The sequence below is a fragment of the Oryza sativa genome, chromosome 2 (genome assembly GCF_034140825.1).
Source record: "Oryza sativa Japonica Group chromosome 2, ASM3414082v1".
Lineage (NCBI taxonomy): Eukaryota > Viridiplantae > Streptophyta > Magnoliopsida > Poales > Poaceae > Oryza > Oryza sativa.
In genome coordinates this window covers 31,588,345-31,644,739 of record NC_089036.1, presented here as the reverse complement: position 1 = coordinate 31,644,739, position 56,395 = coordinate 31,588,345, and the positions used below count along the sequence as shown (strand labels likewise).

Here is a 56,395-nt window from a genome sequence, read left to right as displayed (position 1 = left end):
CCTAGGTAGTGGAAGATTGATGTGCTTCACTTGGAGATGATATGAGATAAACATGATGTCATGATCTTAGGAACAGGCGTCAGCAGGACGGGCATCAGGAGCCCTATAGTATGCACTCAAGAAAGAATAATATAGTTCGTAAACTATTTTACCTTGTTAACTAGAGAGTTGGGATCCTCAATTGCAAAAGTACTACGGAGTTTTTTTTTTCTAGCCAACGTGAAAATCATAACCAAACAATAAGCCAACAAAGTTCGAGATGCTGGACAATCCGTTCTGGCGATCTCCTTACTTGCGGTTGCGATCTGGCAATCTCCCGTCTTCTGTTACCGCCATGATCTCCCCGGGCTCCGGCCGCTGTCTACATTTGCAACTCGAATCCACTATCGCGGGAGAGGAGAGGGAGAGAGAACATACGCGCATACGGCAAATCACTGGCGAGTCCAGCCGCCGGGGTTTCGCCGCCGGTGAGTCACCAGCGGACGATGGCTGGGGCTTAGCAGTTGGGCTCGGTTGCGCTTTCCCGTGGAGTCGTCCGCCGTTTACTGGATCCACTTGGGTGGCGGCCCGTTGGAAGTTTCATGGTAGGCTTTCCGCTAGGGCAATCGGCTTCTTGTTGGGTTTGTCTCGGGCCTTGAAATCATGGGCCTCTTGCCGTCTTCTATAGTCCGTAACCAAGACCATTTTGGACGCGCGCTGCTCCGTCTCATCATATGGAACTTTCCTAGCGATCCTCTAGAAGGCAGAACAAACTCTAAACGCGGCCTAGGCGATTAGGATTTATAGGCGGGCCAGCGTTCATGTTCCGTGTGATATTACAGGATTCATGAAGTTCGTGAAATTTTCCTCCAAAAAGAAGTAAAGTGCACGGACGGCATCTAAACTTGTGTACGTGTATCATCTAGATTCCTGAACTCTTATAATATACTTTTGAATATCAAAATATCATACAGGTCCAAATAGACTAGACCCATTCCATGCGCTACCGTGATATGCTACGGTGACGTCTATGTCTGTTGGTGGGATCCACGTGTCAGTCAAATAGTAAAAATAAAATTAAAGAGTGAGGGGAAAAAAAGAATGTTTTGAAATTTTGAAAAAAAAATACAAAGAGAGGAGAGGATATGAGAGAGCGAGAGGAGAAAATGATTTATTTATTTATTTAATATGAGACTAATATGTAGATTTCACTGACACGTATAAACTATCATGGCAAGTCACATCAGCAGATATATTGGATTGAAGCTCGTTTGAATCTATATGACACACACGATAAATCTGAAATCCAAAAATAAATTTTAAAAGTTTAGATACCAATATGACATATCCACATAAATTTAGACACACGTTTGCACTTTACTCTTTAAAAAAAAAGTTCGAGAAAAGGTTATGTTATTTTTCCATGCTTGTTAGTCACGTACTCTTCACGAGTCAGGAATGTCGTTGGGTTTGTGATCTCAAACTCTTTTTTTTATTATTTTCAAGGATGCCGTTGAGTTTACGGTCTCAAACTCTCCTTTTTTTATTTACTAGAAAAATTGCCCGTGCGTTGCAACGGGTGGAGACTATTTTAATCTTATTATTGTTATACGGTTTAATTAAGGTGAAATTTACTATGAGAATTCGTCTGGATATATATATATTTCTATATAAAACCATGTGATGTAATTAGAAGTCTGATCATCTCAAGTTAGCATGCGAGTTTTTTTAAAGAGATTTCTTATATGACTCATGTATTTACAAAAGCGAACGAACTTAAAACCCGAGTCAAATACGGATTTGTATTTCTAAAAGCGAACAAACTTATAAACCGATTCTACACGGATGACGTACCAAAGTACCGGCAAAAACATCTTTAATTTTTATAATATTAGAGATTTATTTTTATCTGACTCTAGATTGCTTGAAAAACATGATTTTGGAGGAAGAGACATCATTGCAAATATTTTTTTAGAAGAAATTGTAAATATGTTATGAATTAAATACGGGACCTTAGGTTAAAATTATACACCCCTTACCACTCCCCTGTCAAATGCATCTCCCTAGATTGTTTGAAAGCAACCGTAGATACGGTTCGCCCGTGAACTTGCAGCGCAGCGGGAGATCACCGCCCAAGTCTCCGACCATTTTCATTTCTGGCTTGGCAGAGTTCACATCAGCAATGGCACGGTACCAAACTTCAAGCATCGGAGCATACTTTATCCAAATTTGATTTTTAAATTTTCAATTGATTTCAGTCTTCAGAATGGCGGACAGTTCTTGAAAACCTGCAGAAATCGTAAGGTTGACGGCTAATCCATGACTTGCGCCTCAAAATGCTGAGGCGCACGCGTTACATGCCTGATCCTCTGGCCGCCCAACCCCAAGTACCCAACACTTCCTATCCAAAAACACGCACTTTGCTTCCGGATGATAGCTGCAACAAACCATGAGCCCCACATATTGGACACTGCCTTGAAGGATCACTATTATGTTGTTGGTTTGGTTTGACTGAGCCACGGCCTGGAGCAACCTGCTTGCTTAATCCTCTCGATAACACGGTTAACACCTGCGGATTGCCGTGGGGAAATGCTCGTCCTCTTTGTTTATTCCAGAACACCAGATCACAAATAGCCAATCATGTACTTCCTGTTTCGGCGCAAGAGGTCGCCTACCTGCACAAGTTCTGTGCAGCTGCCTGCTAGCTCCAGCTTCGTGGCCCTCGATCTGTGCTGTGCCCGCGCTGTCCATCCCGATCCTGTCGTTCAGGTGATCCCGTATTCAAGTCATCAATAGTTACGCCAATGTAAAAAATACGTTAAGACACTTTTAAATTGTAGGAATAAAAATACACAGAAAATTTGATTAAGATGCAAGGGAAAATCAAATAATTGCAAAACAAGAAAAAACAAAGAAAAACCATTGATTAGACCGTAGGAAAAAAACGGATGAATTTCGGATGAGAGTGATGAACTCAAAGAAAATTTTTCAAGAATTTCAAATGACAATAGGAATTTCAAAGATCCATAGGAAATTTGTTTTAACTTTTAAAAACTTCTCCTCTAAAAAAATTGTACTTTTACAACAAATTTTCTACAAAATTAAAATTCTTTAAAATTCATATTTTTTTTCCTACGAATCAAAAGGGCATTTTTCTATCTAGACTGATAACGCAGAAATGACAGTACTGTATTCACTGCGAGGTGCGAAAAGAATATTCCATAATATTATGACTGGATAAAGTTGTATGAAAATATTTTAATAAGATTAATGGCGTGTTAGGGAGTAATGGAACCGGAGAAGTAAGCGTAGACCGAGTTTTAGCGAACGTTGCGAGAGGCGGGCGGCCTACAAAGCGGGCCCGCGTTTCCCGGCCCACGTCAGCCTGCCGCGCCTACCGTTGACTCTCCCCAGCCCGATCCGAAACCACCACCTCCCCAATAAAACCCACGCGCGGACACAGCGCACGCAAAATCGCAAATCCACCCACCCAAACTCACGAATTCGATGGACACCGACCTCGGCGGCGGCGGCGGCGCGTCGGGGATGGACGAAGCGGAGGCGGCCTTCTTCGCGCGGCGCGGGCGGCGGTGCTGCTGCTTCCCCTGGCCCTCGTCGGCGTCGTCCCACCAGCGGGTCGGCGGGGCGGAGGAGGAGAGCTGGTGGCAGCGCGCCGTGGACGCGGTGCTCAAGGTGCGGGAGTGGTCGGAGCTGGTGGCCGGGCCGCGGTGGAAGACCTTCATCCGGCGGTTCGGCCGCGGCGGCGGCGGCGGCGGCGGCGGCGGCGGGCCGCGGCCGCACAACTACGGCCGGAAGCTCAACTACGACGCGCTCAGCTACGCGCTCAACTTCGACGAGGGCCACGGCGCCAGCCCCGAGGGCGACTACACCGGCTACCGCGACTTCTCCGCCCGCTTCGCCGCCCCGCCGGCCTCCGCCAAGTCGTCCATGGACCTCGGCGGCCGCGACGCCCCGCCGCTCTTCAACCCGCCGCCGCCCCACGACGGCGCCGGCCGGGCTTGACCTCTCGTTCCTCTCCCCCACAATCACTTCACCGGATCAAACGAGAACACGGCGTCCTGTCCTCGATTTGCTTCGGGTTGCAATGTCGTGATTTGGTGAGAAGCGAGATCGATCGTTGTTTCGGTTCGGTTCCCCTCTCATCTTCTGTTTCCTTCAATTGAGTTCGTTCGTTACTGTACAAAAAAGAACATAGATTTGTTTAATTCGTTCTCTGTCATCGAATTGTCGCCGTGAATTCGTCGATCGTGTCGTGCCACAGTTTTGTCCCGATTGAAGCAAACACGTTTGAAGTTTTTTGATCGATCAAATTTTACTCCCTCTGTTTTGCCTGGAAACTTGCATGAATGGTAAGAAAGAGGAATAATCAAACCTAATTCCAATCCAAACTCTGCAATCTGAAATCATGCCGTGTTCCAGCTGCGAGTGATTGCGACCCAAGAATTGAATGTGAGGAGACCTTGGGAAAGAGCCGTGCACGTTGGACTTCTGGTCCTACAAGCAACTTGAGACTAGCAATAGCAATGGCTACGGTCTTGTTCCCATCGATCCTTCCGTGTGACGTCCACTTGTTGCTGAGAATAGCTTCCCATTGCCTCTCACATTCCTTCCTAACTGGTAACTGCGGCTGCAGCTGCGTGATTAAAAGGTGTCTATTTGTTAATCACGGGAATTACGAGCTATCGGTTCAGATAATCACGGACCATGGTATTGAATTCCAGGCAGGCAATCGTGATTGATACTAGTCATATCTAACTATGAACAGGTAGGTACTTGCTGAGCAATATAGGATTATTTGCGTTGCATCAAATCATACCAGAAACAGTTTGGTGGATTGGATATAGTACTACCACTTTGATCATTTGATGTCTAATAAGAGTGCCAGCTCGTAAAGCCTACAGACATTCACAGCTACTCCAACCATCCAATGGATCATATTGATTTGTTACAAAAACAACACGTAATCCATGAAAATAAAGATCGAAGATATAGAGTATGATAACTGTGAGCAGAAGCATATCATTTCCTTATTTCATCCTATCTTTGTCTTTACCCATACGTTACATGCATGATTCTGTTGCGTTCAATTGGTCACGCTATGATCTGCCCATTTGAACAATAATTTGTTTGTTACAGTCAGTAACATATGGAATATTTAATCAAAGAAATGCGCTTCCAAAAGAAAGCAGAATCCCCACTTCACCTGGGACATGATTGCTGAGACCTGAAGCCCGTGGTCCCAATGTTTGTACAATGATATGTACAAGTAGAGTCTAAAACTTGCAACAAGAAGGAATATTTGCATGAATTGACCAAATCTGGCTTTTCCAAGGAACCATTCTCTGAACAGCTGGTAAACAATGTACTACTAGCAAGAGATACAAAAGAAAAAAAACAGCGGCTACTGGAACTGCTGTAAACAATAGTTCTGCCGAATCGGCATCTCGCTATGATTGCAGTAGTTGCCTGCAGCATTTGGTACTGGTTGAACACTAATCATTTGCACACCAATGATTTTAGTAGCTCAGATCTCAAAAGCAAAACGCTGGAAATCTTGTCGGTAGTACACATATTGTTTAATCAGTGTGGTGTGGGTGTGTGAGGGCTGGCACTTCTTCATTGCTCTGTGATTAAATATGCTAAAGATGAGAGACTTTATAATTTAGTATGGCACTATACAAGTATTGTAAACCACTAACAGCTCTCTAACAGCTAGTATCATGTAATATAATAATAACATGATAAATATCAATGGCACTCAAAAACCTAGTCATCACCACCTGGCGCAATAACCAAAAGCTGAAACTATTTTGAGTTGGAAACCTCGAGCGATAAGCAAAAGCTTGGGCACAAGCAGGATTGACAAAAGACAATGGTTGCTACTTGTCTGATATTATCAAACAAATAGCAGCGGTAATAATGAGTTTTTAACGGACAAGGAAGTCAAAGGAAAAGAAAAGGAGGAAGGACATGACCAACATTTGCAACAATGAAGGGTTACACCTTTCAGAGTGATGAACAATAGATATCACTGCAATTTATTGACATGTAAAATACTGCAAATCCCAAATAGTTACCATTGGTATAATGGAAATATTAATTGAAAACGAAGGTATCTGGCTTTGAATAAAGGGTTTCAGACTTATCATGGATGAAGAAAGTTATCATGGACGAAGAAAGCTCATGGAATGCTTTCTGCGATGCCAAAAGAGAAAAAAAAATATGGTTCTACCATGCAAGTTAAGAGATTCTTGAAGATGGTATTGTAAAATCCAGAAAGCATCTTTTAAAAGTAAGAACATTAATCTCTAAGGTATTTATTTGGATTTAAATATTTAGTACATTGCTAAGAGAATGCACCCTGAGTCATGCAAAGTAAAGGCCCTCCATGCATCTTTCTGGTTACTTATCAGGAACAACAAAGTAAAAGAAAAAAATTAACTTCCAGCAAGATGTAAAAACTATATAGTTATTTACCATCAGTCCAAATTGGTAGCTAAAGCAAGTTAGAACTTCAATCCTCCAACAATTATGATAAGACGTCCAAAAGTGCACTTTATAATGATATTATCATTCAAAAACAAGATGTCGTTATAGACCCTTCTTGTTCAGAAACATATGCCTTCCTATGTTTTGAAGAAAAAAATGCTCACAATCTTTCCTTCCATATGCTCTACTTTTTAAAAATTTCCCATAATGAATTATCATGCACATGCCTATATTGTTATGCTAGAGATTGAAATAAAATTTATGTATGAGGGAGTAGAAGATAGTAGGATACAGGCACTGAAGCACATACATCACTGCGATATGTGAGTTCTTTTTTGGGGGGGTTACAATGAAATGACTGATGGGTTTACTCAGACTTTATGCAATCATCCCAGGAAATTGCAGGTCGTTAATCAGAGGTTTCTCCTTAAATGGGTACTCCTGCGACTTAAATCCCAGATGTGACCAAAATGTCCAAAGGTGACACTAAGGGAATATGTTCTATTAGTAAATTGATGATGCAAGCAATCTGTGCAGTTGTCTGGTTATTACATCGCAGCACAGGTTCCTATTTGATGAACATAATAAAAGGAAACTGAGTAATCTAGAACACCTATTATCATATACTGATACAAGAAACAGTGGAAACTGCATTAATCCTGAACAATCACAAGCAGGGTGAAATATGTAAGCCTGTCAAAAATTATCTTTCGATGGGGATGGTCATTCTAGTGAAAAACATACACATGTGAAATTAGACCAAAAGAATAGCTATAGTTAAGAAATTCAACAACCAGCACTACAAAAGAAAGAACTATAGACAGTGTCACATATTTGACTTATCTCCAGTAGCATCTCTCTTCATCCACGGAAAACTCGCCGTTTCTGAGCAATTGTCTGAACCAGCTGGCAGCTTGCCCTTCACATTAGACCACTGCCAAATCTTCGACATGGAGAAGCTCTCACCTTTACTCTTTGCACAAATCCTCTTGCCCTCCATAATTTCAGCATTGACAGAGCTTATGCCAGTAGCTCTTCCCTTCAACCTGCTGCCCACGCCATTTTTGTTACGACCTGGCTGGAGAGCCACTCGAAGTTCAGAAGCCCCAAGAACATATTGGTAAGTGCCCATGGAGAAGCACCTCCTCGTATCCAAGCTGCTACTGCTACTCTCCCCTGGTTCCCTACTCACTATACCAGCTGCATTGCCATTGTCAACACCACCCACACCAGTGTTCCCGACATTCTTGAACTTCCCAAGCCTTACAGGAAAAACTCTCTTCTCAGTTACTGTTTGTTCCTCATCCATGGGCTTCTTCTGTCTGGAAGATTGGAATCCATCCTCGCATTCTTCCGACAGCCGGCCCTCCTCCAACCTCTCATCAAAATCAAACATCAGGCTCTCTATGGTCAATCCGGGGACATAGAGCGTACCACGGCAAAGCGGGCACGTCGAATTGGACAGCAGCCATGTATCTATACAATGCAGATGGAAGGCATGACCACACACCGGCAACAACCTGAGCCTGTCCTCACCGTCGAACTCACACAAGCACACTGCACAATCAAACGGCTCCTTGTCACCACCAACAATGTCGCGGTAGGCAAACACCGGCAGCGCGTCGATGAACGCCTGGTCGAGCCCAGAATCGTGCAAGTGGAACAGCTGCTGGAGCTGCCGGTCCATCGCGGCGTCCCGCCCGACATGCCGGCTGTGCGGCGACGGGGCGGCATTCTCGGCTCCACCACGGCGGTGCTGCTTCTTCATCAGCAGCCTCACCAGGAGGTGGAGAAGGCCGGAGATGAAGAAGATGACCGCAAGAATCACTATGATGAACAACACCGCGGGGCTAATCCTCCCTCCATTACCACCGCCATCTGCCGTCGGCGGCGGCGGCGGGGGTCGGGTGGTGTACGCCGACGAGTCCCTGACGACGGCATGGATACCATGGGAAGGAGAGCGATAGGCGGATAGAGGTGCGAGAGATCTCAACGAAGCTGCTACTGCGGCAACCATCTCCGGCAATCTCGGATTGGGAGGAGACACCCACAACTCATCGAATCAGACGTGGGTGAGGAAGAGAGGAGGGTTTGACGAGGTTAATCCTCCTCCAACTCCCAAGATCCCCTCCCCCTATCAGCGCAAAACCATCGCAAGAAGAAACCCCCCCACCCCCAGCAACCAAAATCCGCAGACGAAAGGATCCAAGCTCCCCCACCTAAAAAAGGCCAAATTTGGTGCAACGCGGACGACTCCAAAGCACTAGAGCCCAAAACCGGGCGCGCGCGCACTTTCGTGCGTGGAGCCCCGGATCAGCAGATCGGGGGAAGGGAGGGAGGGACGAAGCGGATGGGGAACAAAGCACCCAAGAATTGTGTGGCCGGTTGGGTTCACCTCCGAATTCCTCCTGTGCGATGAGAGAACCAGGCGAGGCGAGAAGGAGAGGGACGGGAGCGGTAGCTTTTGGCTCCGTGTTGTGTTGTGTTGGGCTTTGGGTGCGCGTCGCTTTCGGCCGCGCTAGCTTTCGTCTCCGTGGAAAGGAGGACGCGAGCCCCCGTGTAGGTGTAGCCGCCTCGTTCGGTTTCCGCTTTGACCCGCGGAATCTCAGCTCAAAAAAATCATCAGCGCCACGCGAAAAGACGAGAAAAATTCATCCGATCTGCTCTCAAACTCCCAGATTCTGCTCAAATTTTAAACGTGGACGAAAATTTGCAGTGCGAGTGCAGGGACAGATCAATGGAGCACTGGACCGCTATCGTTGTCGTCCAACCTGTCGACAAAATTAAGAATTCTGACCTTTGTTTGAATCTATCGGGCAGTTCGTCGCTGCGAGAGATTCAGACAGGGGGACAGCGAGTTCACAACAACAGTTCTGCATGGGGCCTCGCTCTGTGTTGTTTAGCACGGAGGAGGGGGGACCAGATTGGGCTCGTGCCATGTGAGTAAGTCTTGGCATTTGTTCGTAGCAAGTGTAGGCGCCAGTGACATCGCTGTGCGGCACATGGCCATGCAGATGAGTGTCCTGGAACAAGTAGGCGGCAGCACTGTAGTCCTTTGTCTGGTGCAGCTGGGACTCCAGCAACGGTACGGGAGAAATCAGGATTGAAGTAACGAGTCGCGCAGAATTAGGCCCTATTTAGTTACTAATTTTTTTTTCCCAAAAAGTCACATCGAATATTTGAATATATGCATGAAACATTAAATATAGATAAAAATAAAAAATAATTGCACAGTTATGAGAGAAATCATGAGACGAATCTTTTGAACCTAATTAGTCCATGATTAGCCATAAGTGCTAATGACGGCTTAATTAGGCTCAAAAGATTCATCTCGTGGTTTCCAGTCGAGTTATGAAATTATTTTTTTAATTTGTGTTCGAAAACCCCTTCCGATATCCGGTCAAACGTCCGGCCTTAATAGTTGGAATCACTCGGGAGTATTTGGGAGGGAATTGGAAGATCTAGTTCGCCACGTCATGTGTTTGATTTATTACTATAGCTATGATTTGTTGTAGTTTCTTAATATTTACTTTCTAACTTTGTTACAATCATGATTATAACAATTTATTGGGCAAAAAAAAAATTGACATCCTTGCCCAGCACGAGTTATAACAATGGTAGACGTGACTAAACAACTCTTAAAGTGGTCTAATATATCTATATTCCTAAAATGAAGTAGTGCTAGTTGCAGTAAATTTGTTCCTGTCTACCCTGTTTTCTTTAAAAAAAATTATCTCTTGAACTCCTTGTTTTTTTTTAAAAAAAATCGAATCTTAATGGATAGCATGTATAAAATCATATAAGGTCAATATTCCCTATAGTGAAAGGATACAAAACATATATTAAAAAGTACAATTTAATTTACTGTAAACAATTTTTTTTTGTGCCAATAGCAAAGTACGGACATTTAGTTAGTAAATTCTTAGAAGTATGATAGAATATAAACATATTTCATATGTAAATTCTCGTGACATCCAGAAATTTTAACTATGTATAATTGTACCACGGATAATCTAGAATGGTATAATGCTTATGTTGTTCTGCAATTGCAAATAATCATATAAGGGGAAAACTATATTTAACCACTTAAAAAATGTGGTTGTGCTACTTAAAACCATAAAATATGATACTTACTACAACATGGCCAAGTGTCTAGACTCCACCTTGAAAGAATCTTTATATCGTCTATAGGGTAGTGAATAGGCATTTCCTGAAAATTTAAAACTCTTTTACAGCGGATTAGTAGCACTCGGAATCTCTAGGCCTAGGAGATTGGAGTCTCCGAGATGACAGGAAAATACCCCCAAAGGGGAACAAGCCATCAACACAACTAGTACATAGAAAATATAGCAATAATGGATGTAAACTAGTAGAAAACAAGATACACAAGCTATCACAAGTAACTCGCAAAAGAGATATCTATCAATAGCACAAAAACGGTAAAAGAGTGCGAGGAGACAAACGATTTGTTCCCGAAGTTCGGATTCTCCTTCGAGAATCCTACATCTCCGTTGAGAGGCTCCAGGGAGCCAGATCTCACTTGATCCCTTTCCTCACCAAGCTAGCAATCACAAGGAAGACTAGGTTTCCAAGCAACCACTTAGGATTAGCAAGTCTTTAAATGACCCCAATGTTTGTTTAGATGATGAGCCCCAATCCACCGGTGGCACTTGCTCTACCAAGCATAACTCTTTCCTTGTTGAGATGAGGGAAACCTTCACAAACTTTCCGTGGTTCACCACATGGTTGGAAGCTCACCGGGTGATGCCTTGTCGTCAAGGAGGGTTGACCTCCAAAAGTATTAAACACAATCGAAGATTTGCTTGCTATGAACTTAAATGCTCAAAGTAGCTCTCAACTTCTATTCTCAACCTCTCTCTCAATCCCAAATCCTTATATTCTCAAATCCCCTTCTCAAATCACACTCACAAAAGAGTTCTACCACAAAGGTATGATATCAGAGAGTGGCTCTTTGGTTTTGGATGGTTCTACTCTTGTCCAAAGTTAGAAACCATGGATGGAGGGGTTCAAATACCCGAGCTCTAAAGAAAATAGTCGTTACTCATGTTTATGCGCATACCCCGAAGTCTCCTGGATTTGGCCTGGAGCCTTCGGTCCACCCCAAGAACTAACTGCTAACACACGGGAAACCTTCTCGGGTGCATGGATGTTATTTCCAGAGCCTCTTGGAAGCCTGGCTTGCATAGGCCCGGAGTCTCCAAGTCCCGGCCCAAAGCCTCAGGGAAGCCTTCTTGAGTACTCGAAGTCTCATGGCCACCTGACAACAACCAAGAAAAAAAATGTGTAACTTCTTACTCCGGAGTCCATTTTCGACGATCTGATTGATACACATAATCCATAGCTTCAAATGGTCTCCTACGGCCCGTACGACAATGTCTTCACTTGTCCTTCTCCACCGGATTCGGTTTGTCGACGCCAAGTCCCTTGCTTGCCCTTCATCACCACACGGTCTATCATAGCCATGCTTCGCTTGCGCTTCACCGTATTGTCATAGGTAGCCTTTTTATACTCCGCGTGTTCAGGGGCCCTTTGGATCAAATAATTTTATGCAGGAATTTCATATGATTCTAATCCTATAGGAATTTTTCCTATGTGGCCATTTGACTCAAAGGATTGAAGCTTTTCAAATCACATGAAATTCCTATGGAATGGCTCATTGCATATAGATCTTGGAGGAACTTAGCAAGAGCTCTAACCTGTTGGAATTTTTCTTTTGAGTCTATTTCTCTCATCCGGTTCCTGCATTTTTCCTACAATCCAATCAAACGACCATTCCCATGTTTTTCGTATGTTTTGCAATCCTCTGTTTTACACCTGCATTTCCTATCAGAGTATAGTGTTTTTCCTATTCCCCTATTTTTTCAGTACCGCCATTCAAAGGGGTCCTCAATCTTGTAGCTTCTTACACCATCTTCATTTTTGTTATCTTCAACCATGATATTTATCTCCTTCAACATGTCCATCAACTCATTATGGGATCTCATCAAACATCTCATTGATTCCCAATATGTGAGGCATCATCTGTCTTGTCATCAGTACATAATCCTATTACTTGATCCTTACATATGAGCCATCAACCTTTTCACTTGATGCTAAAACATAACCTACCATCACAAACTCATAGTAAAGGTTAATTCCAACAATCGTTATCATTAATCACCAAAACTCGTCCCAATACAAGGTTAGATGACTTGATCTTTCATGCCTCACGGAGATGATTAGTTAATTTACCGATTAATATGCTACAGTGATAATTCTAATTAACGGGAATGAAAAAAGAGAGAGAAAAAGAGAAAGAGAAAAAAAGGCATTTTGGGAGGGCTCTGGCAATTTCAATGGCGATCTCCCATGAGTGTCGATGGTCACACCGGCGCCTCCAGGGGGTTGGGACTTCTCTCCGGAGGATGCTCTCCGTGATGAGGTGTCTCATCGTTTTGGTCTTCCAGTGCATTTCTCTTCTTCCTTTAGCTCTTCTCCTTTTCGTTTGGTGGTTGATGTTCCGCGATCCAACTTTCGTTTGACTACTTCTTCAGTGGCTCTTGCATTACGTGCGGCCATTGGTGGTTCTCCTAGTGGTTTTCAAGTTCATCATCTAATTGATCGGTGTTTCTCTTTCCTGGTTTGCTCCAAATCTATTGGTCTCTGGATTTATTCTCTTAGGTCTTATACTTGTAAGGACTTTTGCATTCGTTTCTTCCTTTAGAGAGATGGCAGACCAAATTGGAGAAAGGAATTCTTTTCTTGGCAGAATGAGCAGGATGCTGAATGGACTTTGGTTCAGAGGAAACATTCTTCTTATGCAAAAGCGGCTTCTTCTTCTCATAAAGATGTGCCTGTGTCTTCAGTTTTCAGCCGTTTGAAGTGGCCCCTTATTTCTTCTTCTTCTTCTCCGGTGATCGCCGGAGCTGATGTTAACAATGTCGAGAAAGGTACGCAGCTGGATCCATTTTCTTTGGATCATCCTCGGAATTCAAATTTGATTTGTTTCCGTTGCTTGGATCCGGGTCATTTGGCTCGATTTTGTAAGTCTGCTGTTCGGTGCAATCTTTGTTTCAACTTGGGCCATATTAGAAGGTTGTGCAGTAAGGCCCAAAAGTCTGTTTCATTGGGAAAGTCTAATCTTGTGAAATCTAATACTATTGCTAAGCCTGCTGGTAAGGAGGTTGTTACGAGCATTAAATCTGTTAGGCCTATGGCTAAAAAACAATGGGTTAAAAAAGTTATCCCTTCTTCTACAAAAGACGCTCCTTCTTCCTCTCTCCAGCTAGCAAACTCAGCACCTCAATCCAATCTGCAAGCTTCAATGGCGAATACTAATCCAAACCCTTTTCGGTTCCTTCGTGCGGGGCAAGTTGTGCATCAAGGAGGGGATCAGCGTCTTCCCAGAGTCGATCTTTCTGCTGCTACAAGACCTCCTCGGCAACATGAACAGTATGTTTTGGAGTTATGGGATGATCATAGGGTTCTTATTACTAATTTTCTTGAGCAAGTCCAGCATTTTCAAGTTAGGCGCAGTTTCCCACATGGTTCTGCTGTTGGGTTGTTTAAGATGGGTTCTGCTGTCATAAGAGATTTGTTGGTTTATTCTCCGTCTTTTGTCTATGATGGCATTCACCAGGTCTGTTTTGTTCGCCATGATCAGGGCCCTAATTGGCGTGCTTCTCTGTTCACTAGGAAGGGTTGGTTCCTACTGCTTGACTTCCCTTTGGATTATATTAATATGCAATATATATGTCTGGCTACTTCCACCTTTGGTCAGTTAGATTATTGGTGGGAAGAGGATCCCATTAAGGGCAGAGTCATGCTTAGAGCAATGTATAAGGATGCTGATTCAGTTCCTAAGAAGATTGTCTTGCAAGATCCTACGGCTGGGGCTGGTGAATCCTGGACTATATCTGTTTTTATTCTTGAAGGAGAATTTGCAGACATGTTCCCGCCAGATGAAGACCTGCCTCCAGTTGGGCATAATCCCGGCAATGATGGGGACAGTGGTTATGATGGTGGCCCAGATGACGACAATATTTGGCAATTTGGCCCAAATGTGCATGTGGAAGAAGATCACCCTTGGGACCAAGCTGTAGGGCAGGTCCATGATGATGCAGAAAATTTGGATCAGGCTATTGATAACATGGGCCAGGTTGTTAACAATGACAATTGGCAGTTAGTTACTATTGAGCAAACGAATTTGGGTTTATTTTCTGACCTTGCTTCTGCTTTCACTCAATTTGTTCATCAATGGTCTGTAAATTTGATTCCTTCTGCTGTGATTAGAAATGGGTTAGTCTCTCTGCCAAGGGGCCCGCCAGTTGTGGTTTGTTCTTCTGCTCTGCTGCCTGTTTTGGACGATTTTCAGGAGCATCATCTGTTGCTGGAGCCAACTCCTTTGGCTGTCTTGCCCCCTGACAACCCTCTACTTCCTGATAACCCTTTTGATATGCCTTCTGATGTTGTTGATGTTAATCCAAGCCCTGTTACACCTAATTCAAGGATTATCACGAAGCTGAACCCTGTTTCTCCCTGCAAAAGAAAGAGGAAAATGGTAACCCCATTGGTGGATTCTTCTGTCAGGAGAAGTGGTAGACTATTAGCTATCAGAGATGGGTTTAGGCAAGAGTTAGCTGAAGATCCAAACATGGGGGTTGGTAAGCCAAGAGGGAAGGATGTCAGAAAGCTTAAGCAGTTGGCTGATGCTAGTGGAGTGGTATTTCCTAATGAACTGATTCCTTTTGTGGATCTCCATTCTGATATTTCTATTGATAATTCTAGTGATTTGTCCACTGTTATCCCTGCTGATTGTTCTGTTGATTTAATTCAGAGAATTGGATTGGACATATGTGGTGCTTCCCTGGAGGAGGTGTCTTCTGTGGTGTCAATGTAAGGTTCTTCTTCAGCATTGGTCACCAAGCCTATCAGCCCAGTTAGTAATGATTAGAAGTTTGTGCTGTTTTTTGTTGCAGCTAGGCTGCTTTGGACTTGTCTGTTATCAGCTAGTGTCCTGTGATGTTTTACTTTTGTCAGACCTTATGGTTCCCATGTTACTCTATGATATTTGGGCTTTTCAGTTGCAGTTATTGATTGGATTATATCCAGTCTGGATGTTTTATTTTATCCCTGTGTTTTAAATGAACCCTTCTTTAAAAAATTGGAATGTGTTATGCTGGAATGTTAGAGGCATTAATTCTGATGATAAATGACTTGCTATAAGGAATAAGGTTGAGGAAAGTGGTTGTGTTATTTTTTGCCTACAGGAGACAAAGAGGAGCAGTTTTGATCATTCTTGTATTAGGAAGCTTGCTCCTAAGCGTTTTGATAAATTTGCATTTTCACCTTCTAGGGGAGCTTCTGGGGGTGTTTTGATCTGTTGGAATAGCTCTATTTTTACAGCCTCAAACATTGTTATTGAGAGTTTTGGTATCCAACTTACTTTTACTTCTACTCACTCTAATCTTTCTTGGACCCTGGTTACTGTCTATGGGCCTTGTGCTGGTATTGAGAGAGACAATTTTTTAACCTGGCTTCATGATCTCCAAATTTTGGATGATGATCTCTGGTTACTCTTAGGGGATTTTAATTTCTATCGGTCAGTCTTCAACAGGAATAAGTCAGGTGCAGATATAAATGATATTTTCCTTTTCAACGAGGTTATTAGTGATCTGGGTTTGGTTGAACTCCCTATTAAGGGCAAAGCTTTTACTTTGAGCAATATGCAGCAACAGCCTTTACTAGAGCAATCAGACTGGTTTTTCACTTCCCCCAGCTGGACACTGTCTTTTCCCCACACTTTGGTGAAACCTTTGGCTAGATCCATTTCTGATCATACACCTTGTGTGGTCCAAATTGGAACTAATATTCCTAGAGCTAATGTGTTCAGATTTGAGAATTTTTGGATTGAACATGAAGGTTTTTTCGACTTGGTTCAGTCTATCTGGGATAACCATGGTTCCTCCCATGATTCTGCTAAAAATATTTCTTCAAAGCTTAAAGCTTTAAGAAAGGGACTAAAAAAATGGAGTAAGAATCTTTCCAGACTCCAGAAGCTTATCTCTAACTGTAATAATGTTATCTCTTTTCTGGACAGTATTGAGGAATACAGATATCTTTCTTTGTTGGAGTGGAATTTCAGAGTTTTTATTAGATCTAAGCTGCTTACTTACTTAAGATATAAGCAAGTTTACTGGCAAAAGAGATGTACCATTAGATGGGCAAAATTTGGGGGAGAAAACACGAAATTTTTTCATGCCATGGCAACTGAGTCCTACAGGAAAAATTCTATTGCTTCCTTGATAGATGTTGATGGTACTATAATCTTTGATCATGAGGGTAAAGCTCATGTGGCTTGGGATACTTTTAAAGGTAGAATGGGAGTTTCAAATTTTGTGTCTATGCCTTTTGATCTCTATTCTTTAATTACCCCTCAAAATGGTCTGGAAGTTCTTGAGGCTCCTTTTCCCAAATCCGAGATAGATAATCTTGTTAAGAATCTTCCAACTGATAGAGCTCCTGGGCCTGATGGTTTCAATGGACTTTTTATGAAGAAATGTTGGCCCATAATTTGTCATGATTATTATAATCTTTGTCAAGATTTTCATTCTGGGTCACTTGATTTAAACTCCTTGAACCACTCTTTTATCACTTTGGTCCCCAAAAAGTTGACCCCTGAAACCATAAATGATTACAGACCTATATCTCTCATGAGTATCTCTCTAAAGTTTTTGACAAAGTTGTTGGCAGATAGATTACAAAAGGTAATCCTTTCAGTCATTCATCAGAACTAGTATGGTTTTCTTAGAAGGCGGACCATACAAGATTGTCTTGCTTGGAACTTTGAATTTCTCCATCAATGTCATCATTCCAAAAGAGAGATAGTTTTGTTGAAATTAGACTTTGAGAAGGCTTTTGATACCATTGAGCATGAGGCCATTTTGCAAGTCATGAAGGTGATGGGGTTCACTGATAAGTGGTTGAATTGGATTCAGAAGATTTTCTCCTCTGCTTCTTCATCGGTTCTTCTTAATGGAGTACCTGGAAAAAATTTCCATTGTAAAAGGGGGGGGGGGGTTAGACAAGGTGATCCACTTTCCCCTCTTCTTTTTGTTTTAGGGGCTGATCTCTTGCAGACTATTCTCAATAGAGCTTTCTCTTTGGGGTTGCTCTCTAAGCCCTTTCCCTCAAATCAGGATCAGAATTTCCCTATGGTTCAATATGCAGATGATACTCTCCTTTATGCTAAGGCTAGTGGAAGAGAACTCTTTACTTTGAAAGCTTTGCTCCAATATTTTGCTCAAGGCACTGGTTTGAAAGTTAATTACCATAAATCCTGCTTAATTCCTATAAACATATCTGATGAAAAGGCTGATTTGCTGGCTGGAGTGTTTGGTTATAAGGTTGGTTCTCTTCCTTTTACTTATCTTGGGCTACCTTTGGGAACCACTAAGCCGAGGGTAATTGATTTTGCCCCTTTGGTTGATAGAGTTGAAAGAAGGTTGTCGGCAAATGCTGCTTTCCTCTCTTATGGTGATAGACTTACCTTGGTTAACACAGTTTTTTCCTCTCTGCCTACATATTATATGTGTACTCTTTTGTTGCCCAAGACTGTAATTGACAATATTGATAGAGCAAGAAAACATTGCTTGTGGAGAGGTTCAGAGGTAAACTCTAATAGAAAGTCGTTGGCTGCCTGGGATAAAGTATGCAAACCAAAGATGAAAGGAGGTCTTGGAGTCATTAACCTTTCAATCCAGAATCAGGCTTTACTCCTAAAGTTTCTTGATAAATTTTATAATAGGAGAAAGGTGCCTTGGGTTGACCTCATATGGAATTCTTACTACTCAGGTTGTGCCTCATTTTTCAACCTCAAAGGGTTCTTTTTGGTGGAGAGACATTTGTAAGTTGATGGATTTATTCAGAGGTATTGCCAAATGTTCCATGGGTAATGGTTATTCTTGTTGTTTTTGGGAGGATGTTTGGTCTGAAAATCCACCATTAACCTTTCTAATGCCTAGGCTGTATTCTTTTGCAAATGACAAATGTTTCTGTACATAAATATCTCTCGACTGATATGTCAGATAATTTGATTCTTCCTCTCTCACAGCAGGCTTATAATGAATATTTGGAACTGACCGAGTTTCTCAGCAACATCAACTTGTCTCATGAGAATGATGTTTGGTCTTACATTTGGGGTGGCCTTAAGTATACCTCCCAAAAATTCTATGCCCTCAATTTTAGATCACTGCAGCCTCCGAGGCATTTCCTCTGGTTATGGAAGAGTAAGGTTTCTCAAAGGTTAAGGTTTTTGGTTGGTTGCTTCTGATGGAAAAATTAAATACCAAATTTATGCTTGATCATAAGCACTGTGCCCCTCCCAATTGTGATCTCTTTTGTGTGCTTTGTCAACAGAGGTGTATTGAAACTCTTGTGCACCTCTTCTTTTGCTGTCCTTTTTCGGTAGCCTGCTGGAATCATATTGGCATCTCATGGGATTCTTCTCTCAATTTGGAGAGCATGCTTCTGTTGGCTAAAGCTCTTTATCTAGGAAAATGTTTTATGGAGAAATTTCTCTTAGGTGCTTGGAATATTTGGAAGCAAAGGAATGGGTTTATTTTTTTAGGATAAATTGCCTTTGTTCTCTTCTTGGAAGCAACTTCTTAAGGGAGATTTGCTTCTTTTGCTGTTTAGGCTCAATGCACAAGATCAAGATGTAGTCAGGGACTGGATCCGTCTGCTGTAATCTCTTTGTAATTTCATATTTTATTTTTATTAATAAAATTATTCTAACAGCGGGGCCCTCCCCTGCTGTGTTCTCTTCAAAAAAATTCTAATTAACGGAGTGCTCGATCTGTTGTTTTTATACTTTTATTGTCCGCACTTTGTAGGAAAATAACATTGGCGTTGTTCGGCTACCCTAGCTATAACAACAAGCCTGACAATAGTGCTCCGTGCCTTTTATAGCTGTAGGATAGCCGCAACAATGTCAACCGAACACTGCCAATCATCATTTCAAATCTTTACCCTTGATTCAATAATTTAAAAACACAATAGCCCGTATAGATGTATCAGCTGCCGTTTACTCTACGATTATACTACTACAAGTAGAACGTTGGGCGTCAAATGCTATCCAAAACGGGTGCCAACGTTCGAACGGCCCCACATGGAAGCGTAGCCTGTTCACACGGGGTGCAAGAACGTCATTTCCCTACGTTTTTGAATTCGAAACCGCATCCAGAGAGCCGAAGGTTCCTGCGGCGCATAGGCCACGTCCATAGGCCACACGCATCCTAGGCACTCAAGCCAAGCAACCAACGGTGATAGATGCGGGACGCCCCATGCACCGGGTCCACGGAGGCCTCAGACGCTCCGTTCCTTGTCACGTGATGTTAAGCATGGCCTGGACCGGGTCTATACGCCACACGCGGTAGAGAATGCCTACGGGGCTTAGCGCCACTCACCCACGGGTCTATAGACACGGTCTATGCAGACGATAGGCTAAAACATTTCGGGCGTGTGCCCTATTTTTTTCAATTTCGCCGGGCGGGCGCTTCTCCCTCTCACCCATTCGTCATTTCGCAAATCTCTCTCTCTCCCTCTCCACGCCAATCTCTCTCTCGAGGAGGGCGATCAAGCCCTAACCCTAACGAAGCCCCCCGCGACGCCGCCATCCAGATCCCCGGAGCCAGAGGCATTGCTCGTCGTGCCGGGAGATTCGCCGATCCGCCAGATCGGCCTGACCGAGGTGAGTTTTTTGGGGGCTAATTTTAGATTTCTAGGGTATTTTTCCGTGAGCTGTTGGTCTGATTCGTTTTGGGGGATTCGTGGTTAGGGTTCCGATGGAGGGTTCCGAGGCAGCGCAGCAGAAGGACAGCGTGAAGGTGGTCGTCAACATCCGACCGCTCATCACGCCGGAGCTCCTCCTCGGCTGCACCGACTGCGTCACCGTCACGCCCGGCGAGCCGCAGGTATCGATCTGTTTGGGGACTAGTTTGTCTGGTTGGGTAGGATCGAGTGGCCTGGGGGACGCGATGCTTCTGGGATTTTGAATTGGGTGCATATATGCTAGTATAAATTGGCGAATGATGTGACAGGCCTTGGGGTTTTTAGCTAATTCGATGATAATTTGGGTAGAGTGGCTTGGCAAGGGCCAACGGTTTCTTTGCTGGGATGGATAGTGAAAGATCTATGCTTGCGCTTTGCTGATTCTGAGCTAGTTTGAATAATATCTTTAATATTATAGTTTTACCACTCGCAACTCCTATCCAGATGTCTAAATCCTAATATGAATGCTAGTTAAGAATATTGTAATTTTACCTGGACTTTTGTATTGTTAAAGATTGCTTCAAGGCCCAACTGGTCTGACGATGCCTTCTGTGCTATTGTAGGTCCAAATTGGCCCACATGTCTTCACGTATGACCATGTATTCGGCAGCACAGGCTCTCCTTCCTCGTTAATATTTGAGCAATGTGTGCATCCTCTCATTGATTCATTATTCCGTGGATACAACGCTACAGTCCTAGCTTATGGGCAGGTGCAAATTCTTTAGTATGGTGGCACTAATAATGATGCTAGAAATGTTTTTTTAGATAATTGTTTTGTGACTTGTATTTTTCCTCTAACAAAATTAGACTGGCTCCGGCAAGACATATACAATGGGTACTAATTATACTGGTGAAGCTAATTGTGGAGGAATAATTCCTCAAGTTATGGAGACAATATTCAAAAAGGCCGATGCATTGAAGGATGGCACAGAGTTTTTAATTAGGGTGTCCTTCATTGAGGTATCATACATGGTGGCATCTATTGTTGTTTTGCCAGTTCCAACTGCCATCAGTTTCATTCGTGATAACATTTTTGAGATCTTTTGTGTGCACTCCAGATCTTCAAGGAGGAAGTCTTTGATTTGCTAGATGCAAGTCATGCTGCCCTCAGACTTGATTCAGGGTCTGTAGCCAAAGCAACTGCACCTGCCAGAGTGCCAATTCAGATTAGAGAGACTGGTAATGGCGGCATTACACTTGCTGGTGTGACAGAGGCTGAGGTGAAGACAAAGGAAGAAATGGCCTCATTTTTGGCACGTGGTTCTTCCTCGCGTGCAACAGGAAGTACAAACATGAATAGTCAGTCAAGGTAAGTTACAAAGGAATGATAGTATGCTTATTTAAATTTACAGATTAGTTTATGCAATTTCTTTATGCAGAGATTATTTTTCCTTCATTGCTTCTGGGGTTCTTGTGCCATGTTTTTACCATTTAAAAGGTTATAAATACAATATTAGCACTTCATGCATAATGAAACTTGCACTCGTTAAGCTGCATGCATGTTCTGGTTTTGCATTTTGTATTTCTGCATAATAGGTATAGTTTTGCATGATATATTTGCATCGACGTATAGATGCCCAAAAGTATGTGTTTTTGTTATCAACAAAAAGGATTGGGTATAACTTTATTGTACTTCTTGACATTATTGGAGCCAATAATATAATTGGTTAGCAATGGTAGTATGAGACAAGTAGGTGTTTTTTACAAGTCCATTTACTATTTGAAAATTTGCCATTAGGTCTGACAATTCTTTCTGTTGGAATGACAATTTTTCTTTGTAGCCGGTCTCATGCTATCTTTACAATTTCAATGGATCAAAAGAAGACCTCGAGTGCCTCTGACAAGTTATCTAACGATGACTATGATATTTTGTCCTCAAAGTTTCATCTAGTTGACCTTGCGGGTTCTGAAAGGGCTAAACGAACAGGAGCTGACGGATTACGGCTTAAAGAAGGTAAGGACGGATTTACCTATTAAGTTGAGAATATAATTGGGCATCTGATCTGAACAGTGTTCTATATATTTTGTGGCTGCAGGAATACACATAAATAGAGGCCTTCTAGCCCTTGGCAATGTCATTAGTGCATTAGGCGATGAAAAGAAGAGAAAAGAAGGAGCATTTGTCCCATATCGGGACAGTAAATTAACACGTCTTCTGCAGGTATGGATCCTAGTTATGTCACAAGCATATTAAATACTCAAATCCACGAATTACTGGACATAAAAATATGCGATTACTTTGGACCTGATTGCTCTGTCACAGTGGCACGTTTGCATCATGCTCATTACTATATTCAATTTTTTTTGCAGGATTCGCTTGGAGGAAACAGTAAAACTGCTATGATTGGTAGGTATATATGTCTTGATAGTAAATGTTGTATTGGTAGTATCTTTACTAAAATCCATCTTCTATGTTGTTTATTTACCTGTAGCTTGCATTAGTCCTGCCGATTCAAATGCAGAAGAAACCATAAACACACTCAAGTATGCCAATCGTGCACGGAACATTCAAAATAAAGCTGTGGTATGGTCATTCTCCTTAAAGGTATGCTCACAGTATTTTTTCAGTTGATATAATTTTCCCACTGTGTCCTATGTGTAGATAAACCGTGACCCAGTTACAGCAGAGATGCAAAAATTAAGGAGTCAGTTGGAGCAGTTGCAGACTGAGCTCCTGTTCTCCCGCAGTGGGAGTGCTGCTCTAGAAGAACTGCAGGTTGGTTTTGCAGATCTGCAAGGTCTGGTTGAATTTATCGATTTATTGTCTAATTTTGTTTATGCGTCTTTCAGCTGCTGCAACAAAAAGTGTCTCTACTTGAGCTAAAAAACTCAGAGCTTAACCATGAGCTTAAGGAAAGGGAATTGTCATATGAACAGTTGGCACAAAGTGCACTTGCCGCCCAGGTATTTATGATTGATTCCTGTACCCTGGTTTATCTAAGTGAAGTTCCAATATACTTGTGCATAACATTATTTTGTAGTACTACATATGAGTTCACATTGCTAGGTGATGCTGTATATAGGTGTATTCTAGATCATGTAATATGTTTCTCTGGTAACTATTGCAATTAGTATGAAACACATGAAAATTATCTGTAACATCTCTAGAACAGAATGTAGCTAGTAAACTAACATGCAAACTGTCTAAAGAAAGTAGGCGTGAATAACTCTGCTAACAATAATATGTTACAGCTTGAAAAGGACCAGTTGATGTTGAAGATTGAATCAGCACGCAATGGGAAATCATGGGATGACATTGAGAATACTGATACTGACCAGGTATGTCCACCCATCTCCTGCTCTTCAGATTTGTGGGAATATTTCTTAAACAACGTAATTGAACAAATTTTTACATATGCTTTTGTTCTGAGCAGGATGTGGAGGTCATGAAGAGATATATTTTGAAAATTCAGCAGTTGGAGAGTGAACTGACAAGGCAAAAGTTCTCTAGTACCTGCAAAAATGATTTACATGATCGGTTTGCCATGGACAAGGATTTGCTTCTCGATGACTTGGGTTCAGGTTGTGAAGTAGGAACACCTGATGCTTCAAGTAAGTAAAAGGAAGTCAGAATTACTTTCATAAAATGCGGTTGTTATACTTTTTTGAATAAGTAGCTTGTTCTAAGTCACATTTTACAATCTAGTGACTTCTAGCACTATATCTAGGATTATCTGTATGACATGTTGATTCTTCTTTTAACATGACCACTTTATGTTGTTTTAGCTTTACACTTGTTCACACGAGATTGGTGTTAATGCGTAGAACATTGAATTGAAAGCAGGGCTTTTGTGCATCACACAGTCACTTTTGAGTCTGCGCTCTATGATATTAGCAGTGAACTTGCCTGTGGTGTGTTCCTGTGTACATCAGTATAGAATAATATACCACTAATTAACTTACTGAAATTAACAGTTCCAAAGAACTGTAGAATTTTTCGCACCAAGGACTAGGGTTTCAAGTACTGGTTTGTATGGAGTTATTGGCCCCTAGTGAAATACAGTAACGGGAAATTGGATCACTAACTGGTTACTGCCCGGAAAACTCTAAAATTAAAATTTGAACATTCTAAATCTAATATAGGTGCCGTAAACTTTAGAATAACTCCAGTACCTGCAGGTGAAGCCGATGAAGAAAAGGAAAGAGACCATTCATCCATGCAAGACAAACTTGATAAGGAACTCCAGGAACTAGATAAAAGACTTCAGCAAAAGGAGGTACAATTTCCCCTTCTTAACAAGTGTTGCTGTTCATAGACAAGGCTACAACAATTTGACTTGGTCTAAACACTTTTTACATGAATTTGATTATTCTAACACTAGCTTTTAAGTTATATGTATATGTATATGTTTTGATTTATCTCACTCATCCATGCCATCTGTACACCTTTTTTTTTTCGAACAACTGACTTTATATCACATCTATGTGAAATTTTTTTACGTTATTCTATTGTTTGATTCACGGGGAGTGTAATTATATTCCATTTTCAATTCCAAAAGGCGGAGATGAAAGAATTTGCAAAAAGTGACACCTCTGTTCTCAAGCAACATTACGAGAAGAAGTTAAATGAGATGGAGCAAGAAAAGAAGGCTCTTCAGGTTTATTTGATTAAAATGGACAATTTCTTAACTTCTATCTTTAAAGATTAGTAACCCTTTTTTTTGTTTTCAGAAAGAAATTGAGGAACTTCGTCATGCATTAACCAATATTACTTCTTCTACTGATGAGAGTGCACAAAAACTGAAAGAAAACTACCTTCAGAAGCTGAATACACTTGAATCTCAGGTGCGCACACACTATAACTGCCTTTTCTCTTCCTCAGATACTGATTGCCATTGTTTTGCAGGTCTCTGAGCTAAAAAAAAAGCAGGAAGCTCAACAGCAGCTAATACGACAGAAACAGAGAAGTGATGAGGCTGCTAAGCGCTTGCAAGAAGATATTCATCGTATAAAATCTCAAAAGGTTTTCTCCTCACAGTTTCCTAGAGACCCAAACATAGTTTAGCTTTATATTCTGACATATCCTCAATATGTGTTATGTTAGGTTCAACTTCAACAAAAGATTAAGCAAGAATCTGAGCAATTTAGATCTTGGAAGGCTGCTCGGGAAAAGGAAGTTCTTCAGGTATTTGCTCTTTCTGCTTGCAGTTTGAATTCTTGGGAAATCCAAAATTTTCAAAAGACTGGGGTGATCACGTGATATTTCTGTTAACTAGCTCAAGAAGGAAGGGAGAAGAAATGAATATGAGATGCATAAACTCCTGGCCCTAAATCAGAGGCAGAAAATGGTTGGATTTCTCAGTCATCTCCCTTTCTAGACTTTCTAGGTAACATGAAAGTAATACCATTCTTCTTCAAAACATAGGTTTTACAGCGGAAAACTGAAGAAGCAGCAATGGCTACGAAAAGACTGAAGGAGTCGCTTGAAGCAAAAAAGTCCACCCGTGACACATATGGTAATAAGCTGAAAACATCGACTAATTTTATTTCCCATTCAGATTACTGTGCACTTGTGAGCAAGTAATTCGTAAATACTGCCTCATGGTTGAAAATTTATTTATTTTTTAAATTTTCAGGAAGTGCAAGCGGTTCTGGGATTCAGGTATTATCACTGAAACTTTGATTATTTTTTGTTTGCATATATAGAAACTAATGCTTTCCCATTGCATTTCATCTGAAATATTCTCTTGATATGTCATTAGGCTTTAATGCGGGCCATTGATGATGAACTTGAAGTGACTGTAAGGGCATACGAATTGCGTTCGCACTACGAGCGACAAATGCAAGAGTAAGTCTTTGTCTTCATGATGGATGGACTTCCACAGGGTACATTTATTTTTTTTAGGTATAACACATTCATGTATCAAATAAATGGGTTTCAGTACCTTAATTACAAAAGGTAGCCCCTAGAACTCGACGGTATGGATACAGCCTGAGTTAGGTCACATGATGTTTTTTTTTTTTTTTTGGGGGGGGGGGGGTGAGCTTAAGCTGCCATTGAAGTTAGGGTGGTTGGTCTTCTTCGCACATCCAGTTGGACTTCTTTTCTCTTAATAATGCAATGGCACACAAACTTTTGCATATTCTTTTTTTTTTTTTTTGGGGGGGGTGAGCTTAAGCTGCCATTGAAGTTAGGGTGGTTGGTCTTCTTCGCACATCCAGTTGGACTTCTTTTCTCTTAATAATGCAATGGTACACAAACTTTTGCATATTCCTAGAAAACTGTCTTGATCTTTTCATCTAAATTTTAACCAAACTTCTTTTGTTTCCAAAAAAAAAAACCTTTTGCTTTGAGCCAATCCACAATACATCATTCTGATCAGTGCAGTTCAAATAATTGTTCCTAACTTTCATTCTGGTTGAGAAATTGTTTCTCATTATTCTCCTCTAATATCATTTTGTTTTTCTTTAACAGGAGAGCAGCAATCTCCAAGGAAATAGCAAAGCTGAAAGAGTGTCCTCAGGCTATGTCTCCTAGTGCTAGAAGTTCTAGGATATCAGCGCTAGAAAACATGCTGTCATCATCCTCTAGTGCAATGGTGTCTATGGCTTCTCAACTGTCTGAAGCGGAGGAGCGAGAGCGTGCATTCAATGGTAAGGGCAGATGGAACCATGTAAGGTCCCTTCCTGATGCGAAGAACACAATGAATTACCTTTTTCAGTTGGCATCATCTTCAAGGTATGTCATACTTTGCTTTCTGAAATGTTTAAATCCTCTTAACATTTTCTTTGGTGTTTCTTTTAATACGAATAAACAACCCTAATTTATTGATGCTGTTTTTATTTGATGCATGTTGCCTATAGATGTCAACAACTTGACAAAGAGGTGATGTGTAAAGAGAAAGAACACCTCATTTGTGACCTGAAGGAAAAGGTGGTTGCACTTAATGGTAGAATCAGACAATTAGAAACTCAAGTGAAGGATTTGAATAACCAAAATATGCTGGTAAATATTCTGTTAATTTTGCAGTCTGGCAAATCTGATTACATTATAGCAATTTTCATGATGCATTTCACCAGTATATGTTTGATTGAATCGTGTGTGTGCTTATACTTTTTCAATCCACAGTTATTTACTGCTATAAGTGAAGCAAAAAATCCTGTTGGCACTTCCAGAAAGGGTACTGTTGGTTCTGAAGATGGTCAACATTATGCTATGCGAAAGGTATTTTTTTTGTATCTTGGTTCATCTAGATTATATGTGGTGATATCCAAAATGCACTAGATCCATATAATCCTTGTAAAGTGTGTCTGACATCTTCCCTTTTGCATGTAGAGCATTCGAGCTTCCCATAGTTTACATTATAGTAAGAACAGCTTCTTGTGGTCTGATGACATGGATATATCAGATTCTGAGAAATCGGAAGGATCTGATGCAGATTGGGAAGCATCTGATGCAGACTACGGAGCATCTGATGCAGATTGGGAATGTTCGAAGAAGGTCAGAAGACGTCGGCAAACAGTGTCCAGCCATCTGAATCCTAACCCGGGTAGTGGTACTACACAAAAAAGTGCAAAATCAGAAATGGCCAGTCAAGAAAAGTCTACTTCACTGGACCTTGCTCCACAGTGCTGCTCATGCTCGAAATACTCATCCTGCAAGACCCAAAAATGCGAATGTAGAGCTTCAGGTTCACATTGTGGGGGTGATTGTGGATGTATTACCTCCAGGTGTTCTAATAGGGTGGATATGAAGGAAGAAAAGGAAGGTGGTGGGGTGGTTGAAGTATCTTCTTCAGATGATGTGGATGATGCAAAAGTTCAGGAAATTGTGAAGGAGGGCGTCATGCTTCTTGAGAATTCTATGTCAGAGAAGGAAGCTCAAGAGACAAAATCAAGAAAACCACTGGCTGATATTGGAAATGGTGTGGTATGTGCTATGCTTCACTCCAGGCCACATTGTCTTGTTGATTAAATTTGCATATCTTTCAATGGATATAATTAATCATCATCATTATCGTGCAGTTTTCCATGTCACAGAAATGCCTCATATTGCTTCACACTCCTTTCAGGTGAAACAAACTGGGGCAAAACCAAAGCAAAGGAAGAATTGGCGCAAGTCTACCGTTCAGCTCGTCCCTTCAGCGCCACCTCTCCCACCCACGGCGCCGCAGAACACCGAGCCGGTTCCACGGAACAGAGACATACCCCTCAGGCTGCCCCGAGCAATGTCCTCACCAGCTGTGGACAGCATCCCTCTCACGGACCGCAACGCCGCGAAGCCTGACGAATCCATGAGCAGCAACAAGGAGAACGTCACTGCCGTTCGTGCGAGATCTCCTGCTCGGCCGAGAAAGAACGCCAACGAGAAAGAGAATCACTTGCGATGATTAGTTGATCAATTGGCTCACTCGAGCCTGTGAAGCTGCAAGCATCCAACGGCTTTGTTGCGAAGCCTTTTGATGTTACTTGGTGGTGGGGATGCTGCCTCGGTGTCCCTCGGCATGGCCGGCTGCGGAGGCAAATAGAAGTGAACCTCTGGAGTTCCTGTGAACTGACCCGCTCGTGATGCACCGTTGTTTCACTTTGTTGTCTTTTGTTAAGCTATGGCTGATCACTCAACGTTGAATGTAGACACTTTGTACAACTCTTGTTGAGATGAATTAAGTTGGTTAATTTATCTCATGGTAATGGGTAACATTTCCATCAGTTGGCTCGCACTTCATCTTCGCTGCCTTAGCCTATCCTAGTTCCTTTTGAAAAAAAGTTTATTTGTTTTCAGTTACTTCTTTCAGTATGGGTAATCTTTGGGCTCGCTGTTTTGCCTTGGACCGTGTCCTGGGTTACCATGTTCCTGTATAATTGCTTAGTGGAATTTAACTTGCATTACAGTAGTAAATGCGTAACCAATCCCACTAAAATGCTGCCAATGTAGGAGCAAATTGGCTCAATCTGCTGATCAACAATGGAATTCAAAACATGATAATTTCAATATTGATAGAAGAACTAATAGTGTGTAGATACCCAACACGAGACATTAAGCGAGCACTCTAAATTCACTCCTCTAGAAATTAACCAGCAAATGCTATGAGTCTGCAAAAGATTTTTTTTTTTTGAAAAAAAAATCCCTCTTAACCCTATGTATCTCATTTTTGATTTTTTTTCCCTTAGTGTTACTCCCTTTGTTCTTTGTTATAGAATAAACAAATCTAGTACTAAAGGATGTATCACATCTCGTGCTTTATTTATTTGGGAATAAAGGATGTATCACATCTCGTGCTTTATTTATTTGGGAATAGATGGAGTAATTGTTAAAGCTATATTAATGATGTTGTCTTGGTCTTAGTTTATTCAAAAGAAAATAATTACCTTGTGAGTTTTGATTAAAAAGCCAATTATTTTATAAATGAAATCAGTAATAGTAGATTATTGACATGGAGTTGAACCTACCTACTATCATCTGTCATCTGTGACCAGTTTCTCGTAATATAAGGCAGCAGCGACTAGTGGCTGTGGTTCAACAGATACATCTCGGACACTGTTTTAAATCGGCGATTGAAATGAATTCCCTCTTGTTTCAGTTTGTAGGGACTAAAGTTGTCAATTTCTTTTAGCAGAAAGATTATGGTCCTTGAAAAAAAGTACTGAGATTCACATGATCATACATGTGCATGTTATTAGGGCATTCCTAATGTTTGTTACAAAAGTTGGTAGTAAGATAAGTCCATGTCAGAAGACAATAGTAGATTGAAAATAAATCACAAATTCACAATGTATATATATGTAGAGTGGATAATAAGGACCCACATAAATGTAGAGTGGATAATAAGGACCCACATATATGTAGAGTGGATAATAAGGACCCACATAAATGTATATATATGTAGAGTGGACCCACATAAAAAACCCAAAACATGAGCCATGCCACAATTAAAAAATAGGTAGAACACACCACGAAGTGACAAGTCAAACATGTTTAACTTTGATCATTAATAGCAATAAAATAATAAAAAAAGATCAATCATGCAAAATTGGTGTTATTTGATTTATTATTAAAAAAACTATCACAATATACAACTCTTTTTATTTAAAACATCTTACTTTTATAGATATTGTTGGTCAAAGTAGCATTTTAGAGACTGTGTCAGGATCTAAAAATACTTATATTTTGAGACGGATGGATTAGTAATTATTTACTACTTTCACAATATATCTTATCTGGTGGCAAGAATACTTTAATCCCTATATACCCACCTTTTCACTATATTATGGATGCAACATATTAAACTATTTGGCACTCTTACAAGTGCTAATTAAGTATTTGTCATTGGACCCACATGTCTTAGACACTTAAGGACCCAAACTATGAGTGATAAATTTTTAATTGCTACATCTTAAAAGTGGCAAATAGTTGAATACCCCTGTGGATGCCCTTATATATGGATAGTATATTCACCCGTGGAAATTTATGCATTATTAAAAAAAACACACACAAAAAGTTGGCAAATTGCAAGACGAGGCCATGGGCGGATCTACATTACTAGGGCTAGTGTCAGGCGACACCGACGACTTTTAGCAAAACCTATAACAAAACTGCTTATCTATATGTTATAACAAAATGATCTAAGTATAATTAGCATACTATGATACCGATAGACACGTTATGATACCAACGAATCGATTTTCTGGATCCGCCACTCGACGAGGCATATCCGCCTCTCATGCTGGAGTGCTGGGTCCAGTCACGGGACGATACGGATGAAGTACTACTCCTCGCCCACTGCATGCTCCCTAGTCCCTTCCGTAGAGATGCACGGTGCGCCGTGCCGCCGCGCGCTGTGGCCAGGGGCAACGCCACGTTTAGCTTGCCGAGTGCACAGGCACCAGGGAAAAATTTAGTTTTTAGTTATTAGCATCTAATCTCCATCTTTTATGCACTCCCTAGAAAAAAATATGTGTACCACCTTCAGCTACTGCACGCAGCCCATGAAGGCCTAATTTCAAATATTAAATCATCTAATTAGCACTTTTTTACAGGTTATTATCGTCTCATTAAGGACTCAGCTTAATTATATATTTTGCCCATTGCTATGTAGACATGTACTACCAGATTTTTTATTTTGGTAAGCATTTTTTGTCATTGTATACATTACATTTACATTTCTATTACATGCATAAATGAAGTGTGCACTCGGGTCCTCCGTGCTCTAGATTCGCCCTTGGCTGTGGCGTCGACTGATCCGCGTGTGCTTCCCTGGCTGGCTGGCTTTCTGGCCAGGTGTCGGTGGACGAACGTTTTCATTGTGCTGTTGGCTTCCGCCTCCTCGCGGCGCCGGCGCCGTGAAGAGTTGCAAACAGCAGGGAGGAAATATGTAATCTGACATGTTAGACGAGACGATGGCAAGGCGCCAAGGCAGAAGAGTCTGAACTCTGAACCAGTACAAATCACCTCGCTGGCGAGTTGGCTATGCAAGACAGCAGAGTTCAATCACATTAAACATGAGAAGCTAGAAGGATGCACAGTCTCACATTACATTCGATCCAGTGCATCGAATAGAGACTAGAAATGCCAGTGCCGCGGCTGCATGCACATTTCACAGACCCGTACGAGATCATGCACGATCCATGGAGAGCCGATGGACCGAACAGTTCCACGACAACCAACATATGCTGCCCAACCACTTAATTTCCGCAGCTTCTTCCTTTGCCCAACAATCAGTCAAGACCGGGCCACGCCGCACAGTACCACGTACGTACCCGGCCATGTTACGTTCCACCTGCAGATTTCTTCATCTTCCACACACGCCCAACAAATCATTGCCCAGGTTGTTTCTTTCGGCGAAAACCCTGTACACTGAACTCGGACGACGAACGAGTTGACGGCTCACGACGCTAACACGCGAACGAACCCGGTCATCTGCGTGCATATGCAGCGTGCCCTCGCGGCGTGGGCACGGCGAGCTCTCGCTGATCCTGTGCACGCACCGTGCGGTCAAAGGATACAAACATGTGTCCATCCATCCACAGGGACCCCGGCCCCCCCGTATCGTCCATCATATCGTAGTACGCATCGTTGCAGCCACGGTCAGCGAAATATACGGAGATGACCATACTGATCGTGTATGGGGACAGTGATATATATGTATATGGAGTATGTAGTAGGGGCGAACTGTACACACAGGTCGTGGACGCCATTGCGAGTAATTATGAACGAATTAGCAGTGCACAATGGATGACGGATCACAGCACGTAATGTGTGTGGTGGTGTTTGGATACATGGCCTAAACATTAGTCTATATAGCATCGAATGTTTGAACATAGACTACTTACAAAAACTAATTACATAAATGAGAGCTAATTCGCGAGATAAATTTTTTAAGCCTAATTATTCTATAATTAGAGAATGTTTATTCTAGCATCACATAGGCTAATCATGGATTAATTAGGTTCAATAAATTCGTCTCATGAATTAGTCCAGGGTTATTTATGGAATGAGTTTTGTCATTAATCTACGTTTAATACTTATAATTAGTGTCCAAACATCCGATGTAATAGGGACTAACAAGTTTTAGTCCTATCAAAACACCCCCTAATTATACTTATAATTAGATTCGTCTCGCGAATTAGTCCAGAATTATAGAATGGGTTTTATCATTAATCTATATTTAATACTTATAATTATTTTGATATGAGGAGGAGTCAAACTCAACGATGGCGATCGATTGATGTGAAGGACTGGATCGATCACGGAACCTTTCACGTTTCCCAATGCATCGATCGATCGATCCGTCGACAGCGCCGCTGCATCCGCCGATGAGTGAAACGGACACACTCCTCCCCTTTACAAGTTACAACTCACATGACATCGGCCGTACGTGCATGGATGCATCATGCATACATGCATGCGAGCGTCGCATGGACAAACATGGTGAAACACACGACATCGAAGGCTCGAAGCTAGCCGTGGGCGGCCGGAGGCATCGTATACTGGCAGCCAGCGTAAGAGAGTGACATTGAATCGATTCCAACTCTGCAACTCACTGTGTCTCTGAAACTGGTGTGGTTCAGTGAAACAGTGAAATCCGCACGGTTCATTCTAGCATTTTTCACATTCATATTGATGTTAATGAATCTAGATAAATATATATGTCTAGATTCATTATCATTAATATGAATGTGGGACTTACATTGTAAAACGAAGGAAGTATTAATTAATAAGTTCAACAGTGTTTTAAGTTCTTTAAAAGAATTCTTATAAACTCCTTACTGATAAAAAAGTATACTATAAAAGTTTTAAAAAAATCAAGATTCAACTATAATACAACACATTAGCATTTGTAAAAAGCTTATAAAAAAATTGCTATGCACCCGATACATATGCACAACTTACATCCGGCTAATTCATGTACAGGTGATGCTGCTTACCTGGTCTCGCATGGTAAAACACTAAACTTAATGATTGATGGATGTGGTAGTCTTATAGCATTACTCTTCTCTTTATAAAAAGAATATTTTTATATCATTTTCCAGAGGTTAATTGCCTTCGTAGGTTTGGCTGATGTGACATGCATGATCGAGCAACTGTCTTGCAGCAGCTGGGTTTTCGTCATGATGGGTAGCCCTGGTCTAGTTGCTTTGGTGCATTGGCTTTGGAGGCAAATTGAATTGATCTGGACATCAGAGACGTGAACCAATCCGCAATGTTCGCATCATCAGGGCAATGTTGCCGTTAAAATTCTTTCAATGAACTTGTCTCTTGCCCAGTTGCATTACAAACTTGGCCAATTGTCATCCTAGGATATGATTGAACGAAAGGGTTATTATCACGATGAGTCATGAAACCCATAATTCTCGATCGGTCCATAATGGTGAACACTTGAACTATGAACCCTTAGAACATTAAAAAGTTGGCACCCTATGTTGTGTGAGGAAAATGTATCAAACTTTACGCTATCAATATGGCACCGCTAATATCTCAAAAAGATTGTAAAATCAGTTGGTAATAACTACTTTATAAGTTTAAGGCTCTGGCAGAGGTTTTATAGGATTTTCTAAAGAAAATCATATGAATTGGAAATGTTCCACTATGGGCGAGATGATAGGGAGTATCATTTTTTTTTCATTTTAAAAATTATTTTAATTATGTAACTGATGTTTAATTAAAAAGTGGAGGCAAACGAATTTATACACGTTCGTTTAAATTGTACTTCCATAAACCAAAATATAACACATTATAGTTTCTTAAATTTATTCTAAAATATAATAATTTTTTCACCTACATTATCTTCTCAACCAAAACAAAACACCTTCTACTGTTCAAATTATGTATCTATCTTCTTTTTTCCAATCAATCACAATCTTTTTCTATTTAATTCTATTAACCAATTTAATATATGTGTCTAATCTTAAAATTTTGAGTAAATTTCAAAAAACTACAACTTTAGTGACAAAACTATCAGTTTGCTGTAACATTAATGACATGTTTCAGTTTGCTGCAACAATAGCATAGAAAATTATCATAAAACTACAACTTTTACGCTATATGATGCTATAGTTGTTACCTATATGTACTGTAGCAGCACATAACGTAAAAGGTTTAGTTTTGTAATAATTTTCCACGCTATTGTTGCAGCAATCTGAAATATGTCGCTAATGTTGTAGCAAATTGATAGTTTTGTTTACAGTTTCCTAAAATTTACTCTAAAATTTCCGATATTACGCAAAAATCAAACTTGCTGGTAAGAATGCAGTACAGTGTGATTGATCGACAGAATCTGACGTACAGGATATCGTATGTACGTTGCAGTACGACACCTCCAACTAGTTCAAAGCACGCAGCCGCACACATGATTGGGTTAATATAGAATAATCATCACAATGCGACACTAGAAGAAAAAAAAGAAAAGATGTTACAACAACCGTGCGCGCACAGCCTCGAGACGGAGACGTGCAGAGAGAGAGGCTAAAACACTAAAACCCCTCGTCGGGTTTAGCCACGTCTACGTAGTACGGCACCAGCGGCGTCGTGGCGGCGCTGGTGCTCTCGCCGCCGCCGTTGCCCGCCGCGTCCATGGCGTCGTCCAGCTCCTCCTTGGCCACAGAGCCGCCGCCAATGGCGCCGCGAATGGCGCCGGGCGCCGCCGTGGGGCCGACCGACGGCAGCTTCGAGAGGAGCGCCTCCAGGCTGCTCATCGACGGCACGATGTGGTGCATCTGCGCCGCCGCGGCATGGGCGCCGTAGTAGGGGTCGTAGAGGTCCATCGTCGGCGACGGCGCCCAGGCCGCGTCCTGCAGGCCGCCGGCGCCGGGGAACGCGGCCGACGACGGGTGCGGCAGCAGCACGCCCGGGATGCTCTCCAGGTACCCGAACTTCCGCCGCAGCGCCACCACGTAGCTCAGGTCCTCCGCCACCTGCAGCCATGGACGCAACGCAACGCGACGCACCAATCGATCAGCACGGCCATGCCGACACCAACACGGCGGCGAGCTGTACGTAAGGGTGTAAATAGTTAACCCGTAACCTACTTACAGGTTAAAATAAATAATTTATTTTGATCTATAAATAAGTTTACGGTTAACTGCTTATACCCTTAGCTATAGGCATACATTGCCCCCTTATTTGTCGTGCATGCATGCAGCTACGCGAAGCCAGTGAGCGAGCTTGACATGATCAGTGACACCAAGTCACCCACAGTGCAACTGCCAGGGTTGAAAATTTCGAATCGAAATTTCGGTCATTTCGGTGACCCTGATACGATATTAATTTGGCCGAAATTTTTGAATTTTTTAATTTATTCATGAATTTGGATAATATTTTTACAAATTCAACTAAATTTTGTTCAAAATTTCAGAAATTTCGGACCGAAATTTTTGAAATTTTGGGATTTCGGTGACCCCCGATAAAAACCCCTGAACCGATAGAGTAAACCCTGGCAACTGCTGCACACAGTAGAGTGGGTGAAGAGGACTGAAGAACAGAGCAGAGAACGGGCGTACCTTCTTCATGGAGCCTAACTGTACAACGCCTTCTCTGACGGCGATCAGAGCAATGGTCTGCCAAAAAAGAGAGTAAAAAGATCATCAGCTTTGGCATTCACAAACTCTTTCTTGGTAGGTACGAGGCGTACGTGTACCTTGATACCGGACTGGAACTGAGCTTCCCATGTCCTTGGATGCTGCAATCAGCAGAAATTATACGGAACAAAAACATGTTAATTGTTGTTATTGCAAGCATCAATTTAGGAGTTTTAACCGAACTGATTAGATAGGTGAGAAGATGCTGCAGCTTACAGAATCGGCAGGGTTGTTCCATGAGGTAACCAGGTTGATCTCGTGCTCATTGGCCTCCTGGGACACCCACTTGTGGCCATGGTCAGCTGCAACTTTCCCAACCAACCTTCAAGATGGATCATCGCATCATGAGATCGTGCTTCACGTGCTGACTAAAGTGATTAGCGTAGGTTTTCCCAAAGAACATAGATTACTAATTAAGAAAGACGGCCAATACTATGACACTAATTAATTAATGATGTTTCAAGCCAAACTGCTAATTAATTAGTACTACCACATACCCTTCCCCATAGTTGTAGATGTCATGGGACATCTTGAAGAAGAGCTCAGGCTGGAGGCCCTTCACCTCATGCCCAGCTGCTGCATAGTCAGTGTACCCGGCAGCAGCTGGTGTGTCCTCTTGGTCACAGGCAGAGGCTGCAAAGTTGCAGAATCCATCCTCCCATGCCAGGATCCTAGGCGAGTTTTGTAAACCCCCAAGATGAATCACAAACACGAATTAATCAACAAACAAATACAAATGCATAAGGAAAGAAGATCCTGCACCAACCAGTTCCTCCTGTTTCCTCTACTCCTGTCATAAACACCACCCTGAAGATCCCATCTGACCATATTGAGGAAAAAAAAACAGCAACTAGCATCAATACTAAATATGGAGCAAAATGCTACTGCTAATTCTTTTACTGTCAAACTAATCAGTGTCATCAAGTGAGTATTCAGCTAAGCTGGGATTAGTTGACTCACTTTGGAGGAGGGTAGTTTCTTGGGAGGATTCGCCAGAAGACGGCGTACACCCACTGGGAGTCGCCTTGGGTGCAGAGGCCGCGCAGCGTGTGCTGCAGTAGCTGTGTCACAGCCAGTGGGTTCAGCTGCTCCTCCATTGCAGCTGAGCTGAAGCTGCTTCTGTTGCTAGCTGATGCTGCACACACAAGCTTATAGACGGCCAAGGAATCAAGAACAAGATACTCTAGATGCTTGCTCTCATTAGCTATCCACAGATCACTGTGTATGTGATGAAGCTGCCGCTTGATTTGAAGCTGAAGGGCTAGCTAGAAAAAGTTGATTTGAAGCTATGAGAAGTTTTGGGGGGCAGGGGCCAGGAGTAGGTGTAGGCGTTTCCTTTCTTGCTTGATAGCTTCCACTTTGATCTCTCTAATAAGCTGCAAACTGGCTGGGACTTTGTGAGGCCAGGCCACCACAGAGGGAGCAACCATACTTGCCTGAATTTATACACAGCCACTCAACCGCACACACTCTGAAGAGAGAGGAAACTCTTTCAATCACTCGGGGATGCCATCTCGTTTATTCAAACACATTACTTAAACTGTTATAAGAAAATCTTTAAAAAATAGCGCACTATCCAATAAATATTTAGTCTAAACTCTACTTATACATGGAGAAATAAAAAAACAAATCTAACAAATGAACAGTATTTGTACTATTTACACTTGAATTTACTTTTGTTCTTAATGTATAGATCGAGTTTAAATTTGATTTTCGATAGAGTAATAGATGGAACTCTGGTCTACACCGTCAATTTTTCATATATTTTTTATAATTATCTATTATATTATTAAAGGAATAGAAAAAGGAGCCTCCACGTTCGTTCTCATGGCCTAGAAATTCTCGCATTAATCGGAGAAAAAGAAAAAGCAGGACCCATATAGAAATACAATTTAGAAATAGCTGAAATTCGAAATTAAAAAGTAAGGAATATTTGAAGAGGAGACTAGAGTCCATATAGAAATACAATTTAGAAATAGTTAAAATTCGGGATTAAAAAATAAGGAATATTAGAAGAGGAGACTAGAGTCCATATAGAAATACAATTAGGAAATAACTGAAATTCGGAATTAAAAATAAGAAATATTAGAAGTAGAGTATAGAGTCCATATAGAAATAAAATTAGGAAATAATAGAAATTCAGAATTAAAAATAAAGAATATTAGAAGTAGAGTATAGAGTCCATATAGGAATTTAAAACTAACTAAAATTCGGAATAAACACAATAGAATTAAAAGTAGAGCTTTGAGTCCGTATAAAAATACAATTTACAAATAACTAAAATTCGAAATTAAGAAAAACATGGGAAGAAGAGTTTAAAGTCAATATAGGAAACAATTTAGAAGTAACTGAAATTTGAAATTAAAAAATTAAAGAATATTGAAAGATAAGTTTAGAGTTCACATAGAAATACAATTAGAAATAATAAAAATTCAGAAATAAAAATAAATAATATTGGAAGAAGAGCCTAGAGTTAATATAGAAATACAATTTACAGAAAATTCGGAAGTAAAAAAAAGAAAAATATTAAAAGACGAGTCTAGAGTTCATATAGGAATATATATAATTTACAAATAACTAAAATTTGATATTAAAAATAATTAATAACTAACACGTATATAAAATACAATATAAATATTACACATTTGTAGTTTCGTAAAGTTATTGCAAAATTTAAAATTATGATGTTATTTTAATATATTGGAATAATATAATGAGAAATCATATATGCTATTATATGAGAGAAAATATAATGATGTTAGCCGCGCAATCTACGCGGGCCACCATGCTATTTTATATTGAATTTGAGAGATGAAATTAGAGACGTTCGAGATTAGAATCTGTTGCTATAAAGAGAGTCATACTACTACAGCGATGACTTTAATGTGGTGCATTGTTTCTCTCTTGTCATAGCTTTAGCCGAGTGGCTACCATACCTTGCATATATAGCTTTCCTTTTTCCTTATGAATTCTGCTCTCTAGTGTCTGTCTCCTTGGTGCCCGCATCAAGCTGATCGTACGTCTGTGTGCTGACGGAGCCTTTCTTGCTTCAATTCTTCTTCTGAAAAGCTTGGCTCCGAGCCTCCAACCACTGGCTAAAGAAAAGTAAAAAACCAAATTTCGCAAAAGTTCATATGATCTTAAAGGATCGCACTTGAGTAAATTCCCAAGTGCAATGGACCTTACATAGTTACATTCACCTAGGCACTGTTCAAGATGACCAATTCACAGTGGTTTGCGGTGCCCAGTTTCTCCTCCGTAGTCCGTATGGTTTGGAGTTTTGATTCGCATTGCGTCAGTATTAAATCCGGGGTCAAATGCCGGACCCAGCAAAGAACACTTGGATGGAGCTGAATGGCTCTGCAATTCTGCGTTACAATTGGCAACACACTGTATGAGATGAAATTATGGACAGGCCCTACATTGGTCTCTCATTCTGACACTGCGTGAGAGAGTGCTCAGGGATTTTTGTCACTCATTCCATTTCTTCTAACGTTCTTGATCCTGATTTCTGAATAATGGCACTGCGACGCCAATGTGGGTGGCCCTAAGCCAATAAAGATGCAAAGTGTGCTGCTGCCTTGAGCAGGGGAACGAGGAAATTGCTAGCTGCTGCTCCCTCTTGTTCTGACAACCTGGACCACCGGTCTCTCCGAATAACAGTGTTGTAGTAGTATGAAATTAGTATATCAGATCTGTCTATGTGAATGTGTGCAGATGCATGCCATACAAATTTATGGGCCTTTGAATATTCTTATTTAACTTTTACAAGTTATTCGTTTTCATTATCGTAAGGCAAACGAATTGATGTGTAAATATGTGAAGGACCGTGTAGAGAAATGTCATTAACAAAAGGCAGATTTTCTCTAAGAACTCCAAAAATGCAATCAATTTGTAAATAAAGGGTTGAACAGAACTTGCTGCATTTGCGTATTACTTTTCCAGGCTTTAGCTAATTTTTAGGCACTATGTGTCTTTTAGCGCAGATGTACCACCCTAGTGTTAAATTTGTCGATCATTTTGATCCACACACGCGCACTATATATGCATCCGAATCCATCGGTCACTCGCACCAGAAAGCTAATACCAAGAGTCGTAAGCATGCATGATTGCATGCCACTTTGTCTGAGACTTCACCTTACCTCGATCTGGAATTGGTGTCAAATGGGGAGCAAAGCAATCCCTGCAGGGAGCCAATGACTCCAATGAGTGAAGGTTGTACCTTCTCGTTGCCCAGGATGATCCCAGCTCGCTAACAAAAAGCATGGCAAGGATATAGGCACCATGTTCAACTCAATAAATTTCATTACCAGTATGTTTGGTGTGAAATTTTACGTTCTTGAGAGAGTACTTATAGGTGTTAAAATTTTACACTAAAAATTTTAATACCTCAATATGCGCAGTAACCCATTTTTGGTGGTGCGCATGGCAGTAGGTTAGAGAGTTTATGTGTTCAACTTCAAACTTGGTAGGTCATATTAGGCACAAGAGAATTCAAATGGCACGTTTTTATGGAGGCCCTCTGCCATCGATACAATCTATTAGATTAAATGCCTGAGACCTTATTTGGATAGCTCGAGATTTAAAATAAAACTAGTGAAAATCTGGAGAAACTAGGTTTTCCTAGTTTCTAGCATATATTTCAAACCTATGTAACTATAATTTTTTAGATTGTAAGTGAGATTCTAAAAGAAAATGTAGCTGCTAAAAACTCCTACAATAAGGTTGAATTTGACATGGTAATACACACTTACCTTGTTTTTCTATGACTGAAATTGAAACTTTGCACCACCCTTGAAAGGAATATAAACAGGTAGAAAAGTGATGAAAGAAAAAAAATTGAAGATAGGGGGGCAGGGATACTCAGAGCACGTATCTTTGTCTCTATCTCTACTATTATAAAAATTAAAGATGTTTTTGCCGGTATTTTGGTACGTCATCCATGTATAAGTCGGTTTTTAAGATCATTTACTTTTGGTAATATAGAAGGAATCATATGAGAAATATGTTTAAAAAAACTCGCATGCTAACATATCCAAGCGAACTCTCACAGTGAATTTCATCTTAACTAAACCATATAACAATAATGAGATTAAAATAAATTTTCACCCGTTGCAATGCACGGGCATTTTTCTAGTCAGTAAAAAGTGAAACTTTAAATGATTCAAGAATAAGCCACATCATTTCATTAATAATGGCCATCGGATTTATAAGGAGACAGAATAGCTAAAATCATTATGGACCATCGGATGAAGGATCGATGATGGGAAGGGCCTCATCGTTTGGCTTTTTTTTAATAAGCCAAAACGGCTTATTAGATAATAAAAATGAATTTGTAGGTAAACTTTTATATATGTGTTCTCGATGACTTAAAAGCCAATGCTAAAAAGAAACTACGTTGAAAATATCTCAAAATCAATGTCAAAATTAAATTTAAAAATTTAAATTTTAGTTTTTTCTTTGACTGAATAGGCCATCCGATAGGAGCCAAAATAAGGTTCGAGAGCTATCACGAGTGTTCAAGTGTCTTCGGCTGAAAATCTCATCTGAGCTTTTTTATTCTCTTGTCAATTTTACACATGCACCCCTATAAGATCATTTATTCTAGGGTCCTCTAAATAAACAATATTTTTTCAAATATGCTTTTGCTCTGATCCATTTACTTACTTAGAAACTCTTAGGAATTTTGTATTTTAAAAAGTGACCAATGATGCAGGTGGTGGGGTTGATGACATACGCAAAGTGGTGGGTTTATTTACTGAACGCGTACAGTAAACTTGAATTCAATACAACATACGCATAACAAATTTGATATGATGACATGGCGATGGTAAAATTTCTATAAATAAATTTGCTTCAACTAAATATATAAGCTTTGTGATACAGTTTAGAAGTTTGACATAATCACATGGTTAATTATTTGTTATTATGGTAATAATGCTTAATTCATATCAATAAATGACACATTTAAAATTTTAACAATGATGGAGGTGTGGGCGTGAAAGTGTGGTATATTATTAGATGTGATCTTAATATTGTTACTTACAAATCAAGATAAATCTGCTAATATTATTTATGCCAAGTATATTCTTCAAACGCATCTACTTAAGTTGTAAATTACTATAATAATTATAGCTAATTACTCAAAACAACAAACCACAAGTAAACACATTTAATATAAAGAGAGGTTAAAGGTTGCGAGAATACGTGACCCTATAAGCTAGTATTAAGATAAAGGATATCGCCGTTCACAAGAGCATCTCAGTTATGTACAAACAGGATAAAAAGAAAAAAAAGAAAAAGGGGTGCTAAAGGTGATGTGTCCTAAAGTCCGGTGCAACTTTTTTCGGGCGGAGGTGGCTAGATGGGCGTGCCCGCCTCACGCCATAGGGCAGTTTCTATCGTTGCAGCCTCTACAAAAGTGATGGAAGGTGTACACATACAAATTCACTATTGTGTCGTCTCTGTACCATATTTTCTTTTGTTTTATCTAACCAGATTGACAAAAGGTATGAAAAAGTAAAGAATATTTCTATTTTTCACGTTAAACCCAAATTTATGAAAGAACACCAATCAAGATTCAAGAATTGTTTCAACAGAGTGAAGTGATCATGCATTCTTCCCATATGTATTTCAGTATCCATCTGCTTGTCTGTTCCCTTGAGAGGGACTTGTGCTGAAAGAGGCAAGAGCTTTGAAATGTTGCCATCGGGCTCATCCGCTCATGGGCAAAGCCTATGCCAACACTAGAATATGAGACGACATGCTTGCAATTTCTATTCCTTGTTTCTGATAGGAATTCCAGGACATGGGATTTAATGCAGATGCTGTGGGAGGGAATGAAGGTATGGGCGTCAGGGATGGCAAGGGATATGCATTTGTGCATATTGCTACTGGATTTTCTCATTGTCCTCATCCCCTGTACCTCAAACAAATGCAACAATGCCGAAGAGGTCACCACCAGAAACAGAAGCAGAAGGCTCTCGAATGCAAGAAACTTCAAAAACCGAAAGATGAGACCCTCTGAGCCGGCTAACGGCTGGGGTGACAGATATGAATTTTTTTTATACCTAAAAACAATCACACCTGTTATTTGCATGTGATTAAAATAGTTATAAAATTATATGTGCATGCGACTTAAATATATATTAAAGTTTTTAAAAAATAGTAAAATCGATTAGAATGACATAAGTTTGTACACAAACATAACAGGCTAAATACGATCTACAACTAAAAATAATAATTAATTAAACTAGACAACAAATAGTGCTCTATGCAGCACAAATATAATTTATTGTTTTTTCTTCATATGTAGATCGAATTTAGACTGGCATGTGTTGTGTAGTGACTTGTATTATCATAATTTATACTGTTACAATTTTCTCTATAATTTTTTAAGACACATGCATAAATTTAGGTGTGATTGTGTCTAGGTGTAAAAGATAATTTATGTTGTGATGGCCTCTGATTAATCTCATGCCGTGAGGAGGTGACATTGGAGGAGGCGGCTTCCACTGTGGAGTGAGACTAAAGGAGAAAAATATATTGGGAGCGTTCAGCAGGCGGCTACCACGGCTGCAGCTGCGGCTGCTCACAGTGAGGGTAATACTATTCGTGCCGGCTGTGCCGCAGCCACGAAAACGGCCGCCGAACAGGTCTATTTTTACCCATTTACCAGGGAGCAGCACCCAGTAAGCATGGTTGTGGTATCGACAGGTACCCAATCTCAATAGTTGCTCGATTTGGATGGATTAACGGCTTAGATTTGGTACCTCACTTCCCGTCTTCCGGATGATAATACACTTCAACAGCCTACATTATAGTTCAAGGATCACACGCCAAAACCTATACTATGTTATTAACCCATATTTAATCAAGCTTGCAGTAATGCTAGATATACGATCGCAGATCGCCGTACACATGAAGCAAATTGGGCCATTGGGGGGGGGGGGGGTGGGTGGTTCAGGGTTGCGTTGGTCAAAACCACGAATCGACTAGACAGAAGACAGATCGTCCCAAGTGCAGAGAACTGCAGATCGCAAAGCCAGCATTTGATTACTTCATCAACACTATCCATGTTTGCAGCGAAACGATCAAACGAAAAGCTCCAAGACGATCACGTGACCGACACCTCATTTTCGTAGAGTATATTGCTCTGCTCAGTCATTATCTAAAAAAAATTGCTCTGCTCAGTACTGTGGAGAGCAGCAGAAGCGGGGAGAATTTAGTTGGAAACTCAGCATACAAACTGCATAGTGCAAGACTCCTTTTTTTAAAAGATTTAACTATTTGTCACTCTTAAATTTAACGTTTAACCATTTGTCATTTATGTATAAATAATATATGGATCCTTATATATCTACGATATGTAATTATAGGTGGCCACATTTAACAGTTGCAAATAGTGTTTTTTTTTTGGCGCATTGGTGAGGTGTGGGGCTCGAAGAGAATAGTGCAGAAGTTTGTTTTTACGGGGGGAAAAGGGATCATGGAGACATCAAGTCATCAACGAACTGATCAAGAAATGTTGTGCCTTGGCAAGTAGCCCTGTGAGAGTTGTTGATTGATGAGATATAGTATAATACTATAGCTTTTGCCAACTAAGTTAGCTTTGTCTTTGCAGGTGTCAACATTTTTGGATTAGGATTGTGCCTCTCTTTTTCTTCAGATAGGGAGCATCTTTTCCATTTGAATCCAGGAATGCTAGTAGATCGATTGCCATTGGATAAGAACATGATTCCCTGGATGAGTTCCAACAGGTTCAGAGGATAATGGTTTGTATAGATCGAAAGAGCACATCATTAGGGAACATAAAAATGATAACTTTCTGTCATTGAATGATGCCCTCCCTACCGTACCCCAGTAACCTTGTGGTGCTTACCTCCACTGCAACAGTGTTCAGCTATCAAATCATATGCGTTATCCAATCCAGTGGCAACTTGCAAGCTGCGACTGTGACACATAGTCACATGCATGCAGCTTTCATTGACATGCATGAAGTTACATTATTCAGAAACCAAAGAAAGATGTGTGTGCAGGTGCTACTGCTAGTACTGCATGGACAGATGCTTCCATGTGTAAATGGACAACCATTCACAGCTAGTATGACTTTAACCTCTCCAAATTGCAGTCGTTGAAAAAAGCAAGATCCAATGATAACGTTAGACCTGACTGAAGCATGCTTCCAAATGATTAAGCAGAGAGTTCTCTGAAGATACTGCTCCAGTACAGTAGTAGAAGAATACAGCCGTTCAGTACAGCACACCGTTGCGCAGTCTCCTGCAGATAGGACAGTCACAGTACTTGTTACGTACTCGTACTTCTCCGTATGACAAGTTACTGTTCCATTACCTTGGCCTGCCCCACTGGTGATTAAACGAAGATTTTATGGCTTGCACCGCTGCACTGACCTTTCTTCACTCTGCTTATGTACCTGGAGACTGGCACTGAAAGTCTGAATTGATCACTCAATCCAGCACTGTATCCTGTGGTTCTCCCTGACCACGACATAGAAGGATGAACAATGTGTTAACTATAATCAGGAGAATTTATTGTACTATTAGTACTCCGCATATACAGTAAAGTAGAAACAGATGTCATAAGGTTTATCAGGCCTCTGATTATCATGCCTTTACATCTCCTGGCAAACAGCCAGTCAAATGCACCTCAATACACAAGGGGTCTGCATTTGCACATGACACCATCACTAAGTGTCTGTGTCTACTACCACTAGACTACTCATGCAGCATCAATCAAGCACTGACGCACTGCAAGTTCTTGTTCTCAGTTCTCACCATCTTTACAGAAGGGAAGGCACATGGAAAAGCTAGAAGAATTATAAGGGGGGCATCAAAACTTGTTCTTCCTTTACCATAGGGCCAGTCTGGCCTATGGATTCTTCATCAAACACCATTGATGGTCATATCATAGGGTGTGAGAGATGAGAATGTGAAAGTAGCTACTTCTACCACTAACCAATTTCTTGAGAAATTAGCTGCCATCAAATCAGTTAACCTCTTGCAAAGTTGAAACTTGCAAGGTGGATTGATGCGTGGTCACTTAACTGACCACTTATTATTGGGAACAGTGTTCAGTACAGTAGCCAGGAGCACAAGACTGCATGTAGGGCAGTGACCTTGTTTTCACTTTGTGCAATTGATGCTTTTACAAGGTGCCCAGCTGCAGAACGGAGATGGTAAGGTAACGAAATAAATTACATATGAAAGACAGGAAAGCCAAAAAATTATTAGACAGTCGATTTATTAGTAATCTGAAGCCTATGCAAAGTCCATGAAGCACACCGCTTCTGCTTATACATTCTAACGGATTGACGAGGAATAGTTGGGCTGTTGCCTGTTGGGCCAAGTCACTCTTAGGATTCAGGTAGAACAGATCAATTCAGCTACGACAAGTGAGGTTCCAATTGTGAATTTCAGGGTAGTACGCATATGCATATGCTTTGCACGTGTGGATTGCTGCTAAAACCACACTGTCCATAATGCTAATCAGTTGAAATTAAGATCCACTTCTGATGGACTGGTTAAGCCAAATAACATGCTCCTACTGTTTGGACGTCTGCAAGCACATCAAGCATTGTGTCATTCATGAGGTCATAGTGTTGATACAAACTAGGAAAGGTCATGGACATTGACAGGCTTATGAGTACACTTAGTACTAGTAGTAGTAATGCAGGCAAAGATGTTGCTTTTCCTGCATTGAAACGACTTCAGAACTCAGAAATGATGTATAACTACTCCTGGAAACTTATTGATAACAAAGTTCAATTCGAATGTTCGATGCTAGTAGTGTCTTCCAGATCTCCCTTTCAACATATGTAAAAAAAAAGGAAAAAAGATTGCAGCATATTGGCAATCAGCTCGTGTAGTTTGTCATATTAAAAGTAAATTCATATAATGGAAGCATCAATCGATGTCATGTAGGCAAAGTTAGGCATATGTCATGGTCTGCATGATGAACGATGAAAGAAATAATAGCCCGAGTTGATATTGTCTTTTGAACAAGCATGCAAATCAGCCACAGTTAATATTGATCATGGACTGTACTTTCAGATACATAATTATTGATCATGCAGTTACAAGCCTTAAACGGTCAATTTCAGAAAAAAAAAAGGAGCGTCTCATTTCAAATTGTGAATTTAAATGGAAATAAATCTAACAGAACAAATAGAAATGGTATTAACATTTGCCCTTCATCTAGTGAGTAGTCACAATTGTTTCAGAAATTGCACATGATAAGTTTCAGTTTCAGATATAGCACTATAATAATCTAACCTGTAATCATCATAATTCCACAGGCAAAGTATATACTACCTCCGTTTTTTAATAGATGACGCCGTTGACTTTTTCTCACATGTTTGACCATTCGTTTTATTCAAAAATTTTATACAAATGTATAAGATATAAATCACACTTAAAGTACTATGAATGATAAAACAACATGTAACAAAATAAATTATAATTACATAAATTTTTTGAATAAGACGAATGGTCAAACATGTGAGAAAAAGTCAACGGCGTCACATATTAAAAAACGGAGGGAGTATAAAAAAGAAGCAGTTTAGATCGGATATGAAGCTTAACACTCTGCAGTAAAAACGTCTAATTGGATCATTGATAAGTAGCACTGAAACCTCTGCAACGTCTTATATGCAATTGACACCTACCTCTCTTCATCAGACTCACCTGAGGAAACCAGACTTGTATAATAAGAACAGCAAAAGAGAATTTCTGATTTTTTATCCAGACCATCAGAACAACACCCTTGCCAATATCTTAATTCATCAAGCCCTTAGTTTTAAAAATTTAAATAACATCCTAACTCATGATTGCTTCAGAAACCACAAGAAAGTGACGATAATTCAGGTCGGGAATATTATATCCTATGTTTCAAATGTGTAACCCTGGAAGAGAAACGTACTCTAGTGTACGTAAACCCAGTTAGGAAACGTAAACTGATAGCACCGTCGGTCGGTCGAGCCGGACTCCTCTCCATAACAAGTCCGACCGAGCCATCCTCTCCTCCTCCTCTTCTTCCTCGTCGGCTCGGCCCAAGCTCGCGCCGCGAAACCCTAGCCCGCCTCCATGGACGATCCCTCCTCCACCTCCAAGGGCAAGCGCAAGCGCGGCCGCAAGCACAAGGCGGCCGCCGAAAACCACGCGCCCGCGTCCCCCGTGGCCTCCACCGCCGCCGACAACCCCGCGCCGGCCGCCGCGGGCCGCCGGGGCCGCAAGTCGCGGCGCCACGAGGCCCCGGCCGACGCGGACGGGTCGCGGCCGCCGTCCCCGCCCCGCCGCGGGGAGGCGAAGCCCGTGGCGAATGGAGGAGGGGACGCGGTGGTGGAGGCGGGGGGACCCGTGGGCTGGGACGAGGTCGCGAGGGTGGTGCCGTCCATGGACGCCGTGGTGAAGGTGTTCTGCGTGCACACGGAGCCCAACTTCTCCCTGCCGTGGCAGAGGAAGCGGCAGTACAGCTCCAGCAGCAGCGGCTTCATCATCGGAGGCCGGCGCGTCCTCACAAACGCCCACTCCGTGGAGCACTACACCCAGGTCAAGCTTAAGAAGCGCGGCTCCGACACCAAGTACCTGGCCACGGTCCTCGCCATTGGGACGGAGTGCGACATTGGTATGATTTCCCCTTCTCTGCTGCAACCTGCATTGTTCTTTCCTTCTCAATTGTTGCAATTGTAGTACTTATCCAATGCTTCCTAAGATTGCTCCAATAGCATGGTGTGTGGCCCGAGTACTGGTATCTAGTTGTGGATAGTGGAGAAATAATAGCATTTGGAATAGGGTTCCACATATTCGGAAAACATGGATTTGAGAATGCTGAACCCTGTGCAACATTGATCATATTTTGTAAAGATGAATACTTATGCTTGTTTTTCTGGGTAATGTCAGCTCTTGGAACTGGCTACAGGTTTGAAACTTTCAATTTGAAAATGCCATTGTTGCAAGAATAGGTATAGGAGAATGTATGGTTGCTTTTTCTTCTTCTGGGAATAGATTGTAGATTAAAACAGGGAAGCTCTATTTGTTTAATGTGTACAGACAAATGAATTTCATATTTTATCTGGTCTCAATTTGTAATGGTTGATCGATCTCAGCGCTGTTAACTGTCGATGATGATGAGTTCTGGGAAGGAGTTTTGCCTGTTGAGTTTGGATCACTGCCAGCACTTCAGGATGCTGTGACTGTTGTTGGTTATCCAATTGGAGGAGACACAATATCTGTGACAAGTGGGGTGGTCTCCAGGATAGAGATACTTTCATATGTTCACGGTTCTACAGAACTTCTAGGATTGCAGGTTCATTTTCTCCCCACAATTCTCATTTAGAATAGTATTATCTGTGAGGATAACATGTTGAGAAATCATAAGTCTTTTAACTTTTGGGGTTTTATGGACAGATAGATGCAGCTATTAACTCAGGAAATTCAGGTGGCCCAGCTTTTAATGACAGGGGCAAATGTGTTGGTATAGCTTTTCAATCTCTCAAACATGAAGATGCAGAGAATATAGGTTATGTGATACCCACCCCAGTTATTATGCATTTCATTCAAGACTATGAAAAGTCTGGAGAATATACAGGTAAATGCTATACAACTTAATTGCATGAATATGCCATTTACTTCTATTGTATGATCATGGCCCTTCTTCTTTTCTTTTAGTATAATTACCTCTGTTTGGGTATTAATTTGTGCCTATAACTAACCAGTTTAGTATAATTCACTGATGATATTGATAGGCATAATCTGTAGCTTGGTACAGATCTGACTGTTCCTTGTGACCGAACCAGCATTGGACAATGATTGATTTATTTTCGCAAATGGCCTCATACGGAGTTTTCTCCCTTCTAATGATTTCCGTGGTCATCTTATGATTGATGTGCTCTAATGTTGGTTCATTATCATGAAATAAATTGATTGTGACCAGTGTACAGCCAAAAGAAGTTCTACATAGTTTATTTTCATGTTCTCATTTTGTCAATGCATTATCCAATATTTGCAGTTCCTTTGGTTGAAGAGTATATTTTCCTTATTGATCTTTTGAGCCAAGTGACAGTTATTTCTTTATTATTAATAAATACTGGTTGTTTTGGTTTTTATCTCATGTTAACCTTTTAAATGACACCCAGTCTATGGTTACCACTTCTATCTTTCTGGTATTTTACATTTGCCACGTGGTTTTTTGAAGGTTCCGTTATTTAATATCTTCATGTATTATAATTTCAGGATTCCCTATACTTGGAATAGAATGGCAGAAAATGGAGAATCCTGATCTCCGCAAAGCGATGGGAATGAAACCTGATCAAAAGGGTGTTCGTGTTCGAAGAGTGGAACCAACTGCTCCTGAGTCTGGATGCCTGCAACCATCAGATATTATTCTTAGCTTCGATGGTATTGACATTGCCAATGATGGTACAGGTCAGTCGCACTTTCTCAAACCTTGAACTTTTGACTCTTTTCTGGAATGGTGTTTGTTGCATCCAATGCCCTGTAATTTTGATAAGTGCACCTCATACATGACTTATCAGCATGTCTTTTAAGTCTTTGTTAGACTTGTACGGGACCGTTTGTGTTGCCTGCATTTGCCTTTTTACTTTCTATTTATTGTTTGTGTATGGCTGTATTTCCTAAGCTCTGGCAATAGATAGTCTACATGAATTTCTTGAAGTCATAATCTAGATAGCTTAGAAAAACTTCATTTACAAGGTGTCAAATTTCCATGTAGAGCCTAAACAATTAGTCTTGTTTACATTTGAAAAGTTTTGATGTCAACTTCCTAACCATTTAGAAAATAAATCTAATATTGTCATATTTTCTGACAAATCTTGTTGTGTAACCAGTTCCTTTCAGGCACGGCGAGCGCATTGGCTTCAGTTATCTTGTTTCCCAGAAATATACTGGCGAGAAGGCTCTAGTTAAAGTCCTGCGCAATTCGAAAGTCCATGAATTTAAAATAAAGCTAGCAACACATAAGAGACTTGTTGCAGCTCATGTAAAGGGCAGGCCACCATCATATTACATTGTTGCTGGCTTTGTTTTTGCTGCAGTTTCTGTTCCATATCTTAGATCCGAGGTTTATATCTACATTCCCTTTTCATTTTGTTTCTATTGTATCGAATAATTATCAAAATGTTCTAAATCATTTTTACAATATCCTAGCTATAGCAGCCCTTATACTGTTCAGTGATATTATTTATTTAACTCTGAGCTTTTCTGTGTTGCTTACCAGTATGGAAAGGACTATGAATATGATGCACCTGTCAAGTTGTTGGTCAAGCATTTACATGCAATGGCCCAATCACCTGATGAACAGCTGGTGGTGGTATCACAGGTTATGAGTTCTTCATGCTTAATTGTTCATTAGAAGTTCCTGTTAGTCTTGGGCAATCATTTCCTTCCATAATAGGCTAGGTTTTAGAAGGTTCTTTAATTAACTTAATGACATGCTATGATCTCTTTGCAGGTGCTTGTAGCAGATATCAATATCGGTTATGAAGAGATTGTCAATACTCAGGTAATACAAACAGTCAGCTGATATAAATTACTCAATTTTAATTTATTCTGTTGGCTTGCTCCAGTCATATTGTTGTTTAAGGCTTGAAGCTATATATATCTGCAGTATATAATGCTATCAATTAACATGCATTTGTTGATTTGTTGTTAGTCCTCTTGTCTAATTAATATATTTTCCTTCGTGTCTATGCATTGAGTGCTACACTGCAACGTCTGAAAGTTGCATCACAATTCTCAAGATCTCATTGATTCTCCTGTTGTTTCTGAAAGCCAAAACAACTAGCACTATGATATTTGTAATGCCTTTCCATCCTTATTTTTGGTGAATGGTGATAAAGCATGTTTACTACTGTCAATAGGTCCTTGCTTTCAATGGTCAGCCTGTGAAGAATTTGAAGAACTTAGTGTCAATGGTTGAAAATTGCAAGGATGAATTCTTGAAGTTTGATCTGGAGTATGACCAGGTATCCCCAGGTCCCTTCTTGTTTGGACCTTTCTATAAACATCTCGCATATCAACCCCACATATTAAAATCCCTTCGAAAACTTGCATCTACCAGCTAGTACTTTTTACTCAAAAAAAGTTGCTTAGGGCCCCTTTGAATCAAAGGATTTATGTAGGAATTTCATAGGATTCAAATCCCATAGGAAAATTTCCTATTTGGCCCTTTGATTTAAAGAATTGAAGCTTTCCAGATCCTTTGAAATTCCTATGGAATGGCACATTGCATGTGGATTTTGGAGGAAATTTAACAAGAGCTCCAACCTCTTAGAAAATTTCCTTTGAGTCTATCTATCTCATCCGATTCCTGTGTTTTTCCTGCGCTCCAATCAAACGACCATTCTTGTGTTTTTCCTGTGTTTTGCAATCATATTTTTTACACTTCAATTCCTGTCAGAATCATGTGTTTTTACTATTCCTCCATTTTTTCTATCCTGCGATTCAAAGGGGCCCTTAGTTTGGCTGACATTACTTAACTAATGTATGATTTGACAGATTGTTGTCCTTGAGACAAAAACTGCGAAGGCTGCGACACAGGACATTCTGACAACACACTGTATACCGTCGGCAATGTCTGATGACCTGAAGACCTAATGGGGACAAGATGCGGCCTTCGGCTATTTGGTGGCCCTGCTTGGGCCACATTTTTGATTGGGTTGATTAGCATCAGCCCGCGAGAAGCCTCAGCTTACGAATTGAAAGCCCTCCAGACGTTCTGGACGGCAAAGTGCTGTTGGCGTCCAGCTTCACCAAAAAGAAGGCTCCGAGTAAACGAGCGTCACATCACTATTAGGTGGAGTTGTTACTAGCGACGAGTCATCGTGAAAGCGATAGTGGTTACAATAAACAAGATTCTATTTCATTACATTACATTAAATTAGTGAGCTGAGATCATACTTCATATTTTGGCCAAACACCATCAAATCCCATAACAGAAGTTATCCCTGTCTTGTCAGCAGCCAAAGTGAAACCTTAACGTTTGAGTTTTGTTAAAGTTGCAGTGGTCATCACTCTGACGGTTCTTATATTTACTGTACTCCCTCCTGTAACTGTTTACCATTGGTGCGTTGTCAACTTGGCCTCTGATGCCGTAGCTGTCCTCTCACCATTGCTATGGACGAGGAGCTGGCTTCCAGCTGAAACGAGAAGAGCTGGGCCCATGTGGCATCGCCGATTCTCCGTTTCTGCATTTGCTCCAGCCGTATGCCCGTATCCCTCCGTGCCAAAAGGCAAAATCTGGCGCCATTTCCTCTTGCTTCCCTTTCGCGCCATTGCTGCCGGTTGGTGCATCATCATGCAATCCCCACGATTTTACTTTGATATTACTGTATACTAATAGTAATATGCAGTGTACGAATCATGTGCTGTCGCCGTTAGGTGGTGGTTGGTCACTGTGCTGTCGCAAAGACATGATAGACGCAATTACCAGCTTAAAAACCCCGATGTTGCAATGGCTTGTACGGCAATCATGTGGCTGCTTCAGTGCTTCACAGGTTGTTTTGATGGGAGTAATTACCGAAAGCTTTCGCTGGCCTGGCCGGTCGTTTTCGGTTTGGTAGTGTACTGGCATCGCTGCAATATATGGTGGGCATATCCTGATATCCACCGGGTTTTGCTGACAGTCTGGAAACCGGAATGCTTGTAGGTAGGCATAATTCAACTCTTCCACTAACGGCCTGTTTGGTTGGAGGGAGTTGGTGATGGGGAATGAGAGTTTATGATATCTGGGAGTTTAAGTATGTAGTTTAGTTGGAAGACTTAGGAATTCGAGGGGGTTTGGGATGGGGAATTAAAAGGTCCAATTCCCACCAATGTCTTACCTGAGGGAGGCCTGTTAATTCGTGAGACTTGGAGGGAATTCGATATGAAACCATCCAAGGAATGGGGTGTAAAAATGTAACTTCCATGACCAATCCCACCATCAACTCCATCTTTAAAACTCTCATTCCTCTTCCCTTCTCTTGCCAAACAGGCCGTAAGGATTTTTGAGCTTCAACATTTGAACTTGCACAGGGTTGCTTGTACTACCTCCATCCACAAATATAAAAAATATTTTTTTAAAAAAAAATAAAGAAATAACAAAATGACACATCAATACTAATTAGAGGAATTAAGTAGTACTACATACGTCTCATAATATATCAATCTACTATAATTCGAATCTGATCAATCATCCTATCCAGATTCATAGTACTACAATACCTCCAATCCAATACTAGATTATTACTTCCTCCGTTTCACAACGTAAGTCATTCTAGCATTTCTCACATTCATATTGATGCTAATGAATCTAACAGTCTAGATTCATTAGCATCAATATGAATGTGAGAAATGCTAGAATGACTTACATTGTGAAACGGAGGGAGTATATTTTTAGAAGGAAGTGAGTACTACCAATTATGATAGGGTGTGTTCGGTTGCACGTTGCAGCTGCTGCAACGCAGCCACACAGCTGCTTGTAGTGACACAAATTATTGTGCAACATGGCTGTGTCATAGCTGAAATAGGGCAGCCGAAGTGCCGAACACACCCATAGTTGAGGAATAGACTAGTATAAAGAGGTAGGAGTAGATAAGATTCCATCTTAAAATATAACAATTTTTAACCTTTAAGATTGTCCCTAAATATAATTTTTTTATCTATATTCTCTTCTCAACTAATCATAATATTTCATATTTTTTATACCCGTGTCCAATTCTAAGCTCGTTATATTTTGAGACGGATGTAACAGTAGTACAAAAGCTATGTCTCAGGAACCCAAATCCTTTATATTTGTGAACAAATAAAAATGTATAACTTCTTATATTTATGGACTGGGAGAGCAGTTAGTACTATTTATTTTTGACAAAGGACCGGAGCTGTAAGTAAGTACCAGCAGTAAGCTTACCAAAATTTCAAACCACATTAGTTGAAATTGAACAGTACGTCGACCAGTCGACCACTACCACTGGAACAAGATTGAAGAACAGTTCCAAACAGGGACTCCGGGGCCCGGGCGTCTCCTCCCATAACGCCATCACCGTGAAACTTGAAACTTGACATGCCGGCCCCGTTTCCGCCAAAATTAAAGACCAACATGGTGGCAACGTACATGCTAACAGTAAAGTAGTACAGTACCATATTGGCATCTTGGAACAAAACAGCGGTCATCTTCAAAGACAATGAATAATAATCAATCGCCTCTAGCTACCCTTATCCTCATCTACCCCGACATACGGCAAAGACGGAAATGTTGCTTGATCCTAGAGAGGGCCAGGGCCCGAACAAACATCCTATGCCATCTAATAGAGCAGCTAAGCAGTAGCCAGTAGGCACTACACATGCTTTCTGGCTCTATTCAAAAATATGGCTGTCTTCAGCGTTTAAATTTTATCTTAAAATTTAATCAAGAGTACTAAAGAATAGTCATAATGATAAAAAAGTTCGAAATATTTCTCATCCTCACAACTCCATGCACCTTCCACCAACTGACATAACTAATGACATGTCGTTAGCTATCTCGCGGGGCCGTCAGTTAAAAGGCTTGTACTCAGCAGGCTTTGGTTCAGAAATAGAGGAAACGACAGCCTGGATGGATGAAGCTTAATGTAGATGGCTCATTTGATCCGAACTATGAGAATGGAGGCATTGGCGCGATCTTGAAAGATGAGAGAGGAACTGTCATCTTTTCTTCCTGCAGATTTTTTGAAAGGTGCTATGATGCACTGGAAATGGAGCTTCTGGCGTGTAAGGAAGAAATTGTTTTTGGCGATTCATGGACTCTAAAACTCATCGTGGTGGAATCAGATTGCTTGGAAGCGGTACGCATGCTGCAATCTGCAGAGAGATCTATCTACTCTGGCCTATAACCAGGGAGATCAATGCTCTTATGTGTAGAAATAGAGAGATTATTATTCAGAAAGTCCACTGTGGTCAAGATTGTGCTAGTCACATTTTAGCAAATAAAGCTAGATGTGAGGAGGTGTCTAATCTTTGGCTAGAGGATGAAGAGACTACGCAGAAGAGAAGGGGGCAGACGGCAGAGG

At 40.9% G+C, this 56,395-nt stretch overlaps 5 protein-coding genes and 1 long non-coding RNA gene across 6 annotated transcripts in view; 3 read left to right on the top strand and 3 right to left on the bottom strand.

Moving 5' to 3' along the window:
- LOC112937899 (uncharacterized) overlaps positions 1–509 on the bottom strand; it is a 2,848-nt gene extending 2,339 nt beyond the window's left edge. Inside the window, exon 1 of the long non-coding RNA XR_003240746.2 lies at positions 1–509. This exon is cut by the window's left edge and continues 477 nt beyond it. This is a non-coding gene — a long non-coding RNA (uncharacterized lncRNA).
- A 2,940-nt stretch (positions 510–3,449) lies between these two features.
- LOC4330699 (uncharacterized) lies at positions 3,450–4,303 on the top strand. The gene has a single exon (XM_015771968.3). The coding sequence runs from the start codon at positions 3,487–3,489 to the stop codon at positions 4,000–4,002; it is 516 nt and encodes a 171-aa protein (XP_015627454.1). The 5' UTR covers positions 3,450–3,486; the 3' UTR covers positions 4,003–4,303.
- Positions 4,304–7,089: 2,786 nt separating this feature from the next.
- On the bottom strand, positions 7,090–8,989 carry LOC4330698 (RING-H2 finger protein ATL46). The gene has a single exon (XM_015771967.3). It carries the CDS (start codon positions 8,504–8,506, stop codon positions 7,316–7,318), a length of 1,191 nt encoding a protein of 396 aa, XP_015627453.1. The 5' UTR covers positions 8,507–8,989; the 3' UTR covers positions 7,090–7,315.
- Positions 8,990–20,056: 11,067 nt separating this feature from the next.
- LOC136355316 (kinesin-like protein KIN-4C) lies at positions 20,057–28,979 on the top strand. The gene is made up of 27 exons (XM_066307724.1): positions 20,057–20,239; positions 20,327–20,462; positions 20,883–21,029; positions 21,127–21,279; positions 21,378–21,628; positions 22,101–22,273; positions 22,356–22,480; positions 22,630–22,666; positions 22,752–22,843; positions 22,922–23,035; positions 23,110–23,223; positions 23,512–23,598; positions 23,694–23,871; positions 24,439–24,536; positions 24,819–24,917; positions 24,991–25,104; positions 25,166–25,282; positions 25,364–25,444; positions 25,536–25,607; positions 25,685–25,775; positions 25,896–25,921; positions 26,022–26,107; positions 26,735–26,998; positions 27,124–27,265; positions 27,389–27,484; positions 27,596–28,189; positions 28,332–28,979. Exons 2-27 carry the CDS (start codon positions 20,334–20,336, stop codon positions 28,647–28,649), a joined length of 3,798 nt encoding a protein of 1,265 aa, XP_066163821.1. The 5' UTR covers positions 20,057–20,239; positions 20,327–20,333; the 3' UTR covers positions 28,650–28,979.
- A 6,101-nt stretch (positions 28,980–35,080) lies between these two features.
- Positions 35,081–37,766, bottom strand: LOC4330695 (protein RICE SALT SENSITIVE 3-like). The gene is made up of 7 exons (XM_015768734.3): positions 37,294–37,766; positions 37,100–37,153; positions 36,831–37,004; positions 36,550–36,655; positions 36,393–36,434; positions 36,256–36,312; positions 35,081–35,670 (listed from the first exon to the last, which is right to left on the bottom strand). Exons 1-7 carry the CDS (start codon positions 37,428–37,430, stop codon positions 35,230–35,232), a joined length of 1,011 nt encoding a protein of 336 aa, XP_015624220.1. The 5' UTR covers positions 37,431–37,766; the 3' UTR covers positions 35,081–35,229.
- A 10,611-nt stretch (positions 37,767–48,377) lies between these two features.
- Positions 48,378–53,397, top strand: LOC4330694 (protease Do-like 9). The gene is made up of 9 exons (XM_015771753.3): positions 48,378–48,975; positions 49,457–49,656; positions 49,758–49,938; positions 50,583–50,774; positions 51,197–51,429; positions 51,586–51,687; positions 51,820–51,870; positions 52,229–52,333; positions 52,866–53,397. The coding sequence occupies exons 1-9, from the start codon at positions 48,435–48,437 to the stop codon at positions 52,962–52,964; spliced, it is 1,704 nt and encodes a 567-aa protein (XP_015627239.1). The 5' UTR covers positions 48,378–48,434; the 3' UTR covers positions 52,965–53,397.
- The last annotated feature ends 2,998 nt before the right edge of the window (positions 53,398–56,395 follow it).

Coding starts and splice junctions, on each gene's coding strand:
- LOC4330699 (XM_015771968.3), top strand. CDS start 3,487: ATGGACACCGACCTCGGCGGCGGCGGCGGCGCGTCGGGGATGGACGAA.
- LOC4330695 (XM_015768734.3), bottom strand. CDS start 37,430: ATGGAGGAGCAGCTGAACCCACTGGCTGTGACACAGCTACTGCAGCAC. Junction 37,154..37,293: donor AGAAACTACCCTCCTCCAAA/GTGAGTCAACTA, acceptor CAATATGGTCAG/ATGGGATCTTCAGGGTGGTG. Junction 35,671..36,255: donor AGTTAGGCTCCATGAAGAAG/GTACGCCCGTTC, acceptor CCATGGCTGCAG/GTGGCGGAGGACCTGAGCTA.
- LOC4330694 (XM_015771753.3), top strand. CDS start 48,435: ATGGACGATCCCTCCTCCACCTCCAAGGGCAAGCGCAAGCGCGGCCGC. Junction 51,430..51,585: donor TTCCATATCTTAGATCCGAG/GTTTATATCTAC, acceptor GTTGCTTACCAG/TATGGAAAGGACTATGAATA. Junction 51,871..52,228: donor AAGAGATTGTCAATACTCAG/GTAATACAAACA, acceptor TACTGTCAATAG/GTCCTTGCTTTCAATGGTCA.
- LOC136355316 (XM_066307724.1), top strand. CDS start 20,334: ATGGAGGGTTCCGAGGCAGCGCAGCAGAAGGACAGCGTGAAGGTGGTC. Junction 21,280..21,377: donor TTAGGGTGTCCTTCATTGAG/GTATCATACATG, acceptor TGTGCACTCCAG/ATCTTCAAGGAGGAAGTCTT. Junction 27,266..27,388: donor TGAATAACCAAAATATGCTG/GTAAATATTCTG, acceptor TTCAATCCACAG/TTATTTACTGCTATAAGTGA.
- LOC4330698 (XM_015771967.3), bottom strand. CDS start 8,506: ATGGTTGCCGCAGTAGCAGCTTCGTTGAGATCTCTCGCACCTCTATCC.